The sequence below is a fragment of the Accipiter gentilis genome, chromosome Z (genome assembly GCF_929443795.1).
Source record: "Accipiter gentilis chromosome Z, bAccGen1.1, whole genome shotgun sequence".
Lineage (NCBI taxonomy): Eukaryota > Metazoa > Chordata > Aves > Accipitriformes > Accipitridae > Astur > Astur gentilis.
In genome coordinates, this window is record NC_064919.1 from 48,986,975 (window position 1) to 49,059,063 (window position 72,089).

Here is a 72,089-nt window from a genome sequence, read left to right on the forward strand (position 1 = left end):
TGAGGAGAGGGAGTGAGAGAGCACCTAGGTGGGAGTCTGGCAGCCAACCAAGGTCAACTCATCACAAATAGTTACAACTGTAATTGGTTTTTGGAGTTTGAGCACATGGTGTGAGTGCACAGTGTACGCATTTATGTACACACCTCTCATTTTCTGTTTAAAGCTATTGGAGGACGTTAGGATGTGCTGTTTAATTCAGTCATAGCCATCACTGCAATAAAACAAAGAAGGCACAACTCAAAAGAAAGACATGATCAATAAAATGTTGGATTAACTGCTATAAATCTCTCTGACATATTAGAGGCATGAGGAGAAGAGAGGAAATTCTTAAAATTTCTATTTTTTATGTAATTTTTTAATGCAATATAGGTGTCACTGTATCTTGCCATAAAGCTCAGGGAAGCTGTGAAATAACATAGGTGAGCAGCAGGGGATGGGGCAGAAATTACTGTAAAACATTCTTGTTTTTCCTATTATCAGGTTTCTGTGGTGGTAAATTAGCATGCTAAAATGAAAGCAATTGACCTATTTTAGATGGTGGTGGAGTTTGTGTGTATGTTGTGGAGGAATTATTTAGTGGAGTGTTGTGCTTTAATGTGGTTAATGGTAGTACAAAAGGGGAAAGGGACCTTGTTTTTCTGCTTATGCTGTAAACAAGGTTTCAGGGGAAATTCTTTGAAGTACGGAGATCTAAGCTGGCCGGTTTTGAATCCCCCCTGAGGTACTACAGAGGAACAGTAGGTATCTGATAATGTTTGCACTTCGAGTAAATCTTTTTGGGCATCAAACACAGTGTTGACAAACAAGATAAAAAGTGGATTATTTAAAAGCTCTGCTTAAGATAAATAGGATACTCATGTGATTTGTGGTGTCGAAGTTTTTACAGTCTCTTTCCAGACTTACTATAAAAGAATGTAAAGCAGTAAAGGACTAGCTTTTCAAAGGATCCCTGCGCAGCTCGTGTTCTTGCACCAAGATCCATAGCTGAGTTTTTGAAGAGACAGGGACCCAGGCCACAGTGAAATCTGGAGGTGTACTGCTGACATCATCATAGGGATTTCACTCCTAGCACACTCATCTCTTTGTAAAAACTGGGTATGAGAAGCACAGTGGCATTCCCCGACTCTTGAGTATTTCCAAAGATCCAGTCTAAATGTCAGATTTTCTTCCAACAGTTCTGACATGTGCCTTTGTTGGACTGGGTCTGTCTGTCTCTTTAAATGCACAGAGAAATATTTGAGTTACAGTGCTGTGGTGCTCAGTCAAAATGTTATACTAAGATGTGAGCACTGCTGCTAGAAGCCAGCAGGGAGCACCGTGGTTTAAATGTAGCATTTCGGGACTTCAGAAGAGGTTACAAATTCTACTACAAACAAGGATAACTTGCACTATGTTATGGTAAGTCTATTGTCTTTTTGTGCTTAAGTACAGTTTTATTTCCTCTCTCATTAACTCTGAAAAAGAAAACAATACAAAAACATTGCCATGAACAATGTTGTTGTGAAATATTGTGAAATATTAGGTTTGATTATAGTTATTATTATATGGCTTGTAAAGTATTTTTATGAATACATTTGGATTCACTCTATCTGCAGGATCACATTGGTACCCATATGTAATGCAGCCTTCACCGGCAAGTGCTCCAGCCACACTGGAGTCTCAGAAGGCAAAGGCAGGAACTGAGAAAATGAAGAACTGCCCACTGTAGGAGAAAATCAGGTTCAGGAGCATCTAAGGAACCTGAAGGTGCACAAGTCCATGGAACCTGATGAGATACATCCACGGGTCCTGAAGGAACTGGCAGCTGAAGTGGCTAAGCCACTATCCATCATATTTGAGAAGTTGTCGCAGTCTGGGGCAGTTGCCACTGACTGAAAAAGGTGAAAAATAACCCACACTTTTAAAAAGGGAAAAAAGGAAGACTTGGGGAACTATAGGCCAGTCAGTCCCACCTCTGTGCCTGGTAAGGTCATGGAGCAGACGCTCCTGGAAACTATGCTAAAGCACATGGGTGAGTAATGAGTGGATTGAGAGCAGCCCTATGGAGAAGGGCTTGGGGGGTATTAGTGGATGAAAAACTGAATATGAGCCAGCAACATGTGTTTGCAGCCCAGAACACCAGTTGCATCCTGGGCTATGTCAAAATAAGTGTGGCTAGCAGGTCGAGGGATGTGATTTTCCTCCTCAACTCCGCTCTCGTGCGACCCCAGCTGGAGTACTGCATTCAGCTCTGGGACCCCCAACATAAGAAGGACATGGACCTGTTGGATTGAGTCCAGAGGAGGGCCGTGAAGATGATCAGAGGGCTGGAGCACCTCCCCTGTGCAGATAGGCTGAGAGTGTTGAGGTTGTGTAGCCCGGAGAAGAGAAGGCTCCAGGGAGACCTTATAGCAGTACCTAAAGAGGCTCTACAGGGAAGTTGGGGAGGGACTCTTTATCAGGGAGTGTAGTGATAGGATGAGCAGTAATGGTTTTAAACTGAAAGAGGGTAGATTTACATTAGATGTAAGGAAGAAGTTCTTTACTGTGAGGGTTGTGAGACACTGGAACAGGTCGCCCAGAGAGGATGCGGGTGTGCCATCCCTGAAAGTGTTCGAGGCCAGGTTGGATGGGGCTTTGAGCAACTTGGTCTAGTGGAAGGTGTCCCTTTCCATGGCAGGGGGGTGGAACTAGATATCCTTCAAGGTCCTTTCCAACCCAAACCATTCTATGAATAAGATTCTTATTCTGTACTGTTAAAAATTGGTCTCCAAAGTTGGCCTGTTTATTGACAGGACTGTGAGGTTCTCATTACACCTTCCATAAAACTTTCTTGTGATACATTCTGGTTATTATATCTAAGATGATGTATTTGACCTGTCATTCCAGTAGCAACACTGGAGACCTAAGAAGCTGAAAATTATGGAAATTAGAGCTACTGAAACATTCAAAGGCCTTCTAGAGGATTGGTTTACAATATTGCTCAAACCAGTAAATACTTGCTTAGTCATAACTGCTGATAGAGATAATGGTCCACAGTGGCCAACTGTGCACTGTTTCAGCAAAACTTTTTTTTTTTTTTTTTTTAAATCAGTGGTGCAACTTATATTCAAAAAATAAGGCTGTGAAACATAGGCATGTATTCTCAAATTCCTTTGATTACAGCGAGACACAAAGCCCCATGTGCAAGAACCAAGTGTTGAGTGTGTTAAGACCAAATCCTCAACGTGTTAAAATCAATATGTAACAGCTTGTTACAGTGTGCAGGAACTGGAAGGGGCTGGGGTGGTAAGGTCTGGGTTTAGGCCTTGCCCTTCCTCACAGGCAGCGATGTTATAGAGGATCTCAGAAATAGAGGTAGCAGTGGGACATAGTTAGGTGGAGGATTGATTGAGACAAGACCACTTCTCATCTTTCAAGGATTTCCATGAGCTTCCTGGGAAGAAGAAGGATTTCTAAAGAAGGCATTTTTCTTCAAACTCATGACGAAACTCTTGTGTAACAGCAGTCACCAACCCTGGTAGAAAAGTCTGCATAATGCTACAGGCAAAGCCTCAGTTACACATCTATGGGCCACCTGGAAGTGAAGACAGAAGAGTCATCATGAAATGGTTAGAACACTACAGAGCTACAAAAGGCCCACTGTCTTCAGCAACTCCTGTCTCTTCAGACCCTTCTACAAGTATGAAGATAATAAGTGAAAATTAATGCTGTCACTTAGTCCTTTCCCAATGAAATAGACACCTAAATGACAGTGATTTATAAATCCCAATGGGATTTACAGCCCATGTGAACTATATTCTCTAGTTCTTGGGAAACACAACCCTGCAGCACATTGGCCTACACACTGGATAAGGTCACCTGTCATTCTTTCAGTTGCTTCTCTGGGAACAGGTCCAAGAATAGCTCAATCTAAACCACTCCATACAACTTACATTACCAGTCCAGGAGGAGATTTTATTCCTTTTCCAGATGAGGTAGGACAGATCAATAAGGCCAGGACTGCACTGGCCAATGATTGCAGCTGCGGGGTGTGTAGGAAAAGGATAAAATCTCCTCTTGGACTGGTAAAGTAAATTGTCTGTAATGGTTTGGATTGAGCTATTGTTGCACCTGTTCCCAGAGATGCAACACAAAGAATGACAGGTGACCTCAGAAGTTCAGACAGTGAACTGATCCAGCATGCTAAAAGGCTTAATCCATCAAGAGCTATTCCTTCTGAATCTTGATGGATTTTCAAGGAAGTTTACAGTATTATTTCATGATTCACACATAAGGGCAACCAGTCCCCTTGCAAGAACTGACAATATCAAAGTCCCAGCTTAAGAGAAATTTTTTCCCAGTCTGTCCTGGTTTAAGCCCAGCCAGTAACAAAGCACCATGAAGCTTCTCGTTGACTCCTCCCTGCCCCGCCTTGATGTTATGATGAGGAGAAAATACAAAGAAAGGCTCATGGGTCGAGACAAAGACAGGGAGGTATCACTCACCACTTATGGTCACAGGCAGAGAAACCAGAATCAACTTGGGGAAAAAATAATTTACTACCAATCAAAACAAGGATAATGGGAAGTAAAACCAAATCTTAGAACACTTTCCCCCCACCCCTCCCTCCTTCCCGGCTCAGCTCCACTCCCGGTTCTCTCTCCCTCCTCCCCTGCAGCAGCGCAGGGGGACGGGGAATGGGGGTTGGGGTCAGTTCATCACACCTCGTCTCTGTTCCTCCTTCCTCCTCATGGTGAGGACTCCTCACTCTTCCCCTGCTCCAGCATCGGGTCCCTCCCACAGCAGGACAGTTCTCCACAAACTGCTCCTGTGTGGGTCCTTTCCACGGGCTGCAGTCCTTCAGGCACAGACTGCTCCAGCACAGGCTTTCCCGTGGAGTCACAGCCATCTTGAGGTGCATTCCCCCGCTCCAGTGTGGGGTCCTCCACAGGTTGCAGGTGGGCCTCTGCTCCCCCACTCCCCTCCGTGGGCTGGGGGGACACAGCCTGCCGTCTCACCAGGGGCTGCAGGGGCATCCCCTCCTCCCCCGCTCCTCATCCCCTCCTTCTGCACTGACCTGCAGAGGGGTTCCTCTCACATTCCAATCTCCTCCTTCACTGTAGGTTCCCCTTCTTAAATCTGTTTTCCCAGAGGCGCTACCACCATCGCTGATAGGTTTGGCCTTTATCAGAGGTGGGTCCAACTGGGAGCTGGGGAAACTTCTAGCAGCTTCTCACAGGAGCCACCCCTGTAGCCCCTCCCCCACTACTAAAACCTAACCACACAGACCAAAAACACAGTCTCACATAATTCTTGCAATAAACATACAGGCAGATAAAAGGATGCTGTATGCTTTTATGAATTATTGAATAACTCCTTTCTTGGTTGACAAAATGCACTCCTTCTACATGGTCAAACACTACTAAAGATGCTCACTTTCAAATTGTGTATCACTATCTACAGCCTATCTAACTGTAGCCTATGGCTTTTATGAGACCAGGAAGGCTTTCAGGATGAAGTGGTCATAACCTTCCACTTTATTCTGCCTGGTGTCTCTAAGCACCAGACCACAGAACTTCAATCAGGCTGTGGATTATTCATGGTCCCAGAAGGAAGTGCCGGCTTGCAGTGTATTTGGGACTGCTTCATTAATTCTTTTCACCCTTATTTCTTCTTTTCTCTCTCTTCTTGCCCCCCCGCCCCCTTTTTTTTTTGAGAGAGATTTTTCTGCTTGGGCCAGTTTATGACAATTGTTTTGACCTTGATGATGAAAACTGGATATGTAAATGCCCTTCAGCAAGTACCATGTATTTGATGGAAAGCCAAAGTCATTAGAAAGGCCTTTTAATAGTAACAGAAATATTTGAATACATATTGAAGTTATCTAAAATATGACCAGAACATTTTGGAATGGATCATGAGGGGTAAAATGTGGTGGTTTTAAAAACTAGAGGACAAAAATCCCCCTCATACTTTCATGCCTCATTGAGAAGTTATGGTTTTTATCAAGGAGATTATTGCTGCTTTTCTTGCTTAAAAGCATATTGGAAATAAAGTGGGGTTTCAATATCAAGTAAAAATTGCCCTCAACAAAATTTCTTAAAAGTGTTTTCATGTATATAAAACCATTTTTGCTAGAGAAAACTATGATAAAATCAATTATTTAAGATTTAAAATTTTGTGTATTTGAAACTGACCCCAAAGTGTACAAATAAATACAGAAATATTTTTATCACTTTCAGTTAAAATACTGTCTATATTACATAGATAAACTTCTAAAATCCTAGAGAGCAGCTGTTAACAGCTAGCTTTGTCTTTACCTTAAAAGTATATAAAGATGAGAATTAGTGTAAATGAGATGTGGAGTTTTATAAAAGATTTTATTAGCTTGACTTTAAAATCACCAACATATTTCATCAAAGCTTAGCCACTATACAAAGTCTTCCTGCAGAAATGCCAATAGAGTTTTAACACATTACATATAGTACATTTGTTTATGTTCAGTGCTTTATGACAAAATATTTCAGAAAAGTCTCAGTTTATACTTTTAATTGGTTTTCCTTTTTTCTATCTTTCTGTCTACCAAAAGCAGATTCCATGACCATTATGAGCTGAGCTGTCTACAGTGCAGAGGGCAAGCAAATTATAATGAATAAGCTTCAGAATGATCTAAGGAAGCTTTCTTTAAGTGACAATGCCTGCTAAATATATCAGATTAAAAATGGTGTATCAACTGCCTATTTTGGAAAGGAGATACTGCCAGACTGCTTCCATTGGACCCGTCCTAGATATGGCTTCCACACAAATTCCCATTCAAGTTACCCCCTTAAAATGAAAACCTGAAAAAAGCAGCCATGTCTGTGCAGGAATTTGCTCAGGGCTGGCAAGATGACAGGAGTCTGGCTCTCCCCACTACCTGAGGCTTTCAGATCCTTTTGGAAAAGGGCCATAGCCTTACTGGTCTCATTGCATTTTGCAGACCTCTGAGAAAACTGCTCTGGGATGGGCACTTTGGCCATTTCATTTGCAATCACTTGTACCACATGTATCACACCTTTTGTAGTTCAGTTGTGTACTGTTTTGGAATGGGGGAGGGATGTGAACTTTTTGCAAAGACAAACATTCTGTTGTATACATCTGATTCTGGTAGAGCTATGCTGATTTATACAGCTGAAGAACTGTCCCACAGGATATAAATCATACCTGTCTGGACAGATACAGTAACAGAAATGAAAAATACTGTATCTTGAAAGACAGCCTGTGTAAAACGCAACCTTTGAGAAAAACAGCCTGTTGTTTAAAACAAAGACAAGTACTATCAACAAATAGAAGTTATCTGCTCTAAAGAGTGGGTCAACAGGACACAGTATATTTGCAAGAAATATACAATTCCCATTTGTGACCGTAAACACTGTGGGATCCACATCTCTATGGGTGAAAACCAAAGTCTTTTAGCATACAGATGTGTGATACCTTTTAAAATCCCTGCAGTATCTTCCTACCTGCTGTGCTTAATTTCAGATTCAAGTGCTGTCATTAAAGGAAAAAAAAACCCCACAAACTGTTTTCACCTTTGTCTGTGCCCTACATTGCATTGGCTTTTCCTCAAATATTTTCCTGGTGCTGCAGCTCCCTAAACATTTTTTAAATAAAGCTCCCACTTTTCTTTTTCAAGTTAGCACATGTCTGTCTGGCATGTAAAATCACAACTTTTTAATTGTTTTCTTACAAATAAATTTTCTTGCAAGCAAGCCTATCTTGGCATCATTCCATAAGTAAAAAACTCTGTTTCAATCTGGCAAGCCATAAAGTCTCTTCAAGGATAGGTTGCACTAAGCCTAATTCTCATTTTGATTTATTTGACTTTGGATATAATGGTATTAAATTAGCAAAGACAAGCAATGAACAAAACCCTGGAGATGAATTAGCCATTGTATCCAGTCCATTAATCTCTTCTTCAATTCTTGCGAATTGTGGCTCACCCAGACCCAAAGATCAAATAAAATGCCTAATTGGGAAAATCCTAAACAAGAGTATCCTGGGGAGTTTGAATTTATTTGTCAACTGTTCAAACAACTATGTTGTTTATATGTCTTTAAAACCCTGATACTTTTCCACCACTATATCTTAATCCAGATACTTTAAACACAGGAGGGTGATTGAGAATTGTTTTCAATTAACTGGAATAGGGAAAGACACTTATTCTAAAAACAGATAGTTGTGTTGTGAACATTCTGCCAAACATGCTGAGAATTTTAGATCTAAACATCAGGTTTGAGGGATGCTCTGAAAACTCTTTGAGGGCAGTAGTAGACACAGCTAATGGGTATTCTCTCCTTTCAATAACATTTGTATTAAGCACTGTGATTCAGAAAGAGGAAGAAATATGGTATAAGTGAATGATGTTTTTTAAAAAAGAAATTCAATCACATTTTTAAAGATGTATGGAAGGGAATGAAATGAAATACAGGAGTCTTTACTGCTTGTAATTACTCCAGAATTACCTGCTGATTTTCCTGGAGGTCCAGGAACTCAACTAGCAAGACTGATCTCCACCTGCTTTTGTAGTGGAAATGCAGAGGACAGTTAAAAGTCCATACCTGGTTTTGAGTCTGATAACATCCCATATTCCCATTGGTACTAAAAGAATTGGTAACCATTTGTCACCTAACATGAGATAATATATTTTCTGACAGCTTTGTGACTCATCAATAACCTACCTCTGGTCTTTCTTTTGGGGAAAAAAAGTCTATGGAAAAATCTGTGACCAGGGAACACAGGCTGAGGTTGTTGGATTTTTTTTCCCCTACTTATGTTTTGTGGTCTTTATCACCAGTTTAGATTTGATATGGCATAGAGATCACAAGTGCTACATGAATTGGTGCCTCCTTATTCCTACAGACTATGTCCTTTTCTCAACTGCAATTAACAGTGATCATGATATTACATTAATTTACTTACAGGGTGTACAAATTAGCTCCAGCATGACTGCATTACATACTTTGATGGTATCCAGAAGGCTGTTATTGGCAATTGTTTCTCTAACCAAAAGGTATTTTTGTTTAAGTTGCCACAGAGATGCGTGTATGACAACACTCTTGTTCAAGTTTATAAAACTTCAACAGAGGTTACTTTAAAACAATCACATTAATGACAAACTGTACTACAAGACAGAAGAAAATCTGTCAGGTATGACATAAGTATAGTTGGGGACACATTAAAGGACTTCTTGAAGCCTCTTCTTCCATGCCTGTTCTTTAATGATTGCACATCTTTGTCTCCGTCAAGTACGAGTCGAGCAATGAAATAATAAATCAAATAGGAACACTCCAGAAAGGAAAAGCAACAGTTTGACCACATAAGACTGATAAAATAAATTTTGTCCACAAATTTCTCCTCTTTTTGTTTCACAGGACTAAGAATGAACAGCTTCTAGATGAAGGAGAAGCAGAGGGAGAAAAACAGATAGATTAGGGTCATAAAAATCTTGCCCTGAGAAGACCATAATGTATAAATATATTTTCAATCTAATATGAAGGACTTGATGTTTCTGAAGGTTTTCTTCCAAATGTTAAAAAGAAACTAAAATCTTTCTTTTAAAAAATTTGTATTCATTTCATGTTGAGTTTATTTTCATCCTCAAAAAAACCCCAAACAACTAAGTGAGCCAAATAAACAAATGCACAAATGATTTGCTCCTCTTCAGTGTACGCCATAAACATTGCTCCCTCTAGTCTGATTTGAAGTGTTAACATACCCAGCTGCATACTGTGAAGGAGAACATATTTTGAATCCAGTGATGACTGGGATTTATTTATACCGATATGCAGGCATTCAGGGGACAGCAAATAGAATTCAGAAATTGCTTGCTAACAGGAAAAGAGTTAAATTTCTTAATATCAAGTACAGTTCATATTTTTGTACATGTACAAGTGATGGTCTCTTGTTTCTCACATTAGTAACTTTTGTTGGTCTGTGACTTTTGCATTTGCCATTGCTTCCATTTCCTCACCTATAAGAAAAAATATAGATCTATTTCCTCCCATCTTATCTTCATAATGAGCTGGACACAGATACCTTTGATGACTTTTAAATCTTCTACCGAATCACCAACAGAAAGACTTATTTGATGCCACTTTTAATGACTTGCCATTATTTGTCTGTGCTAACAGAGATATCTCCACCACCTCTTTCACTTCAAAGGATTTTTTTTTCCATTTCAAAACATCAAATCCTCAAATTACTCACTGATGTTGCATATCTTACTAGTACAAATTGTTGCTTTTTTTACTCTTGTGCTGGTTTTGGCTGGGGGAGAGCTAATTTTCTTCATAGTGGCTAGTATGAGGCTATGTTTTAGATTTGTGCTGGAAACAGTATTGTTAATGCCAAGATGTTTTCATTATTGCTGAGCAGTGCTTGCACAGAGTCAAGGTCTTTCCTGCTTCTCACCCCACCCCACCAGTGAGGAGGCTGGGGGGCACAAGAAGTTGGGAGGGGGCGCAGATGGGAGAGCTGAGCCCAACTGACCAGAGGGATATTCCAGAACATATGACATCATGCGCAGCATATAAAGCGGGAGGAATAAGAAGGCAGGGGCGGACTTTCAGAGTGATGGCATTTGTCTTCCCAAGTTACCGTTATGCATGATGGAGCCCTACTTTCCTGCAGAAGGCTGAACACCTGCCTGCCAACGGGAAGTGGTGAACGAATTCCTTGTTTTGCTTTGCTTGTGCACACAGCTTTTGCCTTACCTATTAGACTGTCTTTATCTAAACCCATGAGTTTTCTCAGTTTTATCCTTCTGATTCTCTCCCCCATCCCAATGTGGGGGGAGTGAGTGAGTGGCTGTGTAGTCCTTAGTTGCCAGCTAGGGTTAAACCATGACAATTTTTTGGTTTTTCATTTTTCAACTCAGTTTCTCTCTTAGCGCTTCTCTTTCTTTCATGGCTTCAGACACTACTGTTAATCTCACACAAGCAATTTTAGTCAAAGATTATTTTCTGAGCTGTGGTTTTGGAAGAAGCAAGGATGGGAAGCTGATCAACCAAAACCACCAGTCTGTACCAACTCCTCTTCCTTGCTAGACAGTTTTCTTTCTATTCCTTGGATTACTCTTGAGGAACTCTTATATTCAGTGTTTATCTTCCTCTCACTTGTGAATACTTGATCTCGTTCGTGTCAAGACACTTCCACTTCATTAGTCTTAGTGAATGGATGTCCTCAATCTAGTGTACAGTGTACAGTTCTTAAATGCCTTATGCTTGAGTCCCTGGTGTTCTGGATCCCTCCAAGTGAAGGAAAAGCAAACAAGTCTGCTTCTCCCATGAACCACAATCAGTTTTATTAAGTATGTGCTACGAAGTCTGGTTTTGAAATCTCACTTTAACAATAGTGTGGGAAAGATTGTTTGGAACAACTCAGTGCTTCTGCCTGGAAAGTTGCTACCTGCTTGCTGCCTGCCTCTGTAAGTCATCAGCAGTTTCCTTCACAAGGGGTTACTTCTGATTCTTCCTATGTTTTACTCACTTTAGGTAATCAAAAGCTGAATAACCCTGGACCAAAACACTCTATTTCTCTACAGAGAGTCCATCTTTGAGCTTTATAAACAGTCTTGGTAGACAGCATGGAGAAAAGACTTAGACTGCTGCTATCCATGCTGTACCTGTGCTGTGGATAATTAGTTGAATTCAATCACTTCTGCTGTAAATCTGTCACCTTTCATGATCAGTAAAATTCTCATTAAAACATCCTTTTCGCTGACAAACCTGGAACTGGCAGACTTCATTAAGTAATTAACTCAGATACTAAACACCAGTCCATGATATTGGGCATAATTAACGGATCAGGTTATCTGTTAGAGGTAGTTAATTTTCCCTTACTGTTGGGATACAGTCAGTGGACAGGCTTTCAAAACTTGCACATCTCCAGACATAGTAAGGCACAACATCTGTGATTTACACAGAGGAGAGCTATTGTGTTGCTGTGTGATGGGAACACCTATTATATGGAAGTGCAGTGGAAATCCACGACCTTTCTGCAAAGGGAATATGAAATATTACTACAATATATGGACAATTTTTTCTTCCATGAAGATGAATCACAACATTAACCTTCTCCTACAAGAAGATTGTATCATACTAGAAAGTAACATAATCAAATCAAGGTTTGATTGTAATAAATGCAACCTTAGCCAGACATGGAAATATCAAGAACAAACCAAAGATCTTTGATTTACTGTGTACTTGGTGAGCCTGAATAGTTCTTGAAATGGTAACTGTCCCCAGTGGAATTTGGTAAATTAAAGAGGTTTTGTTTTGGCCATTGAATGATAAGCATAATATGGCTGTTAGCAGTTGGATAGAAAATTGTTCACCAGTCAAGTTTTGTCTGTAACACAAGACATGGAGCATTACAGGCCTCTTCAGTTCTTTCTCAGAAGTCTAAATGAATTCCTGGACTATATTCCAGAGTGAAGTTAACTAAAGAACATCTTGATCTTGAACCTGATTAGATACTAAATCAGGCCTTTCTGTTTAGGCTTGAATGAGAGGTGCTTCATTATCACTCTCCTAAAGACATTCCCAGAAAGAAGACTGATAGATCATTATTCTTTCCTTGCAGCCAATGTTGTTGAGGGGAGATTGAACTGCAGCCCTGTGAAAATGCGCTTCTCCTTGCAGATGGCAAGGTAAAAAGGTGGTGGTGTGAAGCCTTTGAAACACAGAATCTGTCTACAGCAGACAACTGACAGAAACCTGATCTCAGAGTCATTGCTCAATATGATGTCAAACCTAGTCATCTGCTATAGATGTTATGGAATAAAAGCTGTAAAAACTCAGAAACAAACCCCAGAAAATCCTGAAGGAAGAATGGTGCAATTTAGAGCTCCACCAGACTCAAAACTATGGAAATGTGGAAGATGACCAGAGAATGTTGAAACAGTATTTCATTCTGTATCTGTAAACTATTGGGTCCTGTGAAAAGGATGACATTCAGAGTATTAATATTTTTCACAGTGACTAGATCTGAAGCAGTTGCTGTGCTTAACAGTTCTCAGCTAGTACAGCTAGGAGTAGCTGAGCACAAGATCATAAGAAAAAAAAAAATAATAAGGATAGAATAGTTTATGCCTGACCTGAAGCTAAATTTGAATCTATTTTTATAACTGTTATATATTTTTACAATTTTTATAACTGCAAGTTTGGAATTTAATTAAGGATCAAAAACTACAGTGCAGGAGAAGCTACACAATTTACTGTACACAGACAATCTACAGTTTGGCAAGCCACTTCAAAAAGAAATTCACCGGAGAGAGAAAGTCTGCTGATACCCTCATGAAAAACTGAAACAGGTAATCTTTTAAGACTATACCTCACAACTTTAAACTACTATGTCCCGTTGGCTTTCTCCCAGCTCAGGCATGATTTCCCCAAGTCTTCTATCACAATCCTAGCAGAGTTTCAACTTTTCAACCAGCAAAGTTAAAAAGGAAGAGGAAGACTAAAATTTCGATCATTTGTGACTATTATTGTTATGCTTCATTTTATCATGGCAGCTCTGTCCTTACATGCTCCTTATATATCTGCAAGAGTTATAGAGAGAAATTCTTTTCTTTTCCTACCCCCCAAAATGTTTCTCAATTTTAAAAAAAATTACATTATCAAGTTTTAGACAAAAATCTTTAATGCAATTAATCAAAACTGATTCAAGGGTTTTACCATAGAAGTCACCACTTTGAATGTATTAGTTCCATTTCTATCTTGCATAGTCCTTTACTGCACCTTGGAAGATTTAATTCTTTGCTTCCATCTGAGTTCTCTGTCCAATTTAGTCTTACCTGCCACAAATATATCATGTATATTCTAACTATATTTTTCTATTGTTACTGCCCCTGAAAAGGCAAGAATTAATTGGATCTGTTATAAATGACAGTGCAGATACACAATTTGTCATTCTAGAAGAAGGAACTTACAGTTCATCCCAGGTGAATACCGAGATCAGTGTCTATATTCATCCTTACACTAGAAAGCAGAAACCTGTCTCATTCTTCTGTTTCTTCAATTAATTGTAAGCGTGCCAAGAAATAGGATTTATCTAGATAAATAAAGTTGTCTGGCAAAATAAGCTTTGTGAAGACTTCATTTTCACCAAAGCAAATAATCCCCCCCCCCCCCCCAATCAAAACAAAACTACAATCAAACCCCCCAAAATAACAACCAAAATATAAATAAATAAAACAAAAGAGAAAAAGTAAAAAGACCCCACCCCTTAGCAAAGAGATAAAAGAAATTTGGTTTTGTTTAGTATTTATTTAGACATGCTTTTGGGGATCCTAAAATAGCATTTTTAGAGAAGACTAAATAAATGGCATATTTTATCATTACTGTTATCATTTAAAAAGATGTGTGCAAATGCAACCAAGCTGTATTTCTGCCTTTTCGAACCAGCTGTTTTCAACAGCATGCATCAAGTTCTCTAACTGTATTTGTCAGTAGAGTATGAAGGTAGGTGTTCTTTGGTGTTCTGGCACATGACTTTTACTACATATTCACAGTTTTGAAGAAGATCATCCGATCCAACCCACCTGCCACATGCAGGGACATCTTTCCCTAGATCACGTTGCTCAAAGCCCCATCCAAACTGACCTTGAACACTTCCAATGTTGGGTCGTCCACAGTTTCTCTAGGCAACCTGTTACAGTGCATCACCAACCTCATCATAAATAAATTCTTCCTTATGTCCAATCTAAAGCTACTCTCTTTCAGTTTAAAACTGTTTCCCCTTGTTCTGTCACTACAGGCCTTGGTAAAAAGTCTTTCTCCATCTTTCTTATAGGCCCCCACTTTATATCAAAAGGTTGCAATAACATATCCCCAGAGACTTCTCTTCAGCAGGCTAAACAACTCCATTCTCTCAGCTTTTCTTCATAGCAGTTATTTATTTATCAAGAAATTCCCTTTCCTTACTCCAGTCATTCTAGCAAGTATTTTTTTCCTGTTAGCAAGAAATTAATTCCAGAATCATAAATGTTACGGAACAGTCAAGATCTAGAGGGGAAGGAGGGAGTTACCTGCTCCAGTAGTACTAGGTTGTCTCTCTCTTAGGGTTAACTGGTCAAATAAAATGTTTAGTAATGGGTTGACCCTGGCTGAACACCAGGTGCCCACCAAAGCCATTCTATCACTCCCCTATCCTCAGCTGGACAGGGGAGAGAAAAAATATAAACAAAAAGCTTGCGGGTCGAGATAAGGACAGGAGAGATCATTCACTATTACGGTCACGGGCAAAACAGACTCAATTTGGGAAAATTAACTCAATTTATTACAAATCAACCAGAGCAAGGTAATGAGAAATAAAAAATCTCAGAACACCTTCCCAACCACCCCTCCCTTCTTCCCGGGCACAACTTCACTCCTGGATTTCACCACCAAGCCCCCCCAGTGACACAGGGGGACAGGGATGGGGTTTATGGTCATCACACGTTATTTTCTGCCGCTTCACCTCCTCAGGGCGAGGGCTGATCACACTCTTCCCCTGCTCCAGCGTGGGGTCCCACCCGCGGGAGACAGTCCTCCACAAACTCCTCCAACGTGAGCCATTCCCACGGGCTGCAGCTCTTCACGAACTGCTCCAGCATGGGTCCATTCCACGGTGTGCAGTCCTTCAGGAGCACACTGCTCCAGCGTGAGTCCCCCATGGGGTCACAAGTCCTGCCAGGAACCTGCTCCAGCGTGGGGTTCCCACGGGGTTACAGCCTCCTTCGGGAACCCACCTGCTCTGGCGTGGGGTCCTCCACGGGCTACAGGTGGATATCTGCTCCACCGTGGACCTCTCTGGACTGCAGAGGGACAGCCTGCCTCACCAGGGTCTTCACCACGGGCTGCAGGGGAATCTCCGCTCCTGTGCCTGGAGCATCTCCTCCCCCTCCTGCGAAGGAACAGTAATGAAAGAATTAAAAACTCCGATAAAACTCTAGTCCTCAATATATATATTACATCTACTAAAAACATTACTTCTGTTCCCAGTGTAATTAGTAGTTAGTCCACATGTAACTAAGTATATCCATAGTCTTATTAGCTGACAAGGATTACTCGTGTTTAAAGAAAGAAAAAGTAATCTCTTTTATGTCTTGTCTTATAGAGGGTTGTCTTGGTTTTTAAGAACTCCTCACCCACAAGAACAGAATTACTCAACAATCTGTATATGAAGAGAGAAACTCTTCAGCTTGAGATGACTGAAGGGTGACATCAGGTGTAGAGTGAAGGTCTGCAGAGTCACAGAGGTGAATAGAAAATTACCAAAAAGTTATCAGGTAATTTATTTAAAAATAATAAAATGAAGCACCTTTTTTATACCATATGGAATGAAACTGTAGAACACACAGAGTTGGGATGTTATAGACTCTGAAGGTATGAACAAGTCAAAGAGACTTAAGATAAAAATCACAAGGGATAGAACTAGTGATTGTTCTTCAATGCAATGAGCTGAATTCAAACCCTTGCTATGAAGTATTTAAAATGATTAATAGAAGCTGAAAGAGTGTATATGGAAGAATCATTTTTATTGCCTGCACATTTAATATGTATTTTCTCTAACTTTCTACCATAAGAAAGGGAAGGCCACTGTGCTAGATGAACACTTGGTCTGATGTAGTATGTCAGTGTCATGTTTATGTTTCCTGCAAAAACATGTTTACTGTTCACCAATATTTATGTTCTACCGGTCTTTCAGAAAAGCTTTAGGAACGTGAAGAGTCCTACAACATGTGACATAGGGTAAACCATTAAAAAATGAAGTAGTGTGTTTTAAATTTTCACTGTTGTTGTGAATTAGGAGTTAAAGTTTTACAGATGACAGAGAACTATCACTTTTCATATGATGGCAAAATACCCATCAGATAAAAGTATGGTAATTTTTCTCTGATCACAGCAAAAACCTCTTAAACTTCATCAAGTATCAATGCAATTCAAATTTTTGAACAATTACAAAAAGTTTCTCCTTGAAGTTAAAAAGTTTGCCTCCTCCAAACTACAAAACTGCACTGTATTATATAGAGTAATACAGACATTTTTTTTGTTTCTAAATCCTTTTCTTAGTCAGATTGTCATCCTGCTTGAAATCCACTTATTACAAGGTATTTCCAGCCACAAGAGACAGATGTATTGCTATTTTTATCTCTCCTTCTGGGACAGGTGGCAAGTTTTCAGGTTTCCCCCAAAATTATGGGAGTCTTCAGAGCTAATGTGAAATAAGATAAAGTGTAATAACCATCTAAGAGCGATTTGGTTGGAAAAATAGTTGCTGTTTATGAAGTAAGGAAAAAGGAACCAACAGGTTGGTCCAGTGCCAAGTAGCTCTATATCCTTAGGGAAAAAAGCATTCCAAAGGAGGATTGATCCATTGCCTTTCTGAATCTTTTGTAGATCCAACAACAGGAACGTATTGAAACAAAACAAAACAAACAAACAAAAAATTCAGTACCTGTTCTTAATGAACTTCTGTTAATGTAGATTTCACAGAATTGTCTGTCCTACAGTTCTGTTTACTGCTGAATTTCTTAAGAAGATCACTCTTTAGAATTCAGCAGTGTAGTGGAAAATACAGATGTTCCTACACAATTCATAGGTAATGTTGTTAAAAATCCACTAAGTCTTATGATAAACTCTTCTTTGATAATGATGGCTTTCACATGGTTTGTGTTTATGTGAACTATATTAACTTTTACAGCTTGCAGCTATGAAAAAAACTACTCATTTTAAAAAAGAGTATGTAATTGAAGATAACGTCTCATGCTTGCAAAATTCTTTGATAAAGGACTATTTTAAAAATGGGCTGAGGTTATATTCTCTGGCATTTCAGGAAGACTTCTCTTTTTTGATATTCCAGCCCTTGTACACTCCCAGTTATCATTGGGATGTTTTTCTTTTTTTTGTCGTGCTAAAAATGTCTGACGTGGAAATTTGAGAGAAGGTTTAGTGTATTTTATTCCTAATTTTTGTTTGAATGAATGGTGATTACATACTATATGATATAGCAGAGGAATGATTGTAACACAACCCACAGTACTGAAGAATTTATAAGATGTCAGTATTTTTATTTTCTATTTCCTAAGAGTTCATAACCATTTCATAACGGATCATAAGATTTAACATTGTGCTAAACCATAAAATTGCATTGTGCTTGTCTTGAAGCAACACTATGCACTACTGTTTTGGTATGAAAAGTCTACAGGTCTGGAAATCATCCCAAAACAGTACCTGAATAAACTTTGATTTTGTTCCGGATATAAAGAGGCATAGGCTGTGTTTTGGGCCTGTGTGGTGGGGTTTTGGTAGTGGGGGGGTTACAGGGGTGGCTCCTGTGAGAAGCTGCCGGAAGCTTCCCCGGCTCCAAGTCGGGCCCGCCTCTGGCCCAGGCCGAGCCCGTCAGTGACAGTGGTGGCAGCGCCTCTGGGATAATTTATTTAAGAGGGGGAACCTGCAGTGAGCAGGGGGATCGGGATGTGAGAGGAACCCCTCTGCAGACACCGAGGTCAGTGCGGAAGGAGGGGAGGAGGAGCGGGGGAGGAGGGGATGCCCCTGCAGCCCCTGGTGAGGCGGCAGGCTGTGTCCCCCCAGCCCGCGGAGGGGAGCGGGGCAGCAGCCCACACCAGAGCAGGGAGAGGCCCCCAAGATGGCCGTGACTCCGTGGGAAAGCCTGAGCTGGAGCAGTCTGTGCCTGAAGGACTGCAGCCCGTGGGAAGGACTCACAATGGAGAAGTCTGTGGAGAACTGTCTCCCGTGGGAGGCACCCCACGCTGGAGCAGGGGACGAGTGATGAGTCCTGCCCCTGAGGAGGAAGGAGCGACAGAGACGAGGTGTGACGAACTGACCCCAACCCCCATTCCCCGTCCCCCTGCGCTGCTGGGGGTGGAGGGAGAGAGAACCGGGAGTGGAGCTGAGCCCGGGAAGGAGGAAGGGGTGCGGGGAAGCTGTTCTAAGATTCAGTTTTACTTCCCATTATCCTTGGTAGTAATTTATATTTTTTTTTTTTTTTCCCCAAGTTAAGTCTGGTTTTTGCCTGTGACCATAAGTGGTGAGTGATCTCTCCCTGTCCTTGTCTCGACCCATGAGCGTTTCTTTGTATTTTCTCCTCATCATCCCACCAGGGCAGGAAGGAGTGAGCAAGCAGCTTTGTGGTGCTTTGTTGCCGGCTGGGCTTAAACCACGACAGGCTGGAATAAGGATTAGGTTTGGGAGGCATATCTAATCTTGCTAGGTCTAATTCCAAAATCTACTCTCCTTGTGCTATTAAGGAAGTGACCAAAATCTGTCTGAATCTGTCAAGAAATCATGGCTGCTACTGACATTTGCTGTATCACCTGGTACATCTAGAACTGTCAGCTGAAAATGTCTGGACAAACATGTATTTAAAAATAATAGTTTATGGGCTGAATTTAGATACACAAAAAAATCTAGACATTTTCCTACAGTTTCTGGCTTTGCCAGTAATATATATAAATTTATACAAAGACATTAACACAAAATATGACTGCATTAAGTAATCTAGTTTACATTATCTTTTTGACAAACTGTTTAATTTTTCTCCCATTTCTGCAGGTTGCATACTGTTTGAATTATAGTTAATGGATTATGGAGAGAGGAATGTGCGTGAAATTTTGCATGATCTGGGGCATCCTTTGAAACAGTCAAAAGTAGTGCAAGGTCTTTCACTATCACCAATAGGTCCTCAAGTAGGAATTTTGTCATAAGTGGGACAGACTTATGATTTGCCATGCATGGGAAAAAAATGAAAGCGTGTTAGCCTTATATCAATTATAGTTTACATGTTATTTTAAGAGAAACAACAGAATCAATTTCTGTTGGTTTTTTCGTAAAGAAAGCATGAACTCAGAGAACCTCAAGAGATTATTTCCAGATCGAAATTCTGATTTTGATCTCACTGTCTTATCTCACTTCCAGGCTGAAGTGGTTAACTCTTAGTGAGTTCTGCACTGGTATGAAATATTTATTTTACAATCTATATTAATACTCATTTATATTCTACAGGGATATAGGCAGCAGAATGAACTTTGGATCTCTGAATAATAGCAAACTGGCAACTACAAGTACATATTATTAAATATAATGGAAGAACTATTCGGGCTGCTAGATGTGATAACTGAGATACCAAGGGATAATCACCTTAAGATAGTTGGTCTCTGCTTTAGTAGTCACAGAGCTGAAAATATAAAGCCTTATACCTATATTTTTCCTTCTGTTCTTGAATAAAATTTTCCTTTTCAGGTTTGCATTCACAATAATTTACTCCTTTACACACCCTTTTCAGACATATGTAAACTGCTTTAATGTAGAAAGTTTATAGAACACTTAATAGTTTTAGGGCAGATGAAGCAGTTGACAATATTCAGTGAGCGGATCAATGTAAGTAGGTACTATTTCTCTACTGCTACCAGTAACTTTTTAGTGCAAAAAATTAAATGTTAATCTTTTTTTCTAAAATGTAATTATACAGCTTTTAATTGAACTCCCAAACTACTTTTAAAATGACTTGTCACTGCAGTATACCCGGAGGACCAGTGCCTCAGTTATCTGTATCTGCGACCTAAAGGCAAAACATGGCTATTTTCCATCCCATGTGCCCTACTTTCCTTTCTTCTGAAACCAAAATGTGTAATCTTACCCTGCTTGTGGAGCCAGGGCATGGCAAAGGCACATACCCTGGAAGCCTGGCAGTCTGTTTTGGCTGTCCATTTAGGCACAGCCTCGGTTTGCAAAGGCAGCTGGGATTCTTCTCATGGCATTCATTTCTTACATAGATTGAAATTTTATCCTGATATTTATAATCTAAGAAGATCTCAAACTAACTGTAGTTTAATGAGTAGAATGTGTTATCTTCAGATAATCTCATGTTTTACTGGAGAAAAGGAAGAAAATAAACTTACCCCTACATTGCATGCATCTATCCCTTCCCTCTCTTTTACCCTGTCTTCTCTTTTAATGGTGTTCTTTCTGTTTTTCACATTGCCTAACTGCATACAAAGATGTGTATACTAAAGATATCTTTTCTGAGCAAATCATATGGAGGAGGGTCATAGAATGATAATCCATAAAGAAAAATCTAAGCTTTAAAGATTTCTTGTTGCCCAGCATTTCCTTATTTTAAATAGTATAGTAAGTCAGTATTAAATATTAAATAATTATATTATTTGCTTATTGATCCTGTGTTCACAGCATGGATGCCCTATGTGAATGACAAACATGAGGAGCACAGTAAGGAATACACAAGCCTGGTTCAACATCACTCATATGACATGAACAAAGAAAGAAGCAGTTCTGTGAGTAAATCTTGCATGACATCTTGCAGTCCCAATATTTCTAATACATATTATAAGTGCAACAACACAAGCAGACTCTAGTTACTTTGTGTGCTGTTGAAAGGCACCACCCTGAACCTTATTATTATGATTGTTGCCCACTGTTCTTGATTCAGTGGCTATTTCTAGGAATAACAGATTTTATTGCACACGGAAACCTGCATAAGATTAGCAATTAATCTTTTTCAGTTATTTTGCTAAATTTTGTATTGTTCTGCCTGATAAAGATTACTGGTTATGTTACTCCTGACAAAAACTGAAACATACCCCAACTTTCCTGGTCTGGTTGTGGAAACAAACACAAGTGTTTTGTAATGCAAAGGAAACTGCCATCCTAAAAGTGTTGAGACCACCATGTTACAGTCACTACAGCAATATTTGATACAGACCTGTGTAAGAACTGTTATCTCAGTCACACCAGGACTGTTTTGTACTTCTGAAAAACATTGCTGTTGCACTTCACCTAGCAGATACTGAATAATCCTGATGCTTCATGATTTTTCCTCACAAACATTTGTCCCTTGTATCTCAATTCATCAGTGTTCTTCAATAGACTGCAAAAAGACAAACACAATGGCAATGTTGCCATGTATAATCAGAATCCTAAAATTCATGTATTTTCAATCTGATAATAAATAAATAAGTAAATAAATAGTAATCCTTGTCAATGTGCACATATTTTAATGAGGAAAATTGCACAGAGCAGGTCACATTGTAATGAAGGAAATTGTAGCATTAACTATTATAAGAGATCTCTCTATTTTCTTTCTCTGCAGCACAAAAGCCCTGTATCTCACTAACAGCAATTGCTTCAATCTAAATCTTTGATCTGGCTTGGAGGATAAGTACTGTCTAAGTACTTTGCCAGCCTCTGTTTCCCATCAAAGCTATTTGAGCTTATGCGTTATCATTCAGAACTTGGGTCGACTTTTAAATAAGACAAGGCCAGTAATTATAACTATACGTATTTTACATAAAGAAGGCAAACTTTAAAATCACATCATTTGGCTGCCAAGACTAGTGTTCCTCTGGAAAAGCTGTCTGTACATGCTGTAAGACCATGGAGAAATGTGATTATCAGGACACCAGAGAGGCTGGGGGCTGTAGTGCAGCTTAGGCAGGGCCAAGAGCAAGAGGTTCATTGTAAAACCAGCTCCCAGGGCAGGAAGGGACAACCCTTGCCCTCTTGTGAGGTCTGTCCTAGCCCCTCCATCTCTGCTGCTCTCACCAGCTGCTATTGAGGTGCTTGGTGAGGTCCATGGCCTGGAGATCCAGCTGCCTTTTCCCCAGGAGAGGCTTGTCTGGGGCCCTGACTGGTGTTCCCATATTGCTAGAAAGAAAATTCAGATTTTTAAAAGAAGATTTAAAATTTGTTTACTTCACAAGCTCTGAAATGGTTTTCAAGAAGAGTTTTGCATCAGAATTTCATACCCAGTGTTTTTTGGGATATGATGTGTACCGTACAGAAATCTTCCCACGGCAGATTTACATTACTTCACTATAATAACACTGTACAATCCAATTCACTGTTCCCCTGGTAAGAATCATATTGTTTTAACTGGAAAAGCTGGCCCAAACAGGTTCAGAGAAATGTTTTCCAGTGTCTCTAAACAACAGTTAAATGGCTTAACTAATCTAAGTGGCACACCTGTATTGCCGTACAGCTCTTTACAGTACTTTTCAAATGGTATTTTTTAAAACACACTTCCTACTGCATGCCCTTTGCTCACTTCATGCTGTGTGCTCTTTATGATTGCTAAATGAGGTCTTTCCTTAATACAGTTTAATGTAACCCCTCCACTCATCTCCTGTTTCTTCCCTGCCTTGCCCAAACATAACAAAATCCAGTAACTCACTGTTTAATGTATTGTTTATAATCAAGAATTACTTTTTTAATCAAGAATTAACAAGTGTATGATAACCTACATGATCACTTACTGAAAACATTTATTTTTAGCACATTGTATTAAGCAGAGCTAATATTGTGGTTATAGACCCAGATACACCTCAAAGCTATGGCAAATGAAGAGCTCTCTATCTGATTACTCTGAGCTTACATGCAAGACAAGGTTTCACTTAGAATGACTCCCTGCTGAAAATTATGTTGGTGTTTTGAACTTCCATTTCATGAGGAGAGTTCTTCAATTTATGTACAGAAAAATATGTGTACTTGTGCACTACTGTATCTTCTAACAATTTTTTCCCAGGAAGAATTGTTGCACCTTTTACTTTCAAGTTCTCATTCTAAGTTAAGAAAAAGAACAAAGCATCCCAAAACATTTAAAAATATGTCTGCTTTTAGGGAATGCTATTCCAATCAAAATGCACATCCTTTCAAAGCACATTAATCAATGCAAATGAAAATATTTTTTCTCTCTCTGTGGTAGAAAAAAATTAATTTTGTGGCTTTTGGAAATTAGCTTACCCTTGTTAATGTAGCCTCTCTCACCCTCACAGCTTGGTCCTAAAATAAAAAAAAAATCAGGCATCAAAGAGCTATTTTAATTATTTTCCTTTAACACATTTGAAGATAAACTGGCTTATAACATGAATATTACCTCCTTCCCTCCCTCTATAAAAAAAGACAGAAAAAAAAATCATGAGTGGTCTAATGCATGGAAATATTTGGATTTAAATGGAAGTATTTTTGAAACTGAAATTCCACAGTAAAACATATTGAACAAAATGTTTTGATGATACTTTGAAATTATGTAAAAAATGTTGTGCTTAATCAAGTAGAGCAGAAAACAGGTCATACTCACTGCAGATTCACAATTCTTTTCTGAGGCTTCCTGAAGAATACATGAGTGATCTGGAATCTGCAGGGTATCCCCATGAGCAAGTAAACATCCTACCCCAAAGTAGTGATGCAGACAAGAGCAGCGACAGGCTTTTACTAGAGTCAGCAGCAAAAAATAGTGAGAACCCTGAAGGTCCAAAAAGTGCTTGCCGACCTTTGCAGTATAAAGAGTTTCTGAACCAGTTGCTCTCCAGAGAGAGGTGGAGAACTGTTTTGCCATGAGGTTGTGGAGATCAGATCAACAACAGATTTCTGTGAATGGTGATCTATGTGTGCCAGGGTCACTCTGAAAGTGTTTGAGCAAGCAGTTTTCCCAAATCAAAAGCAGCATCCTGTCTCTAAGTACATTTGTAGTTTCAGACTTTTGTAAGTCACCTTTCTCTGAAGCCATTGATCTAGGCCTGTGTCCTGTCTTCAGCTGGGATAGAGTTAACTGTCTTCCTAGTAGCTGGTACAGTGCTATGTTTTGAGTTCAGTATGCAAAGAATGTTGCTAACACACTGATGTTTTCAGTTGTTGCTCAGTAGTGTTTAGACTATAGTCAAGGATTTTTCAGCTTCTCATGCCCAGCCAGGGCACAAGAAGTTGGCACAGGACGCAGCCAGGGCACCTGACCCAAGGTGGCCCATGGGGTATTACATACCATAGGACGTCACATCTAGTTTAGGAACTGGGAAGTGGGGGGCAGGGAATGGCTGCTGGGGGACTGGCGGGGTGTCGGTCAGCAGGTGGTGAGCAATTGCACTGAGCATCATTTGTACATTCCAATCCTTTTATTACTACTGTTGTCATTTTATTAGTGTTATCATTATCATTATTAGTTTCTTCTTTTCTGTTCTATTAAGCTGTTCTTATCTCAACCCACGAGTTTGACTTTTTTTTTTTTTCCTGATTTTCTCCCCCATCCCACTGGGTGGGGGGGAGTGAGCGAGCGGCTGCGTGGTGCTTAGTTGCTGGCTGGGGTTAAACCATGACAGCATGTCAGAATGTATAGCAATTTATATTAGTTTCTTTACCTAACATGCAGAATTTTGGGAAGGTGCTAGAAGAGCAGCTCCTTATCCAAAGTAAACTTAGATGTCTTGTCTAGGATCAGATATTCCCATTTTCAAGCTTCTATGTATTACTTACTCACCTGATATTTCTCACTTTAATTAAATATATATAGGGAGGGAATACTGTCCTGACCTATTCCCAAGTATATGAAAGACTAGACTTTTAAATGAACAATAGAAAACTCAAATAAGACATGCAGCAAGCTGATTAGAAAGCAAATTGTCTTACTTCCACATACATTCATCTTAATTCTTTTGTTTGAAGATTTTCCTCTTCTAGTATTGTTAATTAATCAATCTCTTTAGCTATAGCTTCATCAAAAGAAGTAGTGCCAGAGTTGCATGTAGCTGAGGAATTTTCACAAAAAGGAAACATTTACCTGAATGGGTCTTTCAAGCCCTTAATGCACAATCTCAGGGCCACTTACCTGCCTACCCTACTCAGAAGGTTAAGAAGTCAATCTGTTGATTATGGCACACTGTTTTGGTAATGTGGCCTTTCCTTTGTTGTCCTCTCACTTTTATGACTTCTCTCCAGGTTTCCCACCTTTTCCTTTCTGTCCTATACTTCCAAAACATGATGGGTAAAAAATCTTTCTTTGCCTTTCTTGCCACACTCTGGCCATGTTGCCTGCTCTTGGAATCCTTTTGTTAATTAGTCATATCAAATAAAACTCATTGTTATGAGCTTTTAACACATTCCTGCACTCATGCTTTCTTTCTTTTTTCTTTTCTTCTCCCTTTTATATTTGTTCTACCCTTTCCTTCTCATAAGTTTGCTTTCCTTTTGCAGTCTGTCTACTCTGTTTTAAACAATTTCTTCTTATCTCCATTCAGCCTCTTAAGTCACTAGATCTCTTCTTCCAATTTTCTTTTCTCTAAATTTGTTTTTTTAACAATTATGTCAGCTATTGATTTCACAACATCCAAGCAGAAACTGCATTTCTAAGAAAGGCTGTGTGAGGCAATACAAGAATTCTAGGAGCTGCCACTGTCAGGGAACTTGCTCTGATCATTCAGTTTTATTTTGATTTTACCTGCCAGAACTGTGAATTTGCCATTTAAATGAATTGATTCAAAAGAATAGGTGAGATTCCTGCCTTTGATGACTGCTTTGTTCAAAACTACCATAAACCAGCCAAAATTCCTACAGAGGCATTCTCATTCTGTAGGCAGATTTTACACCAGCTGAGAGCTGGTGTAGATCCCACCTGCTCCCTTTTGCAAGCACACAAGGATAGGTGGCTGAAGGTAAATGTATCAAGGGAGGCTGAACTGCGCCTCTTTCTCTGGGATGTGTGAAATGAAGGATCAGGAAGACAGAAGAGGTGTCCACTGTGTACATAAGCACAGATGAAAACTAAGACCCATGTTCACGTGTATAATAGGAAATTACTGATATACAGGGTTTGTTATATGTGTGTAAAAGGGACTGGGCTAATGCATGTGAAGACTGAGCTTCTAGCCTCTCAGCAAGCTTTAATGGACAAACAAGTGAGCGGTTTCTCCCTCTCACAGGACTGAAGTAGAAGCCCCTGTTTTCTTCTGGGGTATCCATATTATGACAGACAGGTTTTTCCATTCCATTAATTGTTCTAGAAATGAATTGTTTTGTGACCAGAAATACAATCAGAAGCTATGCACTCAGTGGATAGGGTAAAAAATAATCTCAGGGAACTGCAAGCAGAGAGAGAAGTGAAGGCAGTAGGCAACTTAAGCTAGCAAGAAAAAGAAGCAAAGGTCAAGGTAAAAATCCCCTCAGGCTATTGTTTCATATGTGTTAATGCGAGCATGATAGTAACATTTATGTGTGTGCAACCGAAATAGACAGTTGAATGAAAGGGATGTCCTAATGTGAGCAAAGTGGCAAGGCACAGATTGCAAACTGAAGATTTATTTAGTGAGTAGAAGAAAGGTCTCTGTCTAATGCACTCAAGAGCTATGGCTCTTGGCTTCACAGCTCTGGTGCTAGTGAAAAGCAAAAGGGAATAAAAATCTCACCCAAATTACATGTAATTTAACAACATGACAGTGTTTGTAGAACTGCATTTTTATGTCTTTTTATCTGTTCTAAATGGTTCAAGATGAGCTGCTCCGGAGAATTGTTTTAGTGCTAGCCAGTCATTCTAGCTGATACCAAAGGGCCTTTCAATCAGGGGAAGGGAAAGCTCTTTTTGATCATCTCCAAAGACAAAACATGCAGCTAGATTTTTCTGTGTTACCTTTTCCCTCGATACTTATAATCTCTGAACATCTGGCATGTCTGCTTTACTTACAACAATGAACATGCTCAATTACTTAGTTTATTATGTAAGTTTATTATGTATTTCAGCTTTGCTGTTTACTCTATACTAAAAAACTATTAAAACACAATAGATTAAAACAAAATAAACCAGATTGAAGGATTACACTTCATATTCAGCCCATCCTGCCATGTTTGAATCTTTATATTGCATGTTTCTGTGCTGTCTAGTATTGGCAACACAACAATTTTACTCAGAGACAAACACTTTTTGTGTTTGTGCTTACAGTGTGGTTTTGGAGTGTCTTCATTATTCAGTGCATGATCTAAATAATACAGGTGGGAGGGGTTTTGGAGGCAGAGGGAGGTCTCCTATGCACTGGAGATTTGTAACATCTTCTTGGTACATTTCATCCTGTTGAATTTATTTTGTTCATTTCTTTCACTTCATCTCCTCTTCCATTATGTCTCCTCAGAAAGAGAAGGGAAGATGAGTCTGCAGAGACAGAGCAAATCAGACACTACTGGAGCAGTTATGTACTCCTCTTGTATTTTGAATACCTGCATTTCCTTTCCACCTTACCCGTTACAGGCAAAGAATGCAGAGGAGTTTGGAAGAGAAAAGCAGGGTCATATTATAAGATTCAATTACTTTACAATAGCAAAGATCAAGGATTCTAAATCAGGAAGAAAATATGAGTGGAATACAATTTGAGGAATAAAAATCAATAATGATGTTTCATGCTCAGAATTTTTGTCACCGCACTGTATTTACATTCAGAAAAAATGCCCAAAGTACAGACGGAATACAAGTTTTTATTTAAGGGAAAGCTTTCAAATTCTTTGTCAAGTAAGGGAGGGTGGCAGAAAATTGGAAACTTGCTGGCAGGGGTTGTTACCCAATCTGGCAGGTTATTAAGAGCAGCATTTACCAAAAGGGAAAACCACATTAAGTCAGAATGACACGACCCAAAGTTTCTTCTTAAAGGAAACTAGTTAAAAGATAAATTAATAAATCTAGTACATTATGTTATCTAATAAAGTAATTTAAAAATCTATTCATCTGCAAAACCAGAAAAGCTCTCGTGTTCCTAGGACATCATGATCTAATTATGCCAAGCATGCTCTGAGAAACTTATATGAGCACAGCCTCCCACTATGGCCAAACCAAAAGCAACGTTAAGTACAGTGAACTGTGGCTGAAGCAGCACTGAGAGGAGAAAGGAACATAGGTAAGTAAACCTTAAGTTGGTAGTGCCTAAAGTGTAGGGCTGGATGAAGGGACTGCAAGGATTCATTTGTTCATTCCCCTGCCTAATATTGGATCAATTTTACTTGGAAGAGTCCTGAAAGGTAGCTGTGTACTATGCTAGAGTTTCTGTTGAAATCCTACCATTTCCTTAGGAACTCTGTTTCCAGTTAAGTTTGCTCAAACTCACTCAGGTCATTGCTGCCACAAGGTTGTTTGGGGTTTTTTATCTAGTCCACTGTATATACAGAGAGAATACTCCCATTCTCTTTTGGTATTTTTACTTGTTTGTTGATGCCTGCTCAGATGACACTGAACATCCTCAGAGCCCTAGGAAGTAAAGGTTAACATTGCACCAGAAATATAGCCCGTATCTCTTCCTCATCCACTGCCTTGAGGACTGGGACCTGGGGGAATGACTCAGTTTGCTTTGCAGGTCAGGCCAGTCAAGCACAAACTGTTACTAAAACTACATCTAGTTCCTTAAAGGGTTGGTCAAAATAGCTTTCAGTGAGCTTTGCCCTCTGCTAGTTCTGTTCTCCTGCATAGCTCTTTCTTCTGCTCACAAGTTAACAGACCTTGGCCTCTTCCTGCCCTGTTTTAGAAGCCTGCCCTTCTGTTAGTCCCATCCAAACACACTTCCTACTGTTGCTGTTATTTAGGAGCATATCTCTGTTTTAGCAGTCTTACACTGTAGAAAGAGACAAGAGTTTTCACGGTGTCATAGTCAGTGGATACAGATCCAATGAATGACATGATGGGCAAAAATAGGTAGAAATAGAAAAGGGCAGACTTGCTGTGGCAGCCAGAGAGGGACTTCTAGAGAGAAACTACTACACAAGCTAAGGGAGAAGCCCATTATTTTCAGATTCTCAGTGGTTTCACCTTTTTGAACCTGGAGGCAGTATTGTGTAACACACTTTTATTAAAAAAGTTTTCTTTCCTCTTTCAATTTTCTCACTACTCTTATTTTCCTTCTATTTCTCTTTCAGTTTGCTTTACTTTCGCTTTTTTTTTTTTTTTTTTTTTCAATTTCTCTTCAGGCAAAACTTTACGTCTCTATTCTCCCACTGACCTTTACATGTTATTCATGGTATTTCCCTGACCTCTTTCCTGTTCCTCTTACTTGGATGTTATCTCCCTAGCTATTTTGCTAGGTCCCCTTGGACAATCTTTCCTCCACCCTTTTCTGTTGAACTTGGGGACAGATGCTGTGGTTCTTCAGTGCTACCTTTATCTTTGCAGAAATTTTAAAAATACAGTTTATAGGAAGCAGTGAAGAACAACGTGTTTTAAATGGAGCTATCAGTCAATTTATTTTTTGGCTTCAGCTCATTAGGAATCCTTGTACAATTAGAGATGGAGAAAAAGTTGGTTAATGTTAATTATTCCTTTCCTACTACTAATCCCACAACTACTTTGTGTCTCATAAACAGGGAAAGGAAGGGAGACCAAGAGGGAACGGAGACAAAAAGGTTGGTGAAATCCAATAACTTTATTTATTTTGAGCAGGCTAAGTGGGGCAATAACCACTCTGAAAAGGGTTTTTCTGATTTTACATGGACTTCTTCCCATCACAGGAACACTTTACAAATTCTGATACCTCTACTGCCATGCAAGCACATACAATGAGAAACAGAGACACACATCCTTCTTCAAAGAACTATAAAGAAAATAGAACTTGTGCTCTAGATTCTTCTTCTCTTATTCCACAAGTCCGTCCGTCCCCCGTCCCCCCCCTTATTTTCTTCTATAGTTCTTGAATGAGAAAATGCTATGACTCTTAAAGCCTAGCAGAATAATGTGTTTAGGTTACCATAATTATTATTTAGGTCTGGACTTACTACCCACCTGTGCCACAGTGGTGACATGACTTAGTGATGGAAGGTTAACAAATACTTATTTTCATTTGTTTGCCCTTGGGACATTATGCCAGTTTTTATTGGTTCTGGCAGTTCTGAGTTTCCATTTCAATATCCCAGTGTTAGAGCCAATAATTATATCAGCCCAAGAGAGATCTGATGGAAATTGGTATAAGTAAATCGGAAGGCTCCAAGTAAGGGAGTTTGAAACACCCTGCTATTATATACCAAGCACATGTTGTTTTAATTCTTTCTAATGTCACACTCAGCCACCATTTTAGTTACTGAAAGAGATCTGAAAGCAAATATTGACCTTTGACAGGTTTGGCTGTAGAGGTATTTTTATGGAAATCTGGTCTGGAAAGGCATTGATTTTTCTGTATGTGGCAACACAATTTATTTTAACAACTTAATAAGACACAGCTTAATGCAAAGTGATGGCTTGGGACCCAAGCAGTATGCAGATAAGATGTGATGTAAAGAGGGGAAGAGCTAAATAAAGGGAAAGAGGGAATAATAAGAAGAAAAGAGTCAAAGAATTGCTGAGAAGTAAAATCAAGGTTTGTCTGGAAGCCTATTATTATGCTGCAAATAATAACAAAAATTATACAATTAATTATATAATAAGTTATATTATTGCATTATTATATTATATAGAAATATAATTGTTTTGTGCTTATTACTGCTTTCAAAATAACCACCAGCATATTAAATACATATATTTGTTCAGATGCATATGAGATGAATTTCCAGGTTTATGGAAGTTTAGGAGATTTCAGCAGGCTCAGGATTTTCTTACTGATTTTGATATATGAGGGATCAGCAACATACAAAGGTGAAGACTTTGTTCATTTCTTTAGAAGCTTCTTGGATACTCTGGGAATTGCCATTCTCATAAAGAACACCAGGCAGGTTAAACTGCTGTCCAGGATTTTCATGATATTTGTGTCAGTATCTGCAACAGCTAATCAGCTTCCATGAGGTTAATGATGTATTTACACTTTCTAGTGCAATGCTAGTCAGACATAACCACAGAACAGACCAAAGTTTACCTGAAGGGTGCTTTGCTCTTCAGATGGATAAACAAGCTGAAGTGTATTATTCTGATAAATTCTGCACTGGCTCTAAGTGTCACAGTTGTTCAGTGTAGACATACCTTAACAACATTAATGACAGTGAATGTAAGTGCTGGAATAAATCTTCTGGAGCAGACAAATCTCTTCATGCTGAATGGAAGACCACAGTGCAGTGTAGTGCAGCATCACATGACCTATATCCAGCAGTAGAAGCGACCAGACTGCAGGACCCCCGAGCTATATCACGCAGAAAGTTAACTACCACTTGCAGCATAGTACCTGAATTGAAGCTAAATTGGAGATTGTTATATTATGCTGTGTTTTAGAGGACAGATACGTCAGTCTAAAATTTGACATCTCGATTTAGCCATGGCAGGTCAGAAACAGAGTGTACAAATCAAACTAAACTCACTCTCAGTATCTCAATCAGTGAATGTAATTTCCAAACCCACAATAACAATCTTGCCAAACACTGGAGAATCAAGGAACACTGCAGCTGTGCTTAACTTAAATTACACTGGGGTCCATATGGTATTAAATCAGACTTATGTTACTGTGCCAGCAATGAAAAGCATAATAATGGCAGCAGCACCACAAATTTGTGAAAAGTTGAAATGTCAGTCATGTCTTTAGAAATCTAGAAGATGTCTAATACAATGGTAGAAACTTTTTATTGTTGTTGTTTTTCCAGCATTACCAGTTTTCAGGCACAAATTTAAAGTGAGCTCTGTATGGGATATAATCAGCTGAAATGTATATTTTAGTTCTTTCTGTAGGAAACCATTGAAGTTGGTCAGTTCCTGTGGTTGATCTGTGATTTTGAGCTTGCAGAGTAATTCTGCTTTTAGTAGTGTGCCAACAAACAAGGATCAATACATGTTTTGACAGTTCTTTATGTCAGTGCTTAACATGTTTGAAACTGTAAGCGGATATATTAGATGGTCTGTTAGAAAATTACATTTGTGGTAACCTTTTCACAAAGGCACTAAAAATGCTGGATTGTTTTTCTGCAGATTTAATAATTAGTTTAGTGGCTCTAGTAATGCCCTTTTGTAACTTTAAAAGCACCTATTTGTCGAAACTCTTAAAAAACATTATGATGAATAATGATGCAATGAATATATGATACAATGAATAATGAAAACATTGAAAGCATTTTAAATGTAAAAAAAAAAATAAAATTATCTCTTTGTTTAAAAGTTGCATCAAAGGGAGATTAAATACCATACCGGGTTCCATCAGTGACTGCTTTTGATTGAGAGTTGTATAAAGTTTGGCTGGAGTCTATTTCTAAAGTCTATCATTAGTGAGCTAAAATATGGGGAGTGGGGAAGAGAAGGAAGGAGAACTCAAAGCAAGGTTATGTTTTGATTAGATCTTGAACTTTCATAATAATTTCCTCTTTGAGAAGAGGGGTGAACTGAATAAACACTGTATTCATTAAATATAGAGAGGTCATTCTGACAAACTTCCAAATTAATGACAGTTTGTTCCCTTTCTTGAGCGTGGTGAGAGTTGCTGTTATTTCAATGATATGATAAAGATTTCTAGGCACATCTTCTTTTGATGTTATTTTCTCCTGGTTTCAGATAACTGGCAGATTTTACTGAATTTTAAACAAAAGTACTTCTAAAACATTTTTGTCTCTTGGAACTCTGTTTCTGTCTCTGAATTCCTTCTTCTTCTGCTTCTGAGGATTAAATAAAATATACTGCTAAACAAAATCTTTGGTTTTCCTTACCGTTTCTAGCACTTCTTCTGTATCTTTCTCTTACATTTTCCTTTAGCCAGTTGTCTCCCACTACAATTTCCAAATAAAGAAACATATCTTGTCAGTTTAGATACAAAAATTTTGATTAAAACGACAAAAGAACCAACAAGCAACTTAATTTTCTTATTTTTGACTTAATAAAATCTGCTGGGATCACAACTACCTTGCTAAGAGGAAGGCACAAGATATAAGTGTGTGCAGCCCCACACTGGAAATGGGAAAGCAAATTTTTAGGGTAGTAAATATGGAAAGTCTTCTTGGAAGTTACAGTTGAGTGAATGGATAGGAAAAGATGTGTCCTAACATTTTTAGTTTATAAAGCAAACAAGATTTACATAATCCGTGGATGTGAAGGCTGGCTGACAACCTCTAACACAAAAAAAGGAAATGGAATCTTAATGTTATGGATGTCATTTCCACAGGGAATGGAAAAAAGCTTATGGCAACACATATAATGGGATGTGAGGGAACTAAATGAGCATGGTATAGCTCTGCGTGTAGATAAAATGATTAGACAATTTCTCAGTATTCCCTGTAAACTCCTAGAAAAGGATGAAACATTTTAATATGATTTCCTAAAATCTTTCCTTTACCATTATTTTGATAATTTCAGAACTCTACTAGGTCTTTCTGTTTAGCTACATCTCAGAAAATATGAAAAAGATCTCTGCCTTTCTACTAAAGCATGGGTGTTTTTCTAAGAAAATGCTGAGTGACTGCCAACTTGATCAGCTTGCACTGCCTCTTCAGGTCTAACACTACACCTACAATGAAATTTGATCAAGGGTTTCATTTTATGATCACTCTCAGTTTAATGTAGTTTCCCTGCTTAGCAGTGACATTGGTGAGCTGTTCTGTAAGAGCTTTACAAGGTGATGCAAGGGAGGTTGTAGTGTAAAACATGGTGTAATAAGGGAGTTTAAAAGTATCCTATAGCTCAGAAAATTTATCCTGTCTGTAATTACCAGTAAAATCCTGTTATCAGTCAATCAACAAAGAACAACATTATTTACTGAGTACAAACTGGACTTCTTTGCTAAAGAGCTCATCAACCTAATGGTATATTACATGTTTTTGTCTGGAATTAAAATAGGATTAAAAAGAAATCCTAGTTTCTTTTTTTCTGCGATCCCAGTGGAGCTGTGTGGTAACTAGAAATTCTCAGATGTTTTTGGAAGAGGTAGTTCTCCTCCATTCCAATTTCCAAATGCTGACCTTGTTAGAAAGTACATGAGCTACCAAAGCTACACAGACTCAGTGCAAAGCTGTAGGTCCCTGAAACATAATTAATGTCTGGCTATAGTAATGTCATTTGTGTGGAGTTGTAAGCAAGAGGTAAACTAGCAGACATTGCTCTGTCTTTGCCTAAACTCTACAAACATTTTTTAATTTCCCTGATCATCAAAGTTCCTGGATTTTTAATGCCATTGAAATCCAAAACAAAAGAGCCATTGGAATCTATTAGAGATTTTTCAGTTCTTGGAATTATCCATGGTCTTGGATCCCATAATGTATCCTGTAGTCTAACCCAACAAGAACAAAAATGAACACAGAGTTTTGACAACAAAGAACAAAGAGTACAGTCGTAGTAAAAGGCTTCAGAACTCTAAATGAATTCTGTCATGACTTGGAAAAACTGGCCAGTTTGCTCTGCTTTTTGTTCTCTATCTTGTAAAATGATGTGCTGGTTTTGGCTGGGATAAAGTTAATTTTCTTCATAGTAGCTTGTATGGGGCTATGTTTTGGATTTATGCTGAAAACAGTGTTGATAATACAGGGATGTTTTCATAGAATCATAGAATCATAAAATCTTTTAGGTTGGAAAAGACCTTCAAGGCCATCAACCATGCCCACTAAACCATGTCCTGAAGTTTTCATTACTGCCGAGCAGTGCTTACACAGAGTCAAGGCCTTTTTTGCTTCTCACCCCGCCCCACCAGAGAGGAGCCTGGGGGTGGGTGCGCAAGAAGTTGGGAGGGGACACAGCTGGGACAGCTGACCCCAAGTGACCAAAGGGATTTTCCAGACCATATGATATGATGCTCAGCATATAAAGTGGTGGAAGACAAAGGTGGTGGTGGGGAAACATTTGGAGTGATGGCATTGTCTTCCCAAGTAACTGTTACACATAACGGAGCCTTGCTTTCCTGGAGATGGCTGAACACCTGCCTGCCGATGGGAAGTGGTGAATGAATTCCTTGTTTTGCTTTGCTTGAGCGCATTGCTTTTGCTTTACCTTTTAAACTGGATTTATCTAAACCCACAAGTTTTCTCAGTTTTATCCTTCTGATTCTCTCCCCCATCCCAATGTGGGGGCAGTGAGTGAGTGGCTGTGTGGTGCTCAATTGCTAGGGGAGTTAAACTGCGACAAGTAAGAATAATAAGTTTTACTTCCCTTCTTGGGTATTCTGTAATATTCTTTTTCACATTTACACAATGTATTAAAAAAGCAAAACATGGTATATGCAATCATTGTTTGGTTTTATGATATTGTACAAATTACTTAAAAATAGCATCTAGGAAAGTATAAGCATAATCTTTAAAGTCTGACATGGTCTTTGTCAGGTCTTTGCCATGTCAGTGTATAATTCATATAATCACAGAATTATAGAATGGCTTGGGTTGGAAGGGACAAAGATTATCTAGTTCCAACCTTCTGCTATAGGCAGAAACATCTTCCACTAGACCAGGTTGCTCAAAGCCCCATCCAATTTGACCTTGAACACTCCCAGTGATGGGTCATTTACAGCTTCTCTAGGCAACCTGTTTCAGTGTCCCACCACCCTCACAGTAAAGAATTTCTTCCTTATATCCAACCTAGATCTACCTTCTTTCAATTTAAAACTGTTACCCCTTGTACTATCAGTACAATCCCTGATAAAGAGTCCTTCTCCATTTTTCCTGTAGGGCCCCTTTAAGTATCAAAAGGCTGCAATAAGGTCTTCCCCAGAGCCTTCTCTTCTCTAGGATGAACAATGCCAACTCTCTCAGCCTTTCTTCGTGGGAGAGGTGTTGCAACCCTCTGACTGTTTTTGCAGCCCTCTTCTGGACCCACCTAACTGGTCCATGTCTTTCTCATACTGGGGGCCCCAGAACTGGATGCAGTACTCCAGGTGGGGTCTCATGGGAGTGGAATAGAGGTGGAGAATCTGCAGGGCATGCTTCTTTTTATGCAGCCCTGGATACCATTGGCTTTCTGGGCTGCAAGTGCACATTGCTGATTCATATCTTATTTTTCATCTACCAATATCCTCAAGTCTTTCTCTGCAGGGCTGCTTTCAATCCATTCATTCCCCAGTCTGTACTGATACAGGGGGTTGCCCTGAGCCAGGTGCAGGATCTTGTACTTGGGTTTGTTAAACTTCATGAGGTTCAGATAGGCCCACTCCTCAAACCTTTCAGGGTCCCTCTGGATGACATTGTTTCCCTCAAGTGAATCAACTGCACCACTCAGCTTGATGTCATCTGCAAATTTGCTGAGGATGCTCTCAATCCCACTGTCTTTGTAATTAATAAATATATCGAGCAGTACCAGACCCAATAGGGACCCCTGAGGGACACCAGTTGTTTCTGACTTCCATTTGTATATTGAACTGTTGACTGTAACTCTTTGGATGCAGCCATCCAGCCAATTCCTTATCCATCAAATAGTCCATTCATCAAGCCCATATCTCACCAATTTAGAGACAAGGATGTTCTGTGGGACCATCTCAAGGGTCTTGCAGAATTCAAGATAGATGACATCAGTTGCTCCTTCCTTATCCACCAACACAGTCACTCCACCATAGAAGGCTACCAGATTAGTCGGGCACAATTTGCCCTTTGTGAAGCCATGCTGGCTGTCTCTGATTACTTCCCTGTTACCCATATGCCTCGACATAGTTGCCAGGAGGATCTGTTCTATGATCTGACTGGGCACAGAGGTGAGGCTGACTGGTCAGTAGTTTACAGGATCCTCCTTTCTACCCCTTTTAAAAATGAGCATGATGTTTCCCTTTTTCCACTCACTGGGGACTTCACCTGACTGCCATCACTTTTCAAGTATGATGGAGAGCGGCTTAGGGACTACATCAGCCAATTGCCTTAGGACCCTGGGATGCATCTCAGTGGATCACAGGGACACACATATGTTCATGTTACTCAGATGGTCTTGAACCTGATCTGCTATGATGGGAGAGACTTCTTTACCCCAGTCCCTGCCCTGAGATTCAGGGACTCAAGAGATATGGGGAGACCATTTGCCAATGAAAACTGAGGCAAAAATGTTGTTAAGCACCTCAGCCTTCCCCATGTTAGTGGTCACCAGATCCCCTGTCTATTTATGAGTGGGGGTACAATTTGTTTTGTCTTTCTTTTCTGACTAATGCACCTGTAGAAGCCTTTCTTATTCTTCTCATCCCTTGCCAAATTTAGCTACAACTAAATTTGTTCCTTAGCTTTCATGATCTCATGCCTACACCCCCAGCCAGTACCCACATATTCTTTCCAGGATGTGTATCCCTCCTTCCACTGCTTATGCATTTCTATCTTGTGTTTCAGCTTGACCAAGAGGTCCTTACTCATCCATGTTGGTGTCCTGCCTTCCTTGCCTGATTTCTTGCACATGTAAATTGCTAGTTCTTGTGTTATAAGAAAAATGTCTTTAAATATCTGCCAGCTTTCTTCTGCTCCTTTACCCCTGAGGGCAGTTTTGCAGGAAGTCCCATTCACCAGTTCTTTAAGCAACTGAAAGTTCACTTTCCTAAGGTTTAGAGTCTTGACTATACTTTTTGCCTGGCCTGTATCCCTTGAGATAATGAATTCAACCAAGGCATGATCACTGCAGCCCAGGCTACTACCAATATTGACCTCTCAGGTAAGCTCATGGCAACAAACTCTGAGAATAGCTACAGGTGTAATAATCTTCCTTGCAGGAGACTTGTGTTTGTATCAGATCATAGTGACAGAACAATAAAATGAAGCTGAACCTGACTGATACCTAGAAATTTTAAATTAATTTTTCATTCTTTGGAGTTTCAACACTTTAATGCTAAATAAGGCAAATGAAAAGTATGTATATTTGCTTTAATACAAAGGCTGCCAGCTAACTACTGATGCTTAAATTACAGTGGTAACAAACACAGGACTGTGTGCTGCAGGGAGCTGAACAACCAGCTGCTTCTGACCAGTCTTCGCTGTGTTGGTTGCTTTAAGGATCTCTGTGCTAGCTGATTGTGAGGGTATAATCTTCTCATTGTCTTGATGTAATGGTGGAATAGCTGTAGCCAACACTTTATTGGGTAGAAGTGTAATGAAAAAAACAAATGTAGTGGCCATCCAGACAGAAACATCAGCACCTAACGCACTGTACATATCAGCAAGATCTATGCAGTATGTGGAGGGCTCCTTTAAGCTAAAAAGCCTTCATACATTCAGTAAGCATAAACACAATCACCCTCAGAACTCTGCAGAGGTCAGTTCCAAAACATCTTGATTCGACTAGCCAAACATCAATGTTTGTGAATGGTGGATGGCATTTCAGGGGCAGTAAGTGGGAGAGGTGTCCACATTAAGGGTCTTTTACAAATAACTTCCCTTCACAACAGAAAGGGGAGCCAAAGTTTTGTTTTCCAATCCTACTGCCAAATGGAGAAGACAAGGTGATTAATACATGAGGCTATTTTAAGATCTGAAAATTGTAGGATTTGAAATAACTACATTTATTTTTTTTCTTGAAGCCAACTAATTAGAAGGAATTTATTTCCTTTTGCAGTCCAGGAGAGGTTCTGAACATCCACATGAGTTTCAGAAGTAAGTAAGAGATGATAGTTAATTTGCTATCTTGTGCAGTGCATGGATTTCATGATGGAATTGGAAATAGCATTTGGGAAGACCATTCTTTTCATAACCTGCAAGTAAAGTAGTCTCAAATGGAGATTACATTTTTAGTTTTGAGATCATCTCAAAAGTTTCAATTCAGTATCTGCTGCATTAGGGGTTGGAGAAAGACAATAATAATTTACTTGGATATACTCTCCAGTAAAATGGATTGGATCAATGGGTAATTGTATGAATTGGTGCTGTATATCATTAATTTGTGGAAGCCACCAAGCACTGTCTATATCCAGACTTTTTCCTATTCCTGCAGTACAAGCACTTTTTACTTTACAGTAAAGATTTTCATGTGATTTACAAATCTCCTCCAGGGGGTGTGGTTATCATAAAATAATCACACACTTGGGGGATTAAAAACACTTGTCTGTGGATCATGACTTGTAATACCCCAGGGTGTGATTATCTCAGGAAACTCACAGTCTCTGTCATGCCTAATTGCTTAATTATTACAGTGGTGAGTTCACACTACTATACAGGAGTGAAGGTTGTGTCAGCATTTCTCTTAGAAATTTCTGTTTTCAGAAATCTGCCATGAAAATCTGCTGCAGGCTGAAACCTGGCAAAAAAATATTCTGCCTGGGAGCAAATATCTCTACCAGATTTCTAAGAATTAGCTTGATTATATTTTAACAATGTCAGTGCGAAATAAAAGGTAACTATATGTGTTTACATGACAGCTGACATTCACCCAAGGTTCTGACATTGTGTTAAATGGAGTCAAATATAGTAACATTTATTTAAAAATATTTATAAATATGTATTCATTCAAATAGTGCAATGACTCACAAAGTCTTTTGAGGAAAGGTATACAGTGTTCAAATATCTGTCTGAAAGTTTTTTACTGCTTCAGTAAAAATCAGGAAGGGATCAAGCTTACTGAGTCATAGTACTGATGACTCCAACCCAGTTTCTACTCAGTGAGCACAGTACCAATCATGAATAAGTATGAACTGAACTTCTTAACCAAGTTCAGAGAATCACTGTGTCGTGGTTTAACCCCAGCCAGCAACTAAGCACCACGCAGCCGCTCACTCACTCCCCCCCCATCCAGTGGGATGGGGGAGAAAATAGGGAAAAAAGAAGTAAAACTCCTGGGTTGAGATAAGAACAGTAATAGAACAGAAAAGAAGAAACTAATAATGATAATGGTAACACTAATAAAATGACAACAGTAGTAATAAAAGGATTGCAATGTACAAATGATGCTCAGTGCAATTGCTCACCACCTGCTGACCGACACCCCGCCAGTCCCCCAGCGGTGATTCCCTGCCCCCCACTTCCCAGTTCCTAAACTATATGAGATGTCCCATGGTATGGAATACACCGTTGGCCACTTTGGGTCAGGTGCCCTGGCTGTGTCCTGTGCCATCTTCTTTTGCCCTGGTTGGGCAGGAAAAGTTGAAAAATCCTTGACTATAGTTTAAACACTACTGAGCACCAACTGAAAACATCAGTGTGTTAGCAACATTCTTTGCATACTGAACTCAAAACACAGCACTGTACCAGCTACTAGGAAGACAGTTAACTCTATCCCAGCTCAAACCAGGACAGTATCCACCCCTTATTCTATACCATTGACGTCATGCTCAGTTCCCATACCTTTAGTTACATCCTGATCAATCATCACCACCTTTCCATCCCTTTGAGACATATGAACAATGATATATATATATATATATATATATATGTATGTATACACACACAGAGACATCATTCCTTTAGTTCATGAGTTATGTTCATAAAACAGTTGTTGAGTTCATTTAGTTTCCGACTCTGGGCTCCATCTGTCATACCAGTCTGTCTGGGCAGGAGGAATGGTGCAAAGTCCTCTCAGTCGGTAGAGCAGAATTGGGCTTCAGTGCGGTGTGATGAGCAGATGACATCTGACGCAGCAGGAGGATGGTGTGCACCGTTGGATTGTTGCATGCTGGAGTCAGTTCTGGTTCCATCACTACTGCGTTTTGCTCAGTTTTATCATAGTTCTTTCTTGCTTGATCCAAGTGATTCTTACTATAGTACTATGGCTATAGCATATAACAATTATAGTAATGATATCATACAGTAGCAGGGTTATATAACAACTGATATCATACAGTTTAATTCTGGCTATTTTCACCTAAAATCAAATCCCCTTGAGGCACACATCGGACTTCTCCATCTTTTCGCATCACCCACCAAGTGCACCCAGGCCCTTGAGCAAAAGCAATCCCATGAATGGGTTTACCTTTGCCTGAGGCAGGAGTAACCCAGACTGTTTTCCCTAACATATTTTTCATGTGCACTACAGGGACTTTATCCCCTTCTACAGTATGTAAAAATTCTGATTGGCAGGGCCACTCCGATTGGCAAACCCTCTGGTGCTGACTAACCAGGTGGCTTTTGCTAAATGTGTATCCCAATGTTTGAAAGTTCCACCCCCTATTGCTTTCAATGTAGTCTTTAACAGTCCATTGTATCACTCAATTTTCCCAGAGGCTGGTGCATGATAGGGGATATGATACACCCACTCAATGCCATGCTCTTTGGCCCAGGTGTCTATGAGGTTGTTTCAGAAATGAGTCCCGTTGTTTGACTCAGTTCTTTCTGGGGTGCCATGTCACCACAAGACCTGCTTCTCAAGGCCCAGGATAGTGTTCCGGGCAGTGACATGGGGTACAGAATATGTTTCCAGCCATCCGGTGGTTGCTTCCACCATTGTCAGCACATAGCGCTTGCCTTGGGAAGTTTGTGGGAGTGTGATATAGTCAATCTGTCAGGCTTCCCCAAATTTATATTTCAGCCATCGGCCTCCATACCACAGGGGCTTTAACCGCTTGGTTTGCTTAATTGCAGCACATGTTTCACATTCATGGATAATCTGCGCGATAGTGTCCATGGTCAGGTCCACCCCTCGATCTCGAGCCCATCTATATGTTGCATCTCTTTCTTGATGGCCTGAAGTATCATGGGCCCACCGAGCCATAAATAGCTCACCCTTATGTTTCCAGTCCAGGTCCACCTGAGCCACTTCAATCTTGGCAGCCTGATCCACCTGTTCATTGTTTCGATGTTCTTCAGTGGCCTGACCCTTAGGTATGTGGGCATCTACATGACATACTTTTACAACCAGATTCTCTAGCCAGGACACAATATCTTGTCACAGTGTGGCAGCCCAGATGGGTTTACCTCTGCGCTGCCAGTTGCTCTGCTTCCATTGCTGTAGCCACCCCCACAGGGCATTTGCCACCATCCATGAGTCAGTATAGAGATAGAGCACTGGCCACTTTTCTCTTTCAGCAATACCTAATGCTAGCTGGACGGCTTTCACCTCTGCAAACTGACTCGATTCACCTTCTCCTTCAGCAGTTTCTGTAACTTGTCGTGTAGGACTCCATACAGCAGCTTTCCACCTTCGATGCTTTCCCACAATGTGACAGGACCCATCAGTGAACAGGGCATACTGCCTCTCATTTTCTGACAGTTTATTATACAGCGGGGCTTCTTCAGCACGTGCCACCTCCTCCTCTGGCGACATTCCAAAATCTTTGCCTTCTGGCCAGTCCATGATCACTTCTAAAATTCCTGGGCAACTGGGGTTTCCTATGCGAGCCCGTTGTGTGATCAGTGTGATCCACTTACTCCACGTGGCGTCAGTCGCGTGATGTGTAGAGGAGACCCTCCCTTTGAACATCCAGCCCAGCACTGGCAGTCGGGGTGCTAAGAGGAGCTGTGTCTCAGTACCAACCACTTCTGAGGCGGCTCGAACTCCTTCATACGCTGCCAGTATTTCTTTTTCAGTTGGAGTATAGCGAGCCTCGGATCCTCGATATCCTCAACTCCAAAACCCCAGGGGTCGGCCTCGAGTTTCCCCAGGTGCTTTCTGCCAGAGGCTCCAGGTAGGGCCATTCTCCCAAGCTGCAGTGTATAGCACATTTTTAACATCTTGTCCTGTCCAGACTGGTCCAAGGGCTACGGCATGAACAATCTCCCGTTTAATTTGTTCAAAGGCTTGTTGTTGTTCAGGGCCCCATTTAAAATCATTCTTCTTCCTGGTCACTTGATAGAGAGGGCTTACAATCAAACTGTAATTTGGAATATGCATTCTCCAAAACCCCACGACACCTAAGAAGGCCTGTGTGTCCTTTTTATTAGTTGGGGGAGACATAGCTGCTATTTTGTTAATCACGTCCATTGGGATCTGATGACGTCCATCTTGCCATTTTATTCCCCAAAACTGGATCTCCTGTGCAGGTCCCTTGACCTTACTTTCTTTTATGGCAAAACCGACTTTCAGAAGGATTTGGATTATTTTCTTCCCTTTCTCAAAGACTTTTTCTGCTGTGTTGCCCCATACGATGATGTCATCAATGTATTGCAGGTGTTCCGGAGTTTCACCTTTTTCCAGTGCAGTCTGGATTAGTTCATGGCAAATGATGGGGCTGTGTTTCCACCCCTGGGGCAATCGATTCCAAGTGTACTGGACACCCCTCCAAGTAAAGGCAAATTGTGGATGACACTCTGCTGCCAGAGGGATTGAGAAAAATGCATTAGCAATGTCAATTGTGACATACCACTTGGCTGCCTTTGACTGTAGCTCATATTGAAGTTCTAGCATATCTGGAACGACAGCACTCAGCAGTGGCATAACTTCATTCAGGCTGCGATAGTCAACTGTTAATCTCCATTCCCCATTAGACTTCCGCACTGGCCATATGGGACTATTAAAGGGTGAGCAAGTTTTGCTGATCACTCCTTGGCTCTCCAGTTGGTGAATCAATTTGTGGATGGGAATCAGAGAGTCTCGGCTGGTGCGATATTGCCGCCGTGTCCTGGGTTCAGCTGGGATAGAGTTAATTTTTACAGGAACCTGGAAGGTGGGGGCATAGCCGGGGCAGCTGACCTGGACTAACCAAGCAGCTATTCCATACCATGTGCCATCATGCTCAGTATATAGATGGGGAGCGGGCCAAGGGGTGGTCTCTGTTTTCAGTGGGGGAAGTGGCGGAGCATTGGGTCCCGGGTGGTGAACAGTTGCACTGTGCATCACTCTTTTTGTATACTTTTTCATTAGTGCTGTTGTTGTTGTTGTAATCTCTTTGTGTTTGTCCCAGTAAACTGCCTTTATCTCAACCCTCGAGGTTCCAGTTTCTTTTTCTTTTTCTCTCCTCTGTCTCCTCCCCATCCCACTGGAGGGCGGCGGAGGAGTGAGCGAGTGGCTGCGTGGTCCTTTGTTACCGGCTGGGCTGAAACCACGACACACCGGTGCACTGTCGTGGTAGCAATTGGCACTTGTTGTTCTTCAACCTTCAGCAACCCCACAGTCGAAGGGTCTTGAGAGAGACCAGGCAGGGTAGACAACTGTTCAGTGCTCTCCGTCTCCAAGGCAGCTATACCAAAAGCCCATTGATACCCCTTCGGGTCCTTAAAATATCCCCTCCTGAGATAGTCTATGCCAAGGATACATGGAGCCTCTGGACCAGTCACAATGGGGTGTTTCTGCCATTCATTTCCAGTTAGGCTTACTTCAGCTTCCAATACAGTTAACTCTTGAGATCCCCTGTCACACCAGAAATACAAATGGGTTCTGTCCCTTTATAACTTCATGGCATTAGAGTGCACTGTGCACCGGTGTCTACTAGAGCTTTTTACTCCTGTGGGTCTGATGTGCCAGGCCATCGAATCCACACAGTCCAATAGACGAGGTTATCCCTTTCTTCCACCTGACTGGAGGCAGGGCCCCTCTAAATCTGGTTAGAGTATTCAGTATTCACTTCTCGTAAAATTGGCTCAGAAGTCCCTTCAAGAGGATCGGAAATAAAATCAGCCCTTCTATTCTGTTTGGAAACTGGAGCGGCATTTTTCCTGGTAGCATCCCCTTTTGTGGTTTTTCCTCGCAGCTCACATACCCGTGCATTTAGGACCGAGGTACGTTTTCCGTCCCATTTCCTCATGTCCTCATTCTGATCACATAGGTAAAACCACAGGGCACCTCGCGGTGTGTACCTTATATATTCTCTCTCTCTTGGGCAGAAGAACGGTCACTCCTAATAGCTGAGACATTGGTCCTTACAAGTGTGGAGTAGGACATATCCTCTTTGATTTGTTGGACATCCTGGGACAGCTTCTCCACAGCTGAAATGCAGGCTTGTAGGGAGGAGGAGAGATTTTCTTCGTATTGACGGAGTTGGCGAGCCACTTCCTCCACTGTTGGTGCCTCTTCATCCTTCCAGCACATTATTGCCAATGCATTGGCATAGGACGATGGTGCGCTCCGTACAAACTTCCGCCACATGGGTCGTGTGCATTGGACTTCGTCTAGATCTTTGGGTAATTGTGGGTTGTCCGGGTCATGATGAATCGTCTCTAGCACAGCTAATTCCCTCAGATATTGGATACCTTTTTCCATGGTGGTCCACTTGCTTGATTGACATATAACATCTTCCTTAAAGGGGTACCTTTCCTTCACACTTGACAGGAGTCGCCTCCAGAGGCTGATGGCTTGTGTCACTTTTCCAATTGCCTTGTCAATGCCACCTTCCCTGGCAAGTGATCCCAGCTGCTTGGCTTCCCTACCTTCTAATTCCAAGCTATTAGTCCCATTGTCCCAGCATTGGAGGAGCCAGGTGATAATATGCTCACCTATATGGCGGCCAAAATCTTTTCGCAAATCCCGCAGCTCACTCCAGGATACGGACCTGGTTATTACCTCTGGTTCTGCCTCTTCCTCCGGTTCCTGTGATGACCCTGGTTCACCTTCATCCTTCGCTAAGCAAACTGATTTTTTTGTATATTTCTTTTTCTGTACAGGTGCAACTGATACTGGTGCAGGTTGGTCTGCTGGTTCAGTTGCAGTATTGCTCGCCAGGTTTTGGATAACTGCAGTGTCTGTCGGCGAGGTTTGGGTAGCAGCAGCGCTCGTTGTTGGGGCTGGAGGGACCGCAGTGCCCATTGCCAAGGTTTGGGTAGCTGCTGTGCTCATTGCCGGGGCTGGAGGGGCTGCAGTGCCTGTTGTTGAGGTTTGGGTAGCCTGAGTTCATGTTGCCGGGGCTGGAGGGGTCACGGTGCCTGTCGCCAAGGTCTGGGTGCCTGCAATGCTCCTTGCCAGGCCTGGAGGGGCCGCAGCGCCCATTGCCGAGGTTTGGGTGGCTGCGGCGCTTATGGTTTTGTTGTTAGGTCTAGAGACTTTCTCTTCCCTTTGAGGGTACTGAGTAATGTCGAACAGGGCTCGATAGGCGTGGGCCAGGCCCCAGCATGTTGCAGTGATATGTATCTCTCTGGAGCTGCCGGGGTGACAGCATACCTTTTCCAAATATTTTACTAGTTCTTCTGGATCCTGCACTTGTTCAGGGGTGAATTTCCAAAACACTGGAGGTGCCCACTTTTCTAGGTACTTGCCCATACTACCCCACACACCCTGCCACTCATAATTATCCAGCCTTGGGGCACATCTCTGGGTGATCTTCTAAAATAGCTGTTTAACCTTAAACGAGAGCTGAACCACATTCAGAAGTATGCTAATTCCTAGCAGTAAGACTAGGACCGTGCTAGTCCCAACACCCCAGGAGTATTCAAATTTTTCAAAATTCTCAAACACCATTGTAATTGGACTGAAGGAGAAAGGAGAGGGGAAGAAAGGTACCCCACCCCTAGACTGGTTTTCCATGGAGGAAAGGTAAATGGTATAATTATTAATAGTTTCCCACAGATGGCTCCCGCAGTATAAAGGTGACAATGCTAAGTGCAAATACCGGATTAATCCCACACCTAATGACTTTATCATACCATAAACCAGTGTTATACCATTCATCAAAGCAAAAACCTTAATCCACCTCCCACGGATGATAAGCAGTAGAAGAGGAACTACATACAGCAAGCGAGGTGATACGTAACAGAGCTTTAAAAACCAGAGCAACAACTCTAAGAACACATAAATCAACATAATGAACGCTTAGAACAAATTTGTTTTAACAAGCTCTGGTCAGGTTTGTTGTTATCTCAAACCTTCGTGCCCCACGTTGGGCACCAAAAAGGACTGTCGTGGTTTAACCCCAGCCAGCAACTAAGCACCATGCAGCCGCCCACTCACTCCCCCCCATCCAGTGGGAGGGGGGAGAAAATAGGGGAAAAAGAAGTAAAACTCCTGGGTTGAGATAAGAATGGTTTAATAGAACAGAAAAGAAGAAACTAATAATGATAATGGTAACACTAATAAAATGACAACAGTAGTAATGAAAGGATTGGAATGTATAAATGATGCGCAGGCCAATTGCTCAGCACCCACCGACCGACACCCAGCTAGTCCCCTAGTGGCGATTCCCCTCCCCACTTCCCAGTTCCTAAACTATATGGGACGTCCCATGGTATGGAATACACCGTTGGCCACTTTGGGTCAGGTGCCCTGGCTGTGTCCTGTGCCATCTTCTTGTGCCCCTCCAGCTTTCTCGCTGGCTGGGCATGAGAAGCTGAAAAATCCTTGACTTCAGTCTAAACACTACTGAGCAACAACTGAAAACATCAGCGTGTTATCAACATTCTTTGCATACAGAACTCAAAACATAGCACTGTACCAGCTACTAGGAAGACAACTAGCTTTATCCCAGCTGAAACCAGGACACACTGTTAAGATGGATGCACAGACAGAAATTCTTATTTCAAAATTTAGATATATGTAGTGATTCTACTTAAAAACCTTGCCAATTTGTATTTGCAGAGGTGGGAATTTCTGCCTTTTTTATTTTTCAGTCTAAGTATAAGTGGAAGCTTAGCACTCAAGATACTGGTGTTCTTGTCCTGTAGCTTAAATATATCTAAAGTAATAATAATAATGCTAATAATGCAATATATTTCACACCTTCAGTAATCAAAAATATTCTTCCTATCTTCCATGGAAAGTTAATTTTAAAATATTAATTTAATAGGCTTGCGTGAATTTATTGCTACAGGTCTATTTTTTGTCAAATAAAATTTAATACATACAGTGTGTATTATTGCCTCATTTTTACTTTAAGGAAATAAAAAAAACCCAAGAAAATAACTATATTTAAAAATATTTTATAAACAACATGTGTGGAAGTGGACAGTCTATGGAGAATCTGGAAACTAATCAATGCTATAATTCTTTTCTTACAAAATAAAAATAAAAATTGAAATTAACCACCGGGTTATGTGTTTTATAGAACATTATATGCAATTCAAAAAGTATGCAAGCAAAACACTATGTTTATGTCTATATATTTCCTGACACAACAGGACCTGAACTGATTTGAATGACAAGACATAAACTGTAATTTAAAGGATTTTTAAGTAATATTTGTACATGTATTATTTGTTGTTTTTCTTAAAAACAAAAGGAGCAGGGCATATATATGTTATTTATTTTTCTCTAAATTGGATATGGCTGGAGTGACCATACCATTCACAATGTAACCTCTTGAAAGCCATAATACATAATCCATCCTGACATACATTCTAATACCCTAGCCATCATGCGAGCAACATGCAATTTTATAACAGGTACTTTTGTGTCACAGGATGTTACTTACTGCACCTAGCACATATAAGGAAAAAGGAAAACCTAGGAGTAGGTTGTAGGCAGTTAGAATAGCTCATCTGTCAAAGCAGTTGATAGTCTCAGAAGAGAAAATTGTTCCCCAGAGACAAACATGAGGAAGAGACAGCTGGATTATATTGATGGACTACAGATTGCCCAGGTGTGCTGTAAGCCATCAGTTCACAATTGATAGCTAGCAGATGATAAATACCAAACTCTCCTTGAAGCCTAAAAATTAGTCTAAGCAGCATGAAGGAGTGGGTAGAAATACAAAGAACATTATTACTGATTATAAAGTTGACACATTTTAATATATATTTGCATTTGGTGGCATTAATTAAAATATTAATTTCATGAGGACAGTTTAGGCAAGTTTACAGAAGGTGTATGTGAGCTATTAAAAAGACAAATGTTTACCTCAGTAGAAGAACTTCTATATGTCAGAAGATCTCTCTCATTGCAGTGAGGCTGTTCCATCACTGTGTGCTGAGTTTTCTACTTCAATATTGCATTCATTTTCAGATGACAAGTTTGAAGTTAACCATATGAAATACTGGCATACTTTGCTTCAAAGAAATAATGCATTGTGTATAGATTCTACCACATGTTAAGAATTTAATCCTTCTTGCCTGCAGATACACAGTCCTGGAAAGAAGGCTGAATGTTGTAGTTGACTGACAGTGCAATACTCGTTTGATACTGTGAAAAAAGACAATTTAATCTAACTGTTTTGTTGTTGTTTTATTCCTCTTTTCCACTTTATTATTCCCCACCTGGCATTCTTACTTTTACAGTATCTTCCACCTGGCAGTATTACAATAATTATACAGATGTATTGACAGCCAATGGGTCTTAAACAGTGGGGAAAAACAGCTGGTGTTTTTGATTATGGAGTTCAAGATGATTCATAGGGAAAAAACATAATGAACAGTTGCTAAGTGAAATGATGGAAGGAGTAAGATCCAGGATACATTTTTGCTACTATGAAGGTTTTTTGTTGTGTACCACTAGAAAAACAAGAGGGAGATTGGGACATATGATGCGGAAGATGAGAAGATAAAATGGATATCTCCTATAAATTAAAGCATGATTCATATAAAGATTAGTGAATTATATAAGTAGAAAGCAATAAAGGAGCTTGACATTTCATACTAAGTACATTAGTCAATGTATAGAGAGATACCATATGGTGCCACTGTAGAATGAAAGATGAAGATTTCTTGGCCACTGGCTCATGGTTATGGTCAAAGCATGTTTGGATTATACCCTTTCAATAAGAAAATAATTTAAAATTACTTAACATGAGTGCTCGCTGTCTGGTTATGATAAGAGATAACCTGACAACTTCTGACATCAATCCTGAAATGTTTTTGTGGGTGTTTGTGTTTGTGTAAAGAGGAAGCAAAGAGTATTAGAGGGCAAGGGAGTGGCAGAGTTGTGAAGCATAGCAAGAGAAATGCAAAGAGTAAGAGAACCAGAAAATAGAAGAAAGGGACAGAAAGCAAGAGAAAAAGAATAAATTCTTTCTTCTTGTGAACAGAGAGAGCAGGGAAAAGGGACAAAAAAAACCCAATTAAACTCTGCAGTTAACCAGCATTGGCATAGCACTTCACTTTTTAATCTACTTCTTCAACTTAACTTTTTAATCAACTTCAGCAACACATGGGGATGAGATAAAGAGGTCATGAGCAATAAGAGTGACAAACAGAGAATGAATTAAATGCGGAGAAATAAAAGACAAGTTGCCAACCACTTTTCTGATATAAGTGATGAAATTCCTGAGTACGTTCCATGCAATGCTATGGTTTGGCTGACTAGTGTGTTTTGATAGAGCATTTTATAAGTACTCATTCAAAGATAAAAATACCATGATACTTCTATGGAATTCCCATTAATAGTATATCCAGATCATGGGCTACCAATCAAAATTAAATATTTTTTCTTGCATATTTTATTTTCTAGCTTTTGCAACTACAACAGGAACTTAGTATTCAAAAATGTTTAATAATAACAAAAAAAATACTGAAGTTTGGGACTTGGTCCAATGTAGATATGTAGATAGCCTTATTTGCATAAATAGTGACAGCACTGACAATTTGGTGCCCACTTGTGGCTGTAGAATGCTAATGTTAAACATGAATTTTAACTAATATTTTTGCCTCAAGTCTTTCTGTTTGGTTTTATTTGGTTTTGGTTTTTAATGGAATCATAGTACTTTTAATCTTCATAGGTGAAGTGGGGGAGTGCATTTTCATCTCCAGGCAGTGTTTATTTCCATAAATATGCACTTCTTTTTGAGTATGGTTTTGATTTTGATATTTCTGGGCAATTTATTAAGTTCCAAAATATTTGTTAATCTGGTCTTCCTGCCATAAATAGTTTCAGATTTCATTGGCAATGATGTTTTCAGAAAACCAGTTTCCACATCCTACATACATACTTTCAGAAGTCCTTCTAAGTTTACTTTTTTTGAGGATCACCCAATACAGAAAGAAAGAATGGGACAGTTCAGTCTCAACATCCGGGCTGGTCACAACTTAATAACATTAAGAATTCTCATAGAGAATATGAAGAATTGGTCGTGATAATTAAAGTGAGTCTGAAGAAGAAAAAGTAAATATTTAAATACAGAAACACAGTAGGAGGCAGTATTTAGCACAAACAGAGGTCACTTTTACACAGCAATTTTTTCCCCCAAGCATTAGACATTCAGCTGTACTAAAGAAAATGGTCAAAACATTGCTGGGGTTACAAGATGGCTGTTTCTTCACCTAGAAATTCAGGGAAAGGATTCTCATTGCTGTGTTCTAGCCAGGTAGACCTGTTCTCCAGTTTCACTTGCTACTGTCTTTAGCATCTTCTCCTTTAAAATAGATTATTTGCTTGTAAACAATACCTCTCTGGTATGAAACAGACAAATATATGTTATATGTGCTGTGCAGGTGGGGGGTATAGTACTCTACTCTACTGAATCTTTACCAATTGAAACTGAACTTCTCTAGTTAAAAAAATAATAATAATAATAATAAAATATTATCCAGATACAACTGCCCAGAAAATTCAAGAACATATGTCATTAACTGATGTTTTCTTGTCTTCCATCATAGCACATACTGAAAAGAAAAGACAAGAAAAGAAAAGAAAAGAAAAGAAAAGAAAAGAAAAGAAAAGAATATGTACATCAATTAGAATTATTCTGTCCATTATTTCCAGAACAGCTTCCTTTCTCCTAAGTACCAAAACCTTAATTGCTTACTTTATCAAAATTATTTGTCACTAGTACAGAGCTAATCTCACTTTGCAAATCCACTTCTCAGACAGTTTGCAGGTTTGATGTGTTCTGAGTGTAGATTATACAATCAAATAAACTAATTTACATTTTAAATGTACTTCTTGCTTATTATAATTTTCACCATGTTACTAGCACCATATTTTCTAGTGGCTGGTATACTATATGCAGCTATGAACATATTTATTACTTTTCCTTAGTGAGGAAGAGAATGTTCTCTTTTCTCTCTTTTTTTTTTCTTTTTCTTATGGTACATATATATATATACATTTCAGCTATTTGCGTATGATCAGATTAAGCAAATTATTGGCAATATTATGTAATCCTTATACAGCCAAAAGAGCTTGTGAGGACAAAGCATATTTTAAAGAATATTTACCTACATTTTCAATGTAAGTTTATGAAACAAGAACAATGGATAAATCATGTTTTATTGAATGCTGATAAACCACTATAAACTTTGTTACTTCACTCCAATTTAGCAAGTCTGACCTTGTGTCTGACATCAGCCATGCAGTTTCTTATTCTTAATGAATTTTGGAAAATACAGAAAGAATGACAGGGTCTGTCACTATGAAGTGAGCGTATGTGACCAGCTGTAATCACAATGTTAAGGTCAGGCAGGAATTTTCATTTCAGTATAGATCCTAAGAAATCTTACATATATTCCAAGTATGTAATTTCTTGTCCTTCCTGTGATGAAGAGAACATTTAACTGAGAAAATAATAGAGTGTTTAAATCTCTGTCTGAGTTGTAGTCTTCCTGTAAAATAGAGTAGGATATGGTTGACTGTGGGGTAGGAGGGGAAGACGAGCTGAGCTGTTGATGGATGTAGCCTCTGAGTTTTATACGATTCCAGAAGACTGTGTTAGAAATAATATATGAAAAATGTGTTGACATTTTATAAATGCTGCTGAATTCCAGGACTTGTAATCTAGATGACACCATTCCATTCACTTTTGTCAGTTACGAGAAATGAACCAAAATCATAGTGTTGACCCAGTGCTCTTTCTATTACCTTTTACTAAGCAGAATGAGTCAAATCTTGCCAAGAATATTTGCTTTTCTCACTTAATGATAGAACGGCTTTTCTTTCCTGAGTTTTGGTGTTTCAGACAGTCCTGGGGACACTCTGATCACCAAAGGCAAATATGACAAAGACAATGGTACTCATAGAGAGCCTCAGAGTGAATTGCTATTATGTCAAAAGCTCTATGCTTTTTTCCATGCTTTTCTTAGGGAAGTTTTTTTCAAATGGCAGCTGCAGTAAGAACTCAAAAAATTTGTAGATGATGTATTGCGTGTGACAGCCTCTATATTATAATTTATCCTTCATGGCAGGAAGGAATTCCACAAGTGCCACCACTTATTAAAATTGTCACAGTTCATAGAGCTTATAGTTGGAGGGAACTTCTGGGTCATTTGGTGCAAGACTCAACCTATGTATTAGATTTCTTCATGTAACATCTACCATCTCTTTGAGCACATCTAATGGAGCTTTAGTGACCTCCTTGTTGGTGACTGCATTAACCCACTGATACCTAACTTGAACTTCTTCTGTCAAGCTACTATTTTTTGGCTTGATTCCAAATTTAAGCTTCCAGCTTCCTGAGAAATCTACCCACCCCCCCCCTTTTTTTTTAAAATAAACATTTATGGTGAAATGAATGAGCACCAATCTATGCTTTCCAAGTCAGAAATACTAAGCCTAGCTGAACATAATCAGATAGCTTCATAGTAAATGGGATTGTAGAGCCATTTGAGACTGTAGCTTCTTGAAACTCAGTATGTTGTCTATTACTTTCATTGGCAGTATCTACAAAGACAATGTCAGTTGGCAACAAACCCAAGTCTCGTCAAGTTCTTCTACAACTGGCATAAGATAAAAGAAGCCAGAGTCTTGCCTAGTAAACTGGAATTCATAGTGAGTGTTACTTCTACTCTGGAGAGCTGGTGCACAGAAAGCTCTAAGAATTTTCTTTGGAAAGGCCTTTGTTTGACAGTAGATGAGAAACAGCCTGGATGTCTGACAACCCCTCAGGTTTTTCCAGATTTAAAATCCATTGTGCCAAGATCTTCTAAGGCAAACAGCTGTTGAATTGACCCGTTCACCATCATATTTCTCCAGTGCTTAACTTTGATATCTTTTCTTCCTATCACTTTTTCAAGCTTTTTCTAAAGTTACATTTTATGAATTGTACCATGTTAACCTTTCTTCATTTTTACATCCTTTCTAATTCATTGTCATTCTTTTGTCAAAGAAAATTTGACATGTGTATACTACTGTGTTAATGTTGTGTAAGAAAGTATTACATCCCTTGTTTTACAGACTTTAAGATTGAAGTGCTTTCATTGCAAGTTTTGAATCTCCTGCAGACTGCCAAGGAAGGTTCCATACTTCCTGAATCTTCTCCCCCTGATCTATTGTCTGATTTGTCTTGTATCCATTCAAGGTAGCAGGAATTATTTTGTTGAGTTTTTGACTGATTTAACAATTGCCATATGGAGTGTTTTGAGTTGTGGGTTTTTTTCTTTATTTATTTTTCTTTCTTTCTCTTTCTTTCTTTCTTGTTATGTGTTTGTTTATTTATAGCAGAATTTCTGCTATATTTATTGGCAGATATTTCATCATTTTGCAATTTACCTTTACTTAGTGTAAATTACACTTGTACCTTGACAAAAGGCAAGAGATAGCTGAAGAGGCATCTCTGAAAATTTCATCACTTCATGGAATGTATTTTGTACAGAGGAAATATGAGAAACTTCCACAGTTACTGGAAATTCTAAAGAATATTTTTTGTCAACATAAAATCTTACGTTGGGTTGGAAAGTGTCACTCAGCAGGGAACTGATGAAGATTTCCTTGATAGTCCACCTTTAATAGAGAGAAAAAGCACCAGCCAGGCAGGCATTTTTTTCCCTGACTCCTTACATGAGGGGTTTCAATTACACATCACTGGGATTGACTCCAATTAGGAGACCAAATTTTGGGGAAGATATTATCATATTTTAACCTCTCTAAAAGAGATAGGAAGTGGTATGTGGCTAGTGTTATGTGCCTGTGACCCTCTCAGGAATATCTGAGTCCTTTCCAAAGCATGGTCTATTACTGTTTCAGATCAAACCTAAAACTGTCTAAACTTGGAGGTATAGTTTCCTAACTTTGTTTTGAGAAATGGCTGATTTGGTTTTGCTGACATTGAAAAAAAGGTCAGCATGAGGCAGATAGTCAACATGGACAATTTTAACCCGAACAGCTGAAGTCTGACCAAGATATGTAAACCAGGATATTTTAATGGAAAGCATTATACAGCCTTAATGATATCAGATTATGATCCCTATGAACAAGAATTAATCCATTGGTCAGTGCTGGCTATGCTTTGACATCTACACTGTCAATATAAACATTTGCTCTGCCAGAATCTCCCTGAAGATCCCATCAACAATTCAATAACAGAAAGCCCCAGTAAGTAAAATCTTTTAAACATGATTTCAGAGTAGATGACATCCCTAGAAATGCTGCTGCAAGAAGTTATATGGGTAAATGATATGTTAACATAAGGAAAAATAAATGACTCTTGATTGATTCTTAACATTTCTGTCATAAGAAGGGCTGATTTAATTCATGTACTTTATTAAAGGAAGTGAAATACAGCTGGGTTAGTATATTGAGACAGCACTAGGAAGATGTGCTCTGCATAAGCACAAAGTTTTAAGGATCGAGGTTAGATTATCTTTCTGCCAAGATAATATATTAGTGATCAAAGTTGACATTGACAGCTATGGGAAAGAGATAACGTACTTAGACATCTTACAGCAAAAGATGTGAGCAAAGGGCTCCTCTGTCTCCCCTGCTTGCCAGTTTCTGCTGAAGGGCATTTAAAGTCTTTTCCCCTGTTGTTACGCTTGCTGGTGGAAAGGAATTCCAAACACAGACTCTGTGGTCTTTCTACCCCTGCTTCCCAGAAGTGTAAAGGAATGCTTCATTCAGTCTTCTCATTTATTGTACATTTGTTTGAAAATCAGCCAAAATACTAATCTGCTATCAGATGTAAATCCCACAGGATTTCTATAGTTAGGCTGGTCATATATTGAATTTCAAGGTAAGAATTCAGGCTGGAGAAAATCAGGTGCTTAAATACAGATTAGTATCCCTACAATACCTTTCTGCAATATCAGAGCAGAAAGTGATAACAATACTTTTGACAGTTAAAAGTGAGGTTGCCACTCAGCTTGCTCAGAAACAGTTGTATGACAGATTATGCATATGTATATTATGTATATACATATCTGTTTCACAGCTGTAAAAAGTTATCAGGACTTTTCAAAAAGCAAAACAAAATTTGAAATACTGAGGTAATCCTTTTCCTTTTGGTGAAAGTAGAGGGAAATGCATTTTGCCCCACTGTGAAAAACATTTAAATGTCACGTATTCAAGTGTTTAATTTGGCAACATTTTTTATGCATGAATCTTATTTAAGATGCAACCATGAAAAATGCATAGCAAAAATATATATATCTGTGTGTCTATGTAATGTGTAAATGTGTGTGTATTGGTGTTCAAATAAATAAATAACATATTCTGGGTTTTATTTTTAATGCACACATGGGAACCTCAAGTGAGAAGTGAAGTTCTACAGGACAAGATTAATAAGGAACTAAACAGTATAAAGACTTGTTTGCTGATAGAAAAGGAGTTAAGGGCATATTTCCTGTAGAGAAGGGAATGGGGTGTGGAAAGATTGCAAAAAGATAAATACCATATATAGCAGTGGAAATGAAGTCTACGACTTAAGCAGTACTCAGAAAAGGTACAAGGAAGTAGAGATGAGGTGGGAGGCCAAAGCACAAATTTACTCTAGTTCAGAGCAGCTCAGACCAAGTCTCCTTTTACTCAGGCAAATTCTCTCTCCCCTGGATTCCTGAGTATCTTCAGAGAGAAATCCTTTAACCTTTGCTATCAACAGATCCCCATTTGAGGACCCTGAGCAAGAGAAAGAGGGCTAGCAGGTCTTCAGCTTAATTACTGGGATTCTGACTTACGAGTGGAAAACACTATAGTCAAAGATCCTGGTCAAGATTTTAATGGTATTTTACACAGAACAGTGCAACTCTAAGAATACATACTAGAAGTATCCACACCAGAATAGCCTAGTGTGTGGTGAGTAGGACTCTCTTGGGAGATAATGCTCTAAATCATTTATCAGTTAGATGTCAAACACCACTTGTATTTTGTAACTCTTTGCAGTCAAAGAACTACCTTGCAGCTGAAGCTGCAATCAAATTCAGACCACATTTGTCAATAGGAAACTGGAGAAATGTTTTTCAAGAGATGCCAAACAAATATAAATAAAAATATGATGTTGTTTCTTGTTCCAAAGGGGGAAAAAAACCCCAAACAAACAAACCAAGAAAACCCCAAACCCCACCTCACGACCCTCATTTTCAAGAAAACTGAATGCCACTGCCTTCCAGTCACAGATTTAGTAAGGCCTGTGGAGAGAGTCAGAGCTGTCATGTGAGACCTTCAGACTAGTCCCTGGCTTGACAAAGAAATAGTCAAATTATTTTTTCTTGAGAGAATGGCATCCAAAAGAGGATTTAGTAACGTTAAACAATGGGGAACATTTCAAGTGAAGCTAGCAAGCATAGATACTTGTGAAGAATGCAGTTACCAAATGTAACATTTGCTGCACAGCCCTAAGTACCTGCTTTTTAATGTTTGCTTGTTTGAATATACTGTTGTATCTTGGTACACAGGTAGATTTCGGACACTGTACACACAATTCCCCTGTAGATATCCAGATGGAGAGCCTAGAAAAGCAGTCTAATGCCACCCTTTCTTACTTACTGAGGCAGTTGCTGCATCTCAGCGCAGAAGTTCCCCATCACAGTGGAGCTCTTGTTTCCTTACGGGTTTCAGTGCATGGTCTGAGGCATGGAGCTGGCAGGATCTCTGCAGATCCATCAAGACAGGGACTCAGTTCTAAGTGTATCTACAGAGAAGAAAAACCATTCCTGCCAAAGGTGTTCACCTCCATGTGCTTCTTCCTTAAATAAAGAAGATCTGGGCCTTTGGCAGTGTTAGAAAAGGAACACAACGTGTTTAGCTGCAGTCAGGTTTGCTTTCCCCCACAAGAGTCCCTGTGCCAGCTCATACGTGACATATAACCTGGATATGGGTACCCTGCAAAGTTTAACTCGTAGGGCCCCTTCAAATCAAGGCTGTCTACTCCTTTCTGTTCTTCTGCCCTCACAGGCAGCATTATCAGAAAGGCACTCATGAGAGCTTTTCTCACATCAGTGGCAGAGGCACTAAGATGCAGTTAGAAGCCCTAGGGAGGCTGGTTTCAGTGCTTAGCTGCGTGCTAATATTGTCTCGGTTAAGCTCTGACATTTACTCGGCATTTTGCTGCTGCTGGTTTAGTGTCGGAAAGATGGCAAACCACTGAAGAAGTGTAATAAGTAGCCCTCCTGTAGCAAACTTCTGCAAGTCCTTTAGTCATGGGAAGTCTGTATATTTTTACAGTGAGACGATATGTCACACTGCCTCCAAGAATGTACTTCAGTCCTGTTATTTCAAAATGAGTGCCTTTGCTTTTTTTGTACCATCACTTTTTCAGCTTTCTCCAGCTGAGGAATCTGATACTGCAGGCTGAAGATGACTGTATTGTTAAAACACAGGTCTTGTAGACTCAAATGATGAGCAATAAACGAAACCTTTAAATCCCAACAGAGGTTATAATAGAGATTTACATTTCCCAGAGAAAATTTTTACTTTCATAGCTCTTTTCAGGTTTCGTATGGGCAAGCAAGTTACAGTTAGGCACCGTTGTCCCAGATGTTCCTTGCTGATGAGTCAAGATAGCTGTCCATGTGGTCAGCTCCCTAGGTGGCCAGGTGAGTTCCTGCGAGCCTGACTGGTGTTATCTTCATCTGTATGGGCATTTCACCAGTTGCTCTTGACTAGAGAAAAGCATCAAACTCTGCCCTGTTCAACGTTTTGGTTTTTTTTTTTTTAAAGAATTTGGTTGCACACAGTCAAAGAATTCCAGTGTCTGGTGTGTTCCGTACTGATTCCCATGCTGTGGTCCCTGCTCTCATGCTGCTTCCCTTAACGATTCCTGAGCTCCCAAGCATAAGCCTACCATTAGACAATGTTCTTAGCTTCACCCTTTGGCGTATTGTTTCCTTTGGCTAGTACAGCATTTGTTTTCTGACCTCAGCCTGGCCTTAACTACTGGGTATGGCTTATCACACCTTGATCAAGACCCCCAGTCACTGCCAGTTCCCTTAGCAATGAGACTGGAGAGCCATTGGGAGCTTTTGAATTAATTTGTTTCAGAGTCTTATGAAGACATGAAAACATAACAAAACATATCTCCAGCCCATAGTGTCAATGCAAAGCTAAAAGTTATCCCCACACCTTTAATTTATAACATTGCCCAAGAAATCAAACCTATTTTAATGTAATTCATTACATTCATACTAAACCATCACCATCTGCTTTAAAGAATTGACAACTGCAAGGAGACATATTTAATATAACCCATATAAAAAGCAAAGGTAAAGATGGCAAATAAAGATGGCAAACAAATTATGTTTTCAGAGCAGTTCAGCAGCATCTGGGAAGTCTTTCGCCATGTTTTATTAATCATGCAGAAACTGCTTACTCTCCTGATGTGTTGCCTTTATGCAAGAAAGAAACAGGATGCTGTAAGAAGTGTTCCAGCATTATTGTACTTGTGAAACTACTGAGACCTCTGCAGCATTTTGTCATCTTACCAAGACTGAAGCTGGCAGTGTTAAGACCTTTTATAAGTATTAGTTTAGCAATTGCTTTATGGAGGTGAAGTTCAATGTCAATATGCACTGTTAGCTGTAAATAACCTCTTTTAAAAAAGTTATGGAACTTTCAATATAAGGGGACATCGACATTTTTTAGTCTGCAGAAGTATAAGGAATAGTGAGATTTGCAATACCAGTCTTCCATATAGGTTTAATAATTTGTGGTTGGTTTTGCTCCAGGTGGTTGTTTTTTTAAAGTTAAAAATCTGAGGGGGGCGGGGGAGAAGTAAAATGTAATTTGTTAGACAGAAATATATGGGTATGTTGAATGGAGTGATGATGTAAAGTTGTATTTGGTTTTTTATTATAAGATGAAATTAAAAGAAACACAGTCTGCCAAAAAGTCAGTCCAAATTAGTTGGTGTTAATTTTACAGAGTTTACTTTATTTGTCTCTGCTTTTTTTCACTTGTTTCACATTGACCTCGAGTACAGTTATTCATTGAAGTAATTTTGATTTCTAGTATCTTCTGTGACTTTTTGTAGAACTATGTGAGTCATTATGAATTTACAGAAGCTTAATTAACACTTGCTTAGCTCTCAATGGTATGAAGAAAAACTCAAATATTTTCACCTATCTGTACTATAAAATTTCTATTTCTTGATGTTCATAGATAATAGAAACATTTTAGATTCAAAATCATTATTTCACATGAAAATTTTAAAAAAGAACTTTTTAATTGGATGTATAAAAGAGATAAAATATTTTACTCTTCTGCAGTCTCAGAATTTTGTTCTATAATCTTGCAACTACTTCATTAGTAGATACTGTTTTAGACATTTGTTTATGCAAATAAAATCTTCTACAACTATGAACCTTACATGTCAAAATTGTGTCTCTGACTGGCATATCTGTATGTCTTGTTCACCCCTCCCTGTAGTTTTAGAACATGTGCCTGCCACAGTAAGTCATAAATTAAAAATGTCCTTTGCTGTTGCAGGTTCAAATATCACAACCCTAAAGAGTGGTTGGTAGAAGTGCAGCTCCTCAATTTACATGTATGCAAACTGCATTTACAAAACTCAGCTAATGTAGGCACAAAATGAGAACGCTGCCTATCAGCTGTGCCACTGATATAAAACTGCAGCATTAACTAGGGAAGCTATTTTGAAATTGTATCCCCACCACACTGCATGCAAACAGGAGTGTCATGCTACTTGAATGACTTATTACAACGCCAAGGGTAGCATATGCTGCAACAGGCTTTTGCACAGAGGGTGAACGCACAGCCTAGAAAAAAGTAGTCTTTGGCGAGGGACAGGATAGGCCACTAGGTGACACCACCACACCACGGATGAGCAAGTCGAACATTATTTATCCAGCAGGTAATAAAACATGCCAGAGAAGCAGCTTTTCCTGGTCTTGGTAACATTTATCAGACCTATTTTAAACATAAAGTTGGATGGGGATTTTTTTGTTTGGTTGTGGGTTTTTTGTTGTTTGGGGTTTTTTGTGTGTGTGTGTGGTTTTTTTGTTTTGGTTTGGTTTGGTTTGGTTTTTTTGGTGGTTTTTTGTTGTTTTTGTTTTTGTTTTTTTTTTTTTTTAATTCAAACCATGTGATCTATGACTATTTAGATTTTAAAAGAAAAAAAAAAAAAAAGACTAAACACTTTGTCTGGCCTTACTTTGTTGCTTAGTTATTACCTCTGTTTACCACTCTTAAGATAAATAGGCAGATGAGAATAGCAAAGTTTCAGCTCGGTGTTATCAACTTAGTCTCTTATTCTGAGTAATTTTCTCATGTTTGTTTGAAGCATTAAGTCAGGGTGGGTTTTATGGAGGCATCACAGACAAACTAATAATTGAAGAAAGACAGTAAAATTTTGGAGGTAAATAATATCACACATGTTTTTCTTACTATTACCTCTATTACTGGTGTAAATTTCAAGGTAATAAATGAATGTTTCTGATTTTCTTTTTTTTAAAGAATATTTTACTAATGGGTATAGCACTAACTATGAATGCTTCCTGTCCATAAAACACATCTTAAGTCCTCTTGGACCCTATATGTATATATGTAAAACCATAATCTAGCTAAACCAAAAGAACTGAAAACCAGTACATATCATGTTAATGAACAAAAAGGATTTTTTCTACTATTTTTCTTTTATCTGAAAATGTGCTTTGAAAATGAATGAGTCAAATACTGTCAGAACAAGTGATAACTGAGATCAGGTTCATGTGAAAAGCCCCCCAGAATAGTTACAATTATAAATGATAAAATAACCTTGACAGTGGTTCAGTCCAGTTTGCACCACAGCAGTTATTATTGTTAGCAGGGGGTTTTTTCTCTTCTTCTTGATTTTTTTTTTTTCCTTTAACCCTTTTGATTTCTTCATTGGGCTTTTCCCAGAAGAATTTGAGGCTAACAATTTTTGATGGATGATAGCAACTTCATTTTTCAACAGTCACATTCTTCATGTAGGAACAACATGCTTTGTTTAAGGAGGTTGAAGTGCAAATGAAGAAGAGCTATTCCCAGGCAATGCTAAGCCTGCAACTCTAAACTGTAATATTGAACTGTCCTCAGTACAGTGTAGACAGAAATCCTATTTTGTTTTTAAACTGCAAGTTTTGCATCCATTAGCTACATGGTTCGTAATTAGTGTTTGGGCCAAACAAAGAGTCAATATGATGTCATGTCTAGACAACATGTAAATTAATATGAAAGCAATTGAGTTACAAATTCTATACTAATACAAATTAATCTGAATTAAGTTTAATCCACAGTTATTAACTGATTAAATGTGGCTGTTGGTAGCTACAGGGTGCTGACTTCCATCTGTGATTATTAGGGGCACAGCTTAATCACTGATTCTGCACTCAGAAATATTTAAAGCAAATGTCATATACAGTGACTCTTCATGCTTGTTCACTGAATGGAACATCTAAGAATGGAAATCATAAATCTACATTTTTAAAATATGTAGAAAGTCTATCTTGATTTTCATAATTAGCTTCTGGTTAGAGACAGCTTAGTTCTTGTTCTGTTGACTCTGACTGGCTTTGCATTTTATTCTTTGAGAAGTGCACATCTCTGTAGGTGAAATTGTAAGCCATTGTGAAAAGTAATATAGATTTCTAATATCTCCATTACTATTATTCAAAATATGTGAGACCTGTTGCCAGAAATAAGCAGGTACGTGTCTGACATAATCCCATGCTGCCAAAGCTGCTTACATTTCAGAGCCGGATATTCACTAATGTAAACAACATAGTGACAGACGTGTCCACTAAAATTGCAAAAATGTTGATGCGAGCTGACAGAGCAAGGGCCAGAGTAAATTCTGTGTAGATTTATGTAATAGTTTGTTAGGAAAAAAGAAAAAGTTTTCCTTTTAGGCCATGCATATTGCATTTAAATTTTTTCATATTCCTTGTAGATTTTAGTACTGGTAATAGGTAAAATTAATGTTTAAAATAATACCATAGAGATGGAAATTACCTCACTACAGAAAGCTGCAGTGTCTGTAATTTATCTACTAAGCAAAACTGCAAACAATTACTGGCTGATATATTCTGTGAGATTTTTTTGGTTTGTTTTGTAGGTTTTGTTTTCTGTTTTTACTAAAAAACAGCTAAAAAGGTTACGGAAAGTATTTTATCTCTTCTTTCTTTGTGACTGAACAACTAGTTCATCAGAAAATTGTCTCACAGCTTTGGGATCTATTATGAATCTATCGCATAGTGTATATATAGCTGATAATTACAAACTATGTGATATCAAACCCAGGGTCATTCTCTTCTATAGACTCTTTTATGGACATCCTACTCATTGCCATAATAACTGAAGCTGTCATGACAGTGGTCTGTGCCTAGCATGAAGCTCTAAACAATTCTGACAAGCTGCAGCTCATTAAGGGACAGTCATTTTGTTGAAATGTCTATCAGCTCTCAGGGATGTACCAGGATGAATAGACCCAAAACAATAGCTCCATTTGTTAGAGCAGTAGCTTCTCTAATACATGATGAGACAATCAAGCCAAGCCGCCTTCAGCACAAAGACATAATTAATCAAATGGACAAATGGTTCAAAAATTGCTCTAGTATATTCTGTAGTGGACAGGGGTTTCCATGGAAACATTGGCGTTTGCATCACAGTTAATGACCATTTTGTACAATGAAGTTCCAAAAAAGATAGCCATGGAGAAAAAAAAAAAAAAAAAAAATTGCAAATAAATAAATAAATAAACAAACAAACAAATAAATAAGGAGCAAGTGACATGTAAAAGGAAGAGTTTGAGAGTGTAACTCTGGCATGACAGAGAAATTAATAACTGTATTTTTATATATCTGTAGAATGCAAGGTTCAAACAGGCCATTGTGGTCATTCTGTTTGCCCTCCTTTATAACATTGGCCAAGGAACCTCACCCAGTAAGCTTCACATCAAGCCTATGCTCCTCATCTGGAGCTAGAGCATGTGATTTAGAAAGAAACATAGCTTTAATTAAAGTATTGCAGTTGAAGGCTGTCATGTTCCTGCTTAAATTATTCTAATAGTTAATTATGCTAACTGTGAAGAATTTGCACCTTATTTTGTATTTTGCTTCTGTCTGTCTACCTTCCAAGCAGTGCCTCTTCTTATGCTGTTCTGAGAGAATCTGCTATATAAAATCTGTTTCTTCTTCACCTGTTTCTGTTACAATCAACTCAGTCTTGGTGCTCTGAGTACAAGATGTATTTTCCAGGCTGTCACAACTTTTTGTTAGCTCCTTCTGGAACCTCTGCTAATTTGGAGCCCTTATTTGAGGAGCTCATTCTTTCAATCCGACTGATGCTTCCTACATAGAGATAATATTACTTTCCATGTAACACTCAATGTTTGTTACCGTGGTAGAGAAGAAACAAGCTTTTTTCTCTTAGGGGGAAGCCTAATGATCAACTATTGGGTCTTTCCTTCCCTTCCCTTCCCTTCCCTTCCCTTCCCTTCCCTTCCCTTCCCTTCCCTTCCCTTCCCTTCCCTTCCCTTCCCTTCCCTTCCCTTCCCTTCCCTTCCCTTCCCTTCCCTTCCCTTCCCTTCCCTTCCCTTCCCTTCCCTTCCCTTCCCTTCCCTTCCCATCAAGCAGACTTATTAAAAGATCACTCAAATGAAAGCTAGGAAGAACAGTGCATTTCATGACCTTGTACTAAAACCTTTCTAAGTCAAGGGACTGAACTGGCTGATTTTTAAAGAGTACCCAAGTTAGCTGAGAATGTAGTCTAATGTAAAAATACATAAATTTTATTCTGGAAATGCTGAAGTGAAATTCCTCAATATTTGAAAAATATATTTTGATCTGAAGCTGATCATTCCTTATTAATATTAATTTTCTCAAATTCACAATTTTCTATAAATTCTCACTAAAGCTTATTTTTGATTACCTGGCATTATAAACTTCATTGTTTATTTCCACAGGACATTCGTCTAATCTGTAATTTGTTTTCCAGTTTTTCTGTGATGTGACCAAGTATTTAGATGTATATTTGAATGAATTTGCCGCAGTCTGTGTAACCATGATTTCATCATCAGGAGTACTGATCTTGGAAGTCATCCACATATTCTAGGTATTTTTTACTACTGGCCTTTCCACACAATATTCTCAAAGTAATTGTTATGATAATGCAAAAATGTCTTGGACTTTGTTTCAGTTCAGGATTTTGGAGCTCCTTTGTAACATTCATGAAGGAAGACTTTGCTGTAGTTGTAGGCATTCTTATTATGCATATCTGTTTCCTGATGCATAGATACTTGTAAGTGTAGTCTGATCCATAGCTGTCCTGAACCACCCCAGGCTCTCCTTGTTTCTTTCTGAAATCACAGACAACATAATCTGTAAGGCTATACTGAAGCCTGAGAATGGATACACAGGTAGTGAAGAGGGGTATCTAATAATAAGGTCTGGTGAATTATGTGTGTGCTCCAGCCTGCTGGTGGGCAGCTCTGACTCTGTCAGGCAGACACATTTGGAAACCTCTCTGACAATGTTGGAAGAGAGCTTTTAAATGATGGATTTGGGGTGGCAATCTTTTTGGGGGCTTTTAAAGGAAACAGGCAAACAGTGCTCAAAACCACAAAAAAAGTGAGTTTTGCTATGTCCCTGGACGCTAGGTTGCTACAGCTTCCTCTCCCCAGGATGTCTCTGGCATTTTCGTCCAGCAGAATCAGGATCTGTAAGATGTCCCTTGGATGTCATTTACCTGAGCTTTCTGTCACTGCAGGCTGCTGTATAAGTCCAGATCACTGAACAGCTGTAGGTCTGTTATCCGTTTGGTACTGACCTGACCAGCAGCATCATCTGCCAGGCAGAGGTTCAACCACCACTGCTCCAGGAAAAGAAATTCTGTATAACTGGGCAGCCTGTGAGTACATTTTGTACTTATCAACAGTTCAGTGCCATGAGATATAGTAAATGCTTTAAGAGATGAAAAATGTAAAAGCTCATTACAGTAGACTAACAAATTTCTAGAACAAAAAATAAATATGAAGACATAGTCTTGTAGGAAAAGAATACACAGGTTGAGTTCCTACTGATTGAAAGAGGCCTTTGCTGGCAGACAAACTGCAGTCCTGGTAAGAAACACCATAGTTCTTCAGAGCAGGTTTTGTATTAACCACCTGAGTTTAGTGAATAAAGATGAAGCCTAGAACGTGCAGGTGCTCCTCATTGCAGCAAAGACATGCTGTGTCAAATGAAGGAAAACATTGCTACACTTGCCTGGACAAATTCTGAAGCCTATTACAAATAAAGATTCCCATTTTCATTCTATGTCCTTTAACATACTGCTGGGTATTCCATTCACAAGGTTTTTTTTCTCATCTGTTGCTTTCTACAGTTATATAAATATACATTTGACATAACAATCTACAACCCTTCTAAATGTATTCTTTACAGTGCTTAATACACTTCAGTGATTTAATCTTATTAATAGAGTGCCACAGTGAAAATTACAAGAGTAGATCCTTCTGTGCTGACAAAAACCTAGTTTTATGCATATCAAGATTTTCTGTCACAGAAATAAAACTTAACAATTTTTCCCTCTCATCATGATTTACAAAAGCTCCTATAAAACTTGATTCCACTTCCTTTTTGTTGTAATTAACCCCCACCAAACTAAAAAAACCCACCAAAACCTGTCCAGTTCTTTCTTTGCAGAAAGTCATTGAAAGTAAATTATCTGGGGCTCTATGTGTTACTGTATTTTTACCATAATGCTTTAAAAGTTTTTTATTTTTTCTTTCATTTGGTAAAAATAGCATATTGCTCTAAGTACTTGGGATCAGAAAACTCTGCCTACACATTTCAATGTTCATGATACTTCCTGAACTTTGTGTGTGACCAAGATACTTTTATGCTTTAGGAGATATGAGTCTTTCACCTTCATCCATTATCCCTTTGACTGGATTTCCATGCATTTCAGAAGCTAATTTAAAATTGTTCTCCTGCTTCAAAACAATGAATTTACTGCACCCTTCTATAATTTGCTGGCTTATTCTTTTTCTATCTCTCTCCATTCTTCATCTTGGTTCTCTGTTTTGTATTTTCCCTGTCACTTTCCACAGCTAATTGTAATCTTTCACATGTGGCATGCCATTCAGAATAATCTTTTTTTAAAAGTTGTTATCTGGTAACACTTTGCTATTCACTTTTGCTGCCCACTTTTTCTTTGAAACACAGAAGTCAAAACTACGTTAGTAGGATAAGTCATTAGTCACTCTAAATGTAAAGTCACTGTTAATGACTAATCCTACTAATGACTCTAAAACACACTCATATGTTACTTCTGGTCGTCTGTAAGGATTAATACTTCAAATAAACCTCATCATGAAAAATGATACCTTGTTGTAGGGCAGAAAGGTAGCAGGGGTAAGGGGGGAAAGAAACTGGAAGTGAAGAGAGAGACAAGACTAAGAAAGGGAGAAAGAAAAAAAATCATGTAAAGCATATTCTTTGTTTTAACATATCATTGAGATGAAACTATTTCAGCAGCTCATATTTACTTTTTGGAATGACGTTTTTATATACTACCTCAGAATAAGAGGTTGCTGTACACCTTAGCACATTATGGTTGTTACAGTCCTCTCATAATTTCATTGAAGATTTCAGTTCAAAACCAAAGTTTTTCTGTGGTGTATTTTCAATAATGACTATGAAAGCATTTTCAGAAAGAAATATCCAAAAATTTTATCTATTGCACAGCATGCAATAAATTTTGCCTGATAACACACTGAAAAAAAAATATTAAATTCTGTATTTCTCATAGTTTTTTTACTTCTTCTACTTGTATATATGAACAGACACACATCCACATGTCTTGGTATCATCCAGAAATTCAAAGAGTTCCCACAAATTAATACTGTAACGTGTTAGAAAAATATCTGCTGGAAACCACTATAAATGAAAAGGAGAACATGATGTATGTGCTTGGGAATATCTCTCCAGTGATAAGGAAATATCAGCATCTAAATATTTTTCAAGCAATTAATGGACCAGGAAAGGCAATATCAACTGCACTTGCATTTTCAGGCTTTCCACTGTAGCCTTACCAACGCAGGCATATCGTTGGACTATACTTTCAGTGTAGACAGGGCCATAATATAAAAACCATCAGTTGACTTCATTGTGCATATTGGTGCTGATGGCAGTCAAATATCTTAAGCAGAGGCTAGTCCTGTATTTCAACATACTGGAATGGGCATTGCGTGCTGCTGAATAAAGCATGCATTTGCTTACATAATTTAGTTGTTAGGACTAAAGCAAATGGGAGGGATTTAATCCTTACCTGTTTTTGTCTAGGTAAACTGATAAGCTTTCCAAGGGCTCAGAAGTATAATACACTTGATAATGGACATTTCTTGGTTTAGTAGTTGATTCTTTTTTTTTAACGCTCAGCATATGTCAAATTAATGTTTCTTAAAAATCAGCAATATTTTTTTTTTGCAAAACCTCTTAGAAATGTGAATTTGTGCTTGATTTTCATGACCAGCATATAGAGAATTTTAAAAAATATTACAGCAAAAAATATAAAATTTGCAGTGTATGTTTCTTCAGATTTTTTTTCCCCAAAACCCATCTTTGGAATGTGCTGAAGTGAAAATTGTGGGGTTTACTTGTGATTAACCTCGGCTGATTGTTTTGTATGTGACTAACTTTCCTAATTTACTTCTAGTTTTTAAAGTACCTATGCTTTAACTAACATTAGTTTGTCCCCAGTAGCAGGACTTTTATTTTTTACCACATTCAGCCCTGGCAGTTCATGAATTTAATTTGCCACCTTCTGCTGTCTGAACAAGATATACAAGTGAGTACAGATCTCTTTTCCTTTTCTACTTCCTTTTGTCTCCATCCTTCTAGTTAAGAATTTTCTGGGGGAAACAAAGTCTCTCAACTCTAAGGAATATGTGCTGTTTAGATAATAGTGAGTAGTAGAAATGCTGGGACTATGGAAGTTGCTTTAGAATCGTTGTAATACATGGAATAGTTGAGACACCTTGCTGGGAAATAGAAAAATTGAATGAGTAACTAATAAGCTTAAAGTATGCATAGGATTCAGATGGTATCCTGGTGACTAGCGTCTTCCCCCTTTGAAGGCAAAAAATAAAGGAAAAGAAAAAGAAAAATGTAAGAAAAAATGTTAATAGCTCGCTACCTGGGAGGGTATGCTGTCTATTCTACATTTAGATAAAAGATCCTCATGTCTGAAGCAAAGTTAGTTAGTTATACGGCAGTAAAAATGTTAAAGGAGGGGCTGAAAACCCCAGAGAACCTAAAGCAGTGTTACTCGGCCTATGGCCATTTGGCCAGTCACAAGCCAGCAAACATCAAGAAGTGTCCAGGGAATCACTACTAAGTGACAAAATGCCACAAGACATCTTGGGAACCAGAATCTTACTTCATTTTTCAAAGGTTGCCAAATGCTGGTCAGAAAGAACAACAGAAGAATAGGCAATATCCACTAAACTCTGACCTTGCAAAGTTTGATGAGATTTCTTTCTAATAATAGACTCACATTGATGTTATGGATTGCAGTAATTTTTCTCCAACTGAATTTAGATGAGGCAATATTTATAAATTAATGGTTGACTAAACAAATTAGTTGAATGGTAAAATGTCTGGATTATTAATGAAATATTTGATATGGGGTCACAAGGTATTACAAAGAAAATGAATTTAAAATGGCTTTGAATACAATCACAGACTGGGCAGGCTACAGCCTATAAAAAGACAACCGTAGGCCAGAGACAGGTACAGTAATTTCTCTGTTTGTTTATGTTTTAAAGAGAATACTCATGCCACAGCACTTTGGGCTGAAAGTGAGTGAAAAACTGAGTATGAGTGAATTTTCTTATAAGTGGATGAACCATTTTCACTGAAAATTTACAGTCAGGACATTCAGGTCCTGAACCAAATCAGAGAAAAATCAACTGGAAGGACTCCCATTATCCAGCTGACTGAAACAGAGGCTGCAGTGGTGACCAAAGACCAGAGGAGATCAAGAAGGCTCCCACACAATGCCTTTGTGTTCAAGGTACAAATATATATTCACTGCAGCTGCAAGGTTCAGTTAATTATCCTTGGATGGCAATTTCAAACTACTGCTTAAACTTTTAAAAGCTCTGTATTCATATATGCCTTTTAGAAGACATAATATGGAAAACACTCTAGTGATGCTGTTAAGTGGAATAAAACTTCTGAATGTTATCAAAACCTTAACAATTAAAAATATTAGTCTTATCTGATTGCCAGATGACACAGGGTAGCATATATCTTCTCCACACATTACTGAAATTAATGGTGATAAAGTGCAACAATTTATTCATCCACATGCTTATCAGTGCTCTTTAAGAAAAGCACCATTCCAGATGTCTTGAAGGAAGTTACATTTTGTAAGTACCAGAGTTAGATTCTTTTAAAGACTCTCAACTGTCAGAGATAGGATTTAGCATATGAAGGATGTCAAGCTTGTGAAGTTTTGTTACATGTTTACACTCTTGGAATTCATAGTACAAAAAGAAGGATAACTTCGTGCATTTACCATATGATAAGACTGATTTATTCACATATTCACATGACTTATTCAATAAGGATGTGTTAACTGAGCCTAAGTCACTGTTTGGGCAGTTCAGTCCAGAAACTAATCCCTAGACACAAATTTGAAGAGATTATGCTTTTGTTAGGGCCTAAATACAGGAATTTGGACGATGGATGGAAAAAATGTAGTGTACATGCTCTTTAGAAGAATTTTACTTCATATCCCCAGAAAATATTCTCTACATTGCTACTTTAATTATCTGAGCTTGAGGTCCACGTGAATAAGTGAGTGTGTTTAACACCCACTTGTAAATTACTTCCAAGTGGGGTTTTTACCTTTCATAGCATAACAAAGTTTGGGTGTTTTAATTGTTCTGAATGCATACTATTGGCTTTAGTTAATTTTGTCATGTGTTTCTGTGAAGGCATGAAATACCCACAGGTGAGTGTTTTTGACCTGTATGAATGCCAACTAATTGTGACTGGCATGTAAATGCTGTAACTCTTTGAATTTCTTAGTACATCATATCCAACAAACAGAAGAAGGTTGGTATGACTATAAAGCAGTTCCTAGGTGATAGCTATATGAAATAAACATGCTATTTGATTTTGCTAGTAAATTAATCTGTCTTTACCTAACAGGTTCATGGCATAGTTCTTCCATAACTGAAGGCAGCCAAGCTTTCATCAGGGCCATTGGGATGCCAGGTTTTGCAAGTGGACCAAGAATATTTTGAGCTTCTAAACAGATCCCAACTCAATTCCTCAGCAGACTACCTTTGCATCCTTTGCTTTGCATCCTTCTTGACCCCTCTTCTTTCCTTTCCCCCTGCATGTGAAGGAGTTAGACATGAGGACTGCAACAGGCTGATGTGCTCTCCAGCCAGCTCTCTGACCTGTACAATGTACCCAACTACTGTGCATCTAGAAGTGGTCTGGCAACATTTTGAACCTGAATGGAGACATCGAAATTCAGGCATAGACCATGTGTTTCCAAAACAAATTATGACTACAGGTTCTTTCTTATTACTCTCTGCATGACAGTTATCCTCCAGAAGCTAAATGCCAAGGAAAAATAATAATTAATGGGTTTTAACATTGAGCAGACAGGAATAACTTGTAAGCAGCAAAAATCCAAGTCGA